The sequence below is a fragment of the Somniosus microcephalus genome, chromosome 20, assembly GCF_052327205.1.
Source record: "Somniosus microcephalus isolate GS21.2 chromosome 20, FLI_Smic_1.0, whole genome shotgun sequence".
In the NCBI taxonomy this organism is placed as follows: Eukaryota; Metazoa; Chordata; class Chondrichthyes; order Squaliformes; family Somniosidae; genus Somniosus; species Somniosus microcephalus.
The window spans coordinates 51,267,480-51,339,568 of NC_141006.1; the positions used below are offsets into that span (position 1 = coordinate 51,267,480).

At 45.4% G+C, this 72,089-nt stretch overlaps 1 protein-coding gene across 2 annotated transcripts; it reads right to left on the reverse strand.

The window, feature by feature from the left end:
- Positions 1–11,459: 11,459 nt before the first annotated feature.
- On the reverse strand, positions 11,460–52,445 carry LOC147103231 (amine sulfotransferase-like). 2 transcript variants are annotated; one of them, XM_085962668.1, is made up of 6 exons: positions 52,280–52,445; positions 47,750–47,949; positions 29,141–29,267; positions 27,055–27,149; positions 20,637–20,814; positions 11,460–12,540 (listed from the first exon to the last, which is right to left on the reverse strand). In XM_085962668.1, the coding sequence occupies exons 1-6, from the start codon at positions 52,434–52,436 to the stop codon at positions 11,687–11,689; spliced, it is 1,611 nt and encodes a 536-aa protein (XP_085818794.1). In that variant the 5' UTR covers positions 52,437–52,445; the 3' UTR covers positions 11,460–11,686. The 2 variants fall into 2 exon arrangements, with proteins under 2 accessions (XP_085818794.1, XP_085818795.1); XM_085962669.1 differs by lacking the exon at positions 11,460–12,540 and adding an exon at positions 19,490–19,899.
- Between the last annotated feature and the right edge of the window lie 19,644 nt (positions 52,446–72,089).

A 72,089-nucleotide genomic window follows, 5' to 3' on the forward strand; every position in this document is an offset into this window, starting at 1 on the left:
ATACTGTCCCGCACTGAGATACTCTCCTGCAATACTGTCCCGCACTGAGATACTGTCCTGTAATATGGTCTCATACTGAGATAATGCCTGTAATACTGACCCACACTGAGATACTGTCCTGTAATACTGTCCCACACTGAGATACTGTCCTGTAATATTGTCCCGCACTGAGATACTGTCCTGTAATACAGTCCCACACTGAGATACTGTCCTGTAATACCGTCCCACACTGAGATACTGTCCTGTATTACTGTCCCATACTGAGATACTGCCTGTTATACTGTCCCACACTGGGATACTGTCCTGTAATATGGTCCCACACTGAGATACTGCCTGTAATACTGTCCCGCACTGAGATACTGCCTGTAATACTGTCCCACACTTAGATACTATCCTGTAATACTGTCCCGCACTGAGATACTGTCTTGTAATACAATCCCACACTGTGATACTGTTTGTAATACTGTCCCACACTGAGATACTGCCTATAACACTGTCCCACACTTAGATACTATCCTGTAATACTGTCCCGCACTGAGATACTGTCTTGTAATAATGTCCCACACTGTGATGCTGCCTGCAATACTGTCCCGCACTGAGATACTGTCCTGTAATACTGTCGCACACTGAGATACTGTCTTGTAATACTGTCCCACACTGAGATACTGCCCTGTAATACTGCTCCACACTGAGATACTGTCCTGTAATACTGTCCCGCACTGAGATACTGTCCTGTAATACTGTCCCACACTGAGATACTATGTGTAATACTGTCCCGCACTGAGATACTGTCTGTAATACTGTCCCACACTGAGATACTGCCCTGTAATACTGCTCCACACTGAGATACTGTCCTGTAATACTGTCCCGCACTGAGATACTGTCCTGTAATACTGTCCCACACTGAGATACTATGTGTAATACTGTCCCGCACTGAGATACTGTCTGTAATACTGTCCCGCACTGAGATACTGTCTGTAATACTGTCCCACACTGAGATACTGTCTGTAATACTGTCCCAAACTGAGATACAGTCCTGTAATACTGTCCAGCACTGAGATATTGTCGTGTAATACTGTCTCATACTGAGATACTGCCTGTAATACTGGCCCACACTGAGCTACTGTCCTGTAATACTGCCCCACACTGAGATACTGCCTGTAATACTGCCCCACACTGAGACACTGCCTGTAATACTGTCCAACACTGAGATACTGTCCTGTAGTACTGTCCCGCACTGAGATACTCTCCTGCAATACTGTCCCGCACTGAGATACTGTCCTGTAATACTGTCTCATACTGAGATAATGCCTGTAATACTGACCCACACTGAGATACTGTCCTGTAATATTGTCCCGCACTGAGATACTGTCCTGTAATACAGTCCCACACGGGGATACTGTCCTGTAATATGGTCCCACACTGAGATACTGCCTGTAATACTGTCCCGCACTGAGATACTGCATGTAATACTGTCCCACACTGAGATACTGTCCTGTAATACTGTCCCGCACTGAGATACTGTCCTGTAATACTGTCCCACACTGAGATACTATGTGTAATACTGTCCCGCACTGAGATACTGTCCTGTAACACTGTCTCATACTGAGATAATGCCTGTAATACTGACCCACACTGAGATACTGTCCTGTAATACTGTCCCACACTGAGATACTGTCCTGTAATATTGTCCCGCACTGAGATACTGTCCTGTAATACCATCCCACACTGAGATACTGTCCTGTATTACTGTCCCATACTGAGATACTGCCTGTTATACTGTCCCACACTGGGATACTGTCCTGTAATATGGTCCCACACTGAGATACTGCCTGTAATACTGTCCCGCACTGAGATACTGCCTGTAATACTGTCGCACACTTAGATACTATCCTGTAATACTGTCCCGCACTGAGATACTGTCTTGTAATACAATCCCACACTGTGATACTGTTTGTAATACTGTCCCACACTGAGATACTGCCTATAACACTGTCCCGCACTGAGATACTGTCCTGTAGTACTAATCAGGGAGTCGGATGCAGCATTTCCAAATTTGCAGACGACACTAAACTAGGAGGTGGGGTGGGCTCAGAGGAAGAGACCAGGAAGCTCCAGAGCGATTTGGACAGACTGGGCGATTGGGCGGATAAATGGCAGATGCACTATAATGTGGACAAGTGCGAAGTTATCCACCTTGGGTGCAGGAACGGGAGGGCAAATTATTATTTAAATGGCAATAGATTGGGAGAGGGGGAAGTACAGAGAGACCTGGGTGTTCTTGTACACCAGTCACTGAAGGCGAGCATGCAGGTGCAACAGGCGGTCAAGAAGGCAAACGGTATGCTGGCCTTCATAGCAAAAGGGTTAGAATACAGGAACAGGGATACCTTGCTGCAGCTGTACAGGGCACTGGTGAGACCACACCTCGAGTACTGTGTACAGTTTTGGTCGCCTCATCTGAGGAAGGATGTTCTTGCCATGGAGGGGGTGCAGCGGCGATTCACCAGGCTGATACCAGGAATGGCGGGAATGACCTATGAGGAGAGACTATGTAGTTTAGGGATGTACACACTGGAGTTTAGAAGATTGAGAGGGGACCTCATAGAAGTGTATAAAATTCTGACAGGTCTAGACAGACTGGATGCAGAAGGAATGTTTCCCTTGGCGGGTGAGAACAGAACTAGAGGACATAATTTAAGGATAAGGGCTAAACCATTTAGGACAGAGATGAGGGGGAATTTCTTCACTCAGAGAGTGGTGAACCTGTGGAACTCATTGCCACAGAGGGCAGTGTACGCCAGCTCATTAAATATATTTAAGAGGGAATTAGATATATTTCTACGGGCAAAAGGGGTTAAGGGTTACGGAGAGAAGGCGGGGACGGGATACTGAATTAAAGGATCAGCCATGATCTCATTAAATGGCGGAGCAGGCACGAAGGGCCGAATGGCCTACTCCTGCTCCTATCTTCTATGTATCTATGTATCTATGTAATACTGTCCCACACTGAGATACTATGTGTAATACTGTCCCGCACTGAGATACTGTCCTGTAATACTGTCCCGCACTGAGATACTGCCTGTAATACTGTCCCACACGGAGATACTGTCTGTAATACTGTCCCGCACTGAGATACTGTCCTGTAATACTGTCCCGCACTGAGATACTGCCTGTAATACTGTCCCACACCGAGATACTGTCTGTAATACTGTCCCACACTGAGATACTGTCCTGTAATACTGTCCCGCACTGAGATACTGTCTGTAATACTGTCCCACACTGAGATACTGTCTGTAATACTGTCCCAAACTGAGATACAGTCCTGTAATACTGTCCAGCACTGAGATATTGTCGTGTAATACTGTCTCATACTGAGATACTGCCTGTAATACTGGCCCACACTGAGCTACTGTCCTGTAATACTGCCCCACACTGAGATACTGCCTGTAATACTGCCCCACACTGAGACACTGCATGTAATACTGTCTAACACTGAGATACTGTCCTGTAGTACTGTCCCGCACTGAGATACTCTCCTGCAATACTGTCCCGCACTGAGATACCGTCCTGTAATACTGTCTCATACTGAGATAATGCCTGTAATACTGACCCACACTGAGACACTGCCTGCAATACTGTCCAACACTGAGATACTGTCCTGTAGTACTGTCCCGCACTGAGATACTGTCCTGTAATATTGTCCCGCACTGAGATACTGTCCTGTAATACAGTCCCACACTGGGATACTGTCCTGTAATATGGTCCCACACTGAGATACTGCCTGTAATACTGTCCCGCACTGAGATACTGCATGTAATACTGTCCCACACTTAGATACTACCCTGTAATACTGTCCCGCACTGAGATACTGTCTTGTAATACAATCCCACACTGTGATGCTGCCTGTAATACTGTCCCGCACTGAGATACTGTCTGTAATACTGTCGCACACTGAGATACTGTCTTGTAATACTGTCCCGCACTGAGATACTGTCCTGTCATACTGTCCCACACTGAGATACTATGTGTAATACTGTCCCGCACTGAGATACTGTCCTGTAATACTGTCCCGCACTGAGATACTGTCCTGTAATACTGTCCCACGCTGAGATACTGTCTGTAATACTGTCCCGCACTGAGATACTGTCATGTAATACTGTCCCACACTGAGATACTATCTGTAATACTCTCCCGCACTGAGATACTGTCCTGTAATACTGTCCCACACTGAGGTCCTGTCTGTAATACTGTCCCACACTGAGGTACTGTCCTGTAATACTGTCCCACACCCAGATACTGTCCTGTATTACTGTGTCATACTGAGATACTGCCTGTTATATTGTCCCACACTGAGATACTGTCCTGTAATACTGTCCCACAGTGAGATACTGCCTGTAATACTGTCCCACACTGAGATACTGCCTGTAATGCTGTCCCACACTTAGATACTATCCTATAATACTGTCCACACTGAGATACTGTCTTGTAATACTGTCGCACACTGTGATACTGTCTGTAGTACTGTCCCGCACTGAGATACTGTCCTGTAATACTGTCCCAGACTGAGATACTGTCCTGTAATAATGTCCCACACTGAGATACTGTCTTGTAATACTGTCCCGCTCTGAGATACTGTCCTGTAATACAGTCCCACACTGAAATACTGTCCTATAATACTGTCCCACACTGAGATACTGCCTGTAATACTGTCCCGCACTGAGATACTGTCCTGTAATACTGTCCCACACTGAGATACTATGTGTAATACTGTCCCGCACTGAGATACTGTCCTGTAATACTGTCCCGCACTGAGATACTGCCTGTAATACTGTCCCACACGGAGATACTGTCTGTAATACTGTCCCACACTGAGATACTGTCCTGTAATACTGTCCCGCACTGAGATACTGTCTGTAATACTGTCCCACACTGAGATACTGTCTGTAATACTGTCCCAAACTGAGATACAGTCCTGTAATACTGTCCAGCACTGAGATATTGTCGTGTAATACTATCTCATACTGAGATACTGCCTGTAATACTGGCCCACACTGAGCTACTGTCCTGTAATACTGCCCCACACTGAGATACTGCCTGTAATACTGCCCCACACTGAGACACTGCCTGTAATACTGTCTAACACTGAGATACTGTCCTGTAGTACTGTCCCGCACTGAGATACTCTCCTGCAATACTGTCCCGCACTGAGATACTGTCCTGTAATACTGTCTCATACTGAGATAATGCCTGTAATACTGACCCACACTGAGACACTGCCTGTAATACTGTCCAACACTGAGATACTGTCCTGTAGTACTGTCCCGCACTGAGATACTGTCCTGTAATATTGTCCCGCACTGAGATACTGTCCTGTAATACAGTCCCACACTGGGATACTGTCCTGTAATATGGTCCCACACTGAGATACTGCCTGTAATACTGTCCCGCACTGAGATACTGCATGTAATACTGTCCCACACTTAGATACTATCCTGTAATACTGTCCCGCACTGAGATACTGTCTTGCAATACAATCCCACACTGTGATGCTGCCTGCAATACTGTCCCGCACTGAGATACTGTCTGTAATACTGTCGCACACTGAGATACTGTCTTGTAGTACTGTCCCACACTGAGATACTGCCCTGTAATACTGTCCCACACTGAGATACTGTCCTGTAATACTGTCCCGCACTGAGATACTGTCCTGTCATACTGTCCCACACTGAGATACTATGTGTAATACTGTCCCGCACTGAGATACTGTCCTGTAATACTGTCCCGCACTGAGATACTGTCCTGTAATACTGTCCCACACTGAGATACTGTCTGTAATACTGTCCCGCACTGAGATACTGTCATGTAATACTGTCCCACACTGAGATACTATCTGTAATACTCTCCCGCACTGAGATACTGTCCTGTAATACTGTCCCACACTGAGGTCCTGTCTGTAATACTGTCCCACACTGAGGTACTGTCCTGTAATACTGTCCCACACTCAGATACTGTCCTGTATTACTGTGTCATACTGAGATACTGCCTGTTATATTGTCCCACACTGAGATACTGTCCTGTAATACTGTCCCACACTGAGATACTGCCTAAATTACTGTCCCATACTGAGATACTGCCTATAATACTGTCCCACACTGAGATACTGTCCTGTAATACAGTCCCACAGTGAGATACTGCCTGTAATACTGTCCCACACTGAGATACTGCCTGTAATGCTGTCCCACACTTAGATACTATCCTATAATACTGTCCACACTGAGATACTGTCTTGTAATACTGTCGCACACTGTGATACTGTCTGTAGTACTGTCCCGCACTGAGATACTGTCCTGTAATACTGTCCCATACTGAGATACTGTCTTGTAATACTGTCCCACACTTAGATACTGTCCTGTAATACTGTCCCAGACTGAGATACTGTCCTGTAATAATGTCCCACACTGAGGTACTGTCTTGTAATACTGTCCCGCTCTGAGATACTGTCCTGTAATACAGTCCCACACTGAAATACTGTCCTATAATACTGTCCCACACTGAGATACTGCCTGTAATACTGTCCCGCACTGAGATACTGTCCTGTAATACAGTCCCACACTGAGATACTGTCCTGTAATACTGTCCCACACTGAGATACTGTCCTGTAATACTGTCCCACACTGAGATACTGTCCTGTAATACTGTCCCACACTGAGATACTGTCCTGTAATACTGTCCCACACTGAGATACTGCCTGTAATACTGTCCCACAATGAGATACTGCCTGTAATACTGTCCCACACTGAGATACTGTCCTGTAATACTGTCCTGCACTGAGATACTGTCCTGTAATATGGTCGCACACTGAGATACTGCCTGTAATACTGTCCCACACTGAGATACTGTCCTGTAATACTGTCCCACACTGAGATACTCTCCTGTAATACTGTCCCACACTGAGATACTGTCCTGTAATACTGTCCCGCACTGAGATACTCTCCTGTAATACGGTCGCACACTGAGATACTGCCTGTAATACTGTCCCACACTGAGATACTGTCCTGTAATACTGTCCCGCACTGAGATACTGTCCTGAAATACTTTCCCACACTGAGATACTGTCCTGCAATACTGCACCGCACTGAGATACTGTCCTGTAATACTGTCCCACACTGAGATACTGTCTTGTAATTATATTCCACACTGAGATACTGCCTGTAATACTGTCCCACACTGAGATACTGTCCTGTAATACTGGCCCACACTGCGATACTGCCTGTAATACTGTCCCACACTGAGATACTGTCCTGTTATACTGTCCCACACTAAGATACTGCCTGTAATACTGTCCCACACTGAGATACTGTCCTGTAATACTGCCCCACACTGTGATACTGTCCTGTAATACTGTCCCACACTGAGATACTGTCCTGTAATACTGTCCCACACTGAGATACTGTCCTGTAATACTGTCCCACATTGAGATACTGTCCTGTAATACTGTCCCACACTGAGATACAGTCACACAGCATGATTCAGTGTCTAAAGCACTTTGGGGTAGAGAATTCCAACGATTTGCAAGCATCGGAGTCAAGAAATTCTTCCTCATCTCAGTCTTAAATGACCGACCCCTTATCCTGAGACCCTGTCCCACAGAACATAAGAATTAGGAGCAGGAGTAGGCCATTCGGCCCCTCAAGCCTGCCCCACCATTCAATAAGTTCATGGTTGATCTTCTACCTCTACTCCACTTTCCTGCACTGTCCCCACACCCCTTGATTCCCTTAATATCCAAACATCTTATCAATCTCTGTCTTAAATATACTCAGAGACTGAACCTCCACAGCCCTCCGGGGTAGAGAATTCCAAAGATTCACCACCCTCTGAGTGAAGAAATTTCTCCTCACCTCAGTCCTAAATGGCCGACCCCTTTTTCTGAGACTGTGACCCCTGGTTCTAGACTCCCCAGCCAGGAGAAACCTCCTCCCTGCATCTACCCTGTCAAGCCCTGTAAGAATTTTGTATGTTTCAATGAGATCACCTCTCATTCTTCTAAACTCTAGGGAACATAGGCCTAGTCTACTCAATCTCTCCTCACAGGACAATCCCCCCATCCCAAGAATCAGTCTGGTGAACCTTCCTTGCACTCCCTCTTCTTTCATATGGTAGTAACAAAGCAAGTCAAATGTCAATATCTGAGTCAGATATCCAGGCCAAAGCTTCCGGTGTAACAGCGTGGAGATCTTGTAGGCTGCCTGCGAATTTCCTCTGAGGGCAGTGCTCCAGGATCTGAGTAGGAGCTCCACAGTCACATGATGGGGATGCTTTAATCTTCCATCTATGGAGAAGGTGGCAGCATCTACCGTGACCGGTTCTGAGGCGGTTGATGGTTGTCCACTGTTTGCGAGGAAGGTTTGATCCTTCAGGTTGTACGATGCGGTTCTCTATAAGGAATCCATTCCGTATGTCACAGTCCTTCCAAGCATTTTGCCATCAGTCATCAAGGCTGAGAGGAGATCGCTGAAGGGCTTTGGCGACGGTCCAAAATGGCCTCCTAGATTTGAGACGGGTTGGTGGTGGGTTGTTCAAGTCGGCCTGGATTGGCATGTCTTTGCTGGTGTAGCGGTTGTATTCTCTGGAGACTGCATATTCGTGGCGTAGGTGTGGTGGTGTGATGTTAGCTAGCATAGGCAGCCAAGGTGTTGGTGTCGATAAAAGCGTATCGGTGATAATTCTCATAGTAGAATTCAGCTGGATATCAACGGATTTGACATGTGGACTTGAAACAGCAACTCATATCAATTTTATTTTTATCAATTCATCTTATCAATTCCAATTTCAGAAACAAGTGATTACTAGGCTTGGTGGTTTACATGGTGTTTTAACATTATAGACAGAAGTGCTCGCAATTAGTTTACAAGGAATCTTCTATATCTCTGGAGATTTATTTTACCCATTGGGCCCTGGGTAGAAGATGCGATCTCCACGGGTCAACCCCCGTCGGACCTGGCCTCTAGGCTCACTCGTCTGCCCAGTGTGACGCGTGTGGGTCCTCCGCCAACCCGAAACTGTCTTCGGCTCGTCTGCTGGATGTTCCCAAGCATATTGCCGTATGCCTCTACAACCTTACTGTGTGAGTCAATGAGTCTGCGGACCGTGCTTAACCAAATTGCAGTACTGCCTGCCACTGCTACTTTAATCCCATGGGCTTCAATGTTCCTAACCAGTCTATTTTATTGCAGTTTTCCTGAGGCGTTGATGTTCACGACGGCGACTCCAGTCGATACGACACAGCAATTCCTTGCCTTTTTTATGTCCTTAGAGTTCCCCAGTTATGACCATTTCAACAGTAAACTGGAGGAGTTTCAACAGGTAACTTGATCTGCAGACACACCTGTGAAGCACCTTGTGTCATTTTACTATGTTAAGGGTGCTATATAAATGCAGTTTGGCGTTGTTACAGGCAACAGGCTCTCTCTTCAGAAAATTCTCCACTTACGCCAGAGAAATGCTAGAATCAATTATTAGGGACATGGTAACAGGGCACTTAGATCATCATAATATGTTTAGGCAGAGTCAACATGGTATTATGAAAGGGAAATCGTATTTGACAAATCTGTTACAGCTTTTTGAAGATGTAACTAGTAGGATGGATAAGGGGGAACCAGTGGATGTTGTGTATTTGGATTTTCACAAGGCATTCGATAAGGTGCCACACAAGAGGTTATTACACAAAATTAGGACTCATGGGATTGGAGGTAATATATTAGCATGGATTGAGAATTGGTTAATGTCAGAAAACGGAGTAGGAATAAACGGGACATTTTCAGGTTGGCAGGCTGTAACTGACGGGGTTCCACAAGGATCAGTGCTTGGGCCTCAGCTATTTACAATCTATATTAATGACTTAGATGAAGCGACTGAGTGTAACGTATCCAAGTTTGCTGATGATACAAAGTTAGGTGGGAAAGTAAGCTGTGAGGAGGACACAAAGAGGCATATAGTCAGGTTGACTGAGTGGGCAAGAACATGGCAAATGGAATACAATGTGGGGAAGTGTGAAGTTATCCACTTCACAGTCGGAAAAACAAAAAAGCGGAATATTTTTTGAATGGTGAGAGACTGGGAAATGTTTGCGTTCAGAAGGAATGTACATTGGTGTCCTTGTACATGAATCACAGAAAGTTAACATGCAGGTACAGCAAGCAATTAGGAAAGCAAATGGTATGTTAGCTTTTGTTATAAAGGAATTAGAGTTTAAGAGTAAAGAAGTCTTACTGCAATTATACAGGGCATTTGTGAGGCCACACCTGGAGTACTGTGTACAGTTCTGGTCTCCTTACCTAAGGAAAGACATACTTGCCATAGAGGGAGTGCAACAAAGGTTCACTAGACTGGTTCCTGGGATGGGGGGATTGTCCTATGAGGAGAGATTGAGTAGACTAGGCCTATATTCCCTAGAGTTTAGAAGAATGAGAAGTGATCTAATTGAAACATATAAAATTCTTAAGGGGCTTGACAGGGTAGATTCAGGGAGGATGTTTCCCCTGGCTGGGGAGTCTGGAACCAGGGGTCGGAGTCTCAGGATAAAGGGTCGGCCATTTAGGACTAAGATGAGGAGACATTTCTTCATTCAGAGGGTGGTGAATCTTTGGAATTCTCTACCCCAGAGAGCTGAGGATGCTCAGTCGTTGAGTATATTCAAGACAGAGTTTGATAAATTTTTGGAAACGAAGGGAATTAAGGGATATGAGGATAGTGCGGGAAGGTGGAGTTGAGGTAGAAGATCAGCCATGGTCTTATTGAATGGCTCAAAGGGCCTACTCCTGCTCCTATTCCTTAAGTTCTTATGTTCTTATGACACACGTCAACAACAACAGCAACGTCCCAATTTTCCAACAACCACATTTCCCAATGTTTTTCGGTGTTTTTCCATAACCTTGAAATACAAGGCATGAAACGTTATGGGCCTTCGCTCTCGGCATAAATGGTGGGATGCGCCCGCTAGGAACCTCTGCCATTGGTGCAGCAGAGTATCTGGGGTCAGGTGGAGTTTCTGTAATTTGCATTTTGCAGGCAGCCATCTGCACCACTATGGGTGAAAATCAGGCATCTGCCAGAGCTGGGGTTGTGGGAGGAGCCACACTCTAACACCCACAGCCCAGACCACCACAAACTGATCCACGGCCCGCATTGAAGGCGGAAGGGTTGTTTTCTAGGAGAGTCTGACAGCACGCCTCCAACTCCCAGAAACTTTAGATTTTTGCCATTTTACTTCAATGGAAATAAAAATCGGGGGAGATGTAAAACTGGCTGTCGTTCCGCTATTGCCCGTTGTACACGATGGCACAAAGTCAACATTACCCCCATTCTCTTTTGCTTTCTTCTCATTTTGTTCTCCTTTTTGTAGTGTCCGTGTGTAGATAAAGACACTGAAGACAGGAGTTGGTTCATAGGTATTTACTAAGCAAGTCTGGGGGGGGTTCGAAAGGATATACGCAGGCTTATATAGCCCAAGTGGCAATTACCGGCATTACGCACACCTGGGGCTCTTAAAGGCACATACACCACAATTGCTTTTAAAGGCACATACACCACAATTCCTCCCCTTCTAGCTAACTAGTACATCATATTTTAAGTAATTATTAATTACATGTTATATGCAAAATAATATACATTGCTGTATTAATTAATTATAAGTTAGTCTCTCAGGAGGCTTCCTGACTCGGTCCGGATAACGCCTCGGGGGTGTAGTAGTTTCTGGTGGTGTAGTAGGTTCTTCTGGTAAGGCTGATTCGGCTTGAAGGCCAGTGTCGGGTTCATCGGGCTCCAGTATCACCCGATCGGAGGTAGATATGGGTATCTCTACTTCATCGTTAGATGTATAGAGTGGTGGTGTAGGTTGTCCCTTTTCGGATGACTTGATGATTTGGTCAGCATGGCGCCTTATTATGCTGTCTCCGATGTCCACGGTATACATCAGTGGTCCTAATCGTGTGCAGGTAGTTCCAGGCTGCCATTTCTCGGTACGGTAGTCCCGGGCCAAAACCGGTTGGCCTATCTGGAAGGCCCTAGTTGGCCTTTCATTCATGCCCTGAAACTGCCGGTTCTCCACGTCCCTTCGGATGTTGGGCTTGACCAAATCCAGCCGGCATCTTAGGTTTCTATTGTAGAACATCATGGCGGGAGTTTGGTTAGTAACCATATGCGTTGCATTCCTATATGCAAATAAGAAGTTATCCACCTTGTGCTGAAGTTTTATGTCTTCATTACCCATGGCCTTGATGGCCTTCTTGAAGGTCTGGACAAACCTTTCAGCCAATCCATTGGTGGCGGGATGGTATGGGGCGGACGTGTAGTGCTTTACCCCATTGTTCTTTAAGAACTTTCTGAATTCTTCGGACACAAATTGCGGTCCATTATCAGAACATATCTGCTCCGGCAGCCCATTCCTGGCAAATATGGTCCTTAATACTGTGATGGTTTTTTCCGTGGTGGTGGAGGACATCTTTATTACCTCCGGCCACTTGGAGTGTGCATCAACTGCGATTAAGAACATTGAATCCATAAATGGACCAGCAAATATAGCCCAAGTGGCAATTACCGGCATTACGCACACCTGGGGCTCTTAAAGGCACATACACCACAATTGCTTTTAAAGGCACATACACCACATTTTTACTAGCACAAAATTCTCTTTCTTCCCCATTAGACAGTAACTTTGATAGCAGCTTATTTTTGCTGCCATGTGCTGCTGAAACAAACTTTGATGGAGAAAAAATAATATATTTATAACACCTGACTTCAGCCACTGGGTGGCACTGCTGACTCCAAACAATGTTGGAGCGGAAATTCTGCTCCTGTGCGCTGGTGGCAGAAGCACACCAGGCACAGAGGGAGCAACAATTTAGGGCAGAGGCCTTGAGCTGCAAAAGGCCCATTGAAGCACTGCCCAGGGTTTGCTGTAGGGGACACCATACACAAGGAGAAGGGTAGAAAACTTGGTATTTTAAAGGGGAGGTGAGGGGGTGGAAGTAGCAGAAGGTTCCATAGAAGTAGTTCCAGAGACAAAGGTGTGATTTAGTGATAAGGGCCACAATGTCACTGTGGTGCTTTGGGTGGGGTAAATGGTGGATCGTATAGCTAGGCTGGGAGACTTCAGTAAGGGGCAAAGTGTCTTCACCTGTGAGCCAAGTTTCCATCTGGGCCTTAATATCAATGCAATCATCCACAATATGATCGTGTATGGCAAGGGTCTTGTTCACGAGTGAGTGGACAATCCGGGAGAAATGCGGAGATGGGTGGTGATTGTTGATCCACTGGCAGAATCCCAGTGGACAGTGGTGGATTGGGTGAGTGGGACAGGAAGGAGGTTGGTGAACTTAGCCCATAATGGGTGCAGTGAATGGGAAGGTCAGTGATAGAGGAGCATGGGGCAGTTGCAGTTGCTGTTCATAAAGCGGCAGCATTGACTGCCTGCATGAGCCGTTCCGAGAATGCCAAGAGAGGCATTGAAGGTAGCTAGGGTCTTAGTCAAGGCGGAGACAAGAATCGAAGGGCAGGTGGAGAGTAGGAAGGTAGTGAGGAGTTGGAATTTTAAATTTGAGACAATGTGGCACCGGGTGCCAACGTAGGTCAGTGTACATACGGTTAATGGGTGAGCACGACTTTGTGCAGGATAGGATAGGAGCAGCAGAGTTTTGAGTGAGGTGAGCCAGAGATGGGCGATAATATGGAAGAAGAAGTCGGGAGTCTTTGTGATGGAGAAGATATCAGGTTAGAAGGTCAGCTCTGGGTCAAATAGGACACCAAGGTTCGAGGTTACAAACAGTCTGGTCAGCCTGAGACAGTGTTCAGGGAGGGGGTTGGGATTAGTGGTCAGAGAACAGAGTTTGGGTATGGCTTTGGTCTTCCCAATATTCCCAACTGGTGGAAATTGCGGCTCATCCAGGACTGGATTTCAGTCTGACAACACTAAGGTAGTGGAGGAATCAGGAGAGGTGATGGAGGTAGAGCAGGGTGTCATCATCATATATGTGGAACCTGACCCCCATATGTCTTCAGATGATGTCACCAAGGGGTCATGTTTGATGAAGAAATGGAGGGGGCCAAGGATAGATCCTTGAGGGACTCGAGACGTAATGGTGTGTGAGTGGGTAGAGAAATCATTGCAACAGTTTCTCTGGCTATGATTGGATAGGTAAGAATGAAACTAAGCAAGGGAAATCCCACTCAGTTGGATAATACATGAGAGGTGGAGGATGGTGTGTCAACTGTCAAAAGGCTGTAGAGGTTAAGAATGGGGAAGAAGGCTAGTGCAAAGTGCTCACAGTCACAGAGGTTGCATTTGTGAATGTGATTTGGGCCATTTCCCTGGCACTGTTGCCTCACAGCGCCAGGGACCCGGGTTCGAATCCGGCCTCGGGCGACTGTCTGTGTGGAGTTTGCACATTCTCCCCGTGTTTGCGTGGGTTTCCTCCGGGTGCTCCGGTTTCCTCCCACAGTCCAAAGATGTGTGAGTTAGGTTGATTGGCTATGATAAATTGACCCTTAGTGTTAGGGGGATTAAATACGTGGGGTTACGGGGATCGGGTGGGATATGTGTCGGTGCAGGCTCGATGGGCCGAAATGGCCTCTATCTGCACTGTGGGGTTTCTGTGATTCTGTGATTTCAGGGCTGTGGCAGGGGCAGAAACTTGATCAGGCAGATTCAAACATGAAGTTGCGGTAAAGATGGGTACAGATTAGGAAGGTGACAGCATGTTTAAGGGCTTTGAAGAGGAAAGGGAGATTGGAGATGGGGCGGTAACGTGCAAGGACAGAGGGGTCGAGAGTGGGTTTATGAGGAGAGGTGTGACAACAGTGGTTTTGAAAAGGAGAGGGACAGTACGTGAGGAAACAGAACCATTTTTAATGTCAGCTAGCAGGAATGTTTTAAATCCATCTGGATTTTTACCAGCAAATGTCGACAAGCAGACACTGGCTCTGCAATGTTGTTTGTCTAAATAAAATGGAAAGTTGGCATGTATACAAGAAAACAGACTTCTATTTTAAAAATAATAGACTTTTTTGTATTTGGTTTGCATTTTAGAAATTACTAGATAACTCAATCAAAAACTAGACTGTTCAGTCCGAAATGGGACAATTGATGATCCTAGGATTTAATGTGTTGAGGTTTTCATGCATATAAATTATGTCATATATTTATATTATCCCTGTAATTTAAAGGTTGTGTTACTTGATGTTTTGGGAATGTATATCTAGTTAGGGATTGGTAAGTTTTTCACCTGGTCTTTCCCCCCAGCTGTTGAACTGACAGAGGATTCCCTTGTAACCTCTCTGTATCAGTGGAATCTGTCTGTTTTACTATTTTAATCCTTTTCCAAGCAGCGTTTATGCTGCTCCTTGGCCCTGTCTACTATAGCCCAGGCCTCCCACACCTGGTGCTCAGATCAAGGTAAAACTACCAGATTTTGCTAAACTAGCAGCTATGAAGACCTTTCTTTCTCCCCCTGGATCTTAGTGCCCGCTTCAGTCGATCTGTATCTAGGAAAAGCTGCACTGGTGGCAACACACTCTTCACTTTATATAGGGACGCCCCTTGATAACATCATGATGCTATGTTGCACGTGCACAGTAACCAATTTGTCAGAGTAACTCTGTGCATGGGCTTTCCTTCTGTTGCCGGTACACAGAGTCCAGCAGTGATAATTAAAGGTAAATTTGGGAGTGTGTTACTCTTAGGCCGCACTCCCAAGACCTGGTCTGCAATAATCAGCCCTTCTTTGACGAGTATTCACTAAACCAATTGTCATTGTTTTGTCCTGACCAGCCATTAGACAGGACATATTTCCCAGAGCGAAACTGATTGGATAATGCACAAGTGATGAAGTCATGAGTGGGATGTGATGAGTTTCATGATAAATGGAGGCATTTTTCTTATCATATTGCTGGACATGACATCCAATTTCTAATATTTATATTTTCATGAGGAAAATAAATATTTTAATTAATCTTTTGGCTTAGAAAATGGTCTCGGCCAGTGGCGCTAAATGGGCGGTATCGGATGGGCCGCCCATTCTACGCAGCGCCCGATACTCCGTTCCAATGCAGTCAATGTCTTGTGCCACTGCCCGAGATGAATTTCTAGGCCTTTATATGTCGCCCTAGGAAATGGGTTAAAACTGGTTTCTGATGAAACTTCGACATGTTGATGTTACTGGAGATATGATTTTTGTCTGTTGTTACTCCACAATCATCCTTTTACACAACACCCTGTCAACAGTCTGTTTTCTGTTTCTCATTTGGATTTTTATTATTATGTGTCACTACAAAAGAAAGAACATGCATGTATAATCCGATACAAAAGATGAGTGATAGGAAACGATTAAAAGTGAATATACGATTCATTCATAAAGTACAGAATATATCTGCGACACCTAATACAAATAATCAGTCCATTATTGAAGTCCAATGAAATATGAAGAGTTGCAATATTATCTATTCACCTGGATATTCTATAAGGAGGAGACATTTGTTCAAACCTGTGGTTAGCATGGCAGAGCAATCTCCCAGAGCACCCCACCAGTGTCCGAGGATTACTCTCTTGGCTCTCACCATGTCAACGAGGTTATCATGAGAAACTGTTTGATGAGCTTTATATTGGTCTGGGAAAAGCGCCCAAAAGTGTATTATTTTTAACTGAGATGGTGTTATGTATATATAGATTTGTATACATGAGAAAGAAAGATAACAAATATTGATTGTGTAAAATTCGTTTTTAACTAAATTAGTTTTAATATTTCCACAACCTCTGATGTCCAAGAGACCTCGCGAGATTTGTTTACAATGCATTTCATATCTTATAGATATCTCATGAATATCAAATGCATTGTAATCAAATTCATTGAGTATATTAAAGAAAGAGAGCAATAGATTTTTGGATATTAAGGGAATCAAGGGATATGGGGATAGTGCGGGAAAGTGGAGTTGAGGTTGAAGATCAGCCATGATCTTACTGAATGGCGGAGCAGGCTCAAGGGGCCGAATGGCCTACACCTGCTCCTATTTCTTATGTTCTTATAATGATTGGAACATTGGGGTGTGAAATTCGTCTTGACGATAGCACAAAATGGGCCAAGACAAATATCACCTCCGTGAAGTTCAGCAGAAATGGGCAGAAAGTTAATCATGGGGATAGTGTCAGCCTGTGTGAAATAACTAAGGTTGCTGTTAGTGTCACAGCATTATTGGAGTCAATATTCATCTCACTACAGAGGAGTTATCAATAAGTTGAAAAGTTTCTGGAGCCTATCTGAAGGACATAAACTTATGTAATTGCAATCAAGGAATCATCAAACAACGTGCTTAAAGTGATCAGAATAGAACTGAGTAACACAGACCAGGAAAATCCTGTGCTGAGCTATTGATTTCAGCCAGGCCAGTAGTTGGAACACCACAATTGAACTCACCACGTTTGCATTCCAAAGAAAAATATCAGCCAGGGTTCCCACACCTGATCACTGTCCCGTAATAGCCACTGGAAATATGCCTGGGGATCAAAAATGGTCATTGGGCAAGATGCAAGTGATGCAAGTGAAACTCTCTTCCGCAAGCGGTAGTTGATGCTGGGTCAGTTGTTAATTTTAAATCTGACATTGATAGATTTTTGTTAACCAAAGGTATTAAGGGATATGGGGCAAAGGCGTTAGGTCACAGATCAGCCATGATCTCAATGAATGGCGGAACAGGTTCGAGGGGCTAAATGGCTGACTCCTATTCCTCTGGCTGCGATTTTGCTGAGCTTGGAGAGTCCGTGGCGGGTCTCGGCCTCGCTGCTGGCTTCATCCCGGCCTCTGAAATGATTTCCCATTGATGGGGCTTGTTAAGCCACCCAGCGAGTTTCCTGGCCAATTAGAGGAACTGGGTATGGTGACGTCATTCATAGAAACATAGAAGATAGGAGCAGGAGTAGGCCATTCGGCCCCTCGAGCCTGCTCCGCCATTCAATGCGATTATGGCTGATCATCCAAATTCAGTACCCTGTCCCTGCTTTCTCCCCATATCCCTTGATCCCCTTAGCCTTAAGAAATATATCTAACTCCTTCTTGAATATATTTAATGAATTGGCCTCAACTGCCTTCTGTGGTAGAGAATTCCACAGGTTCACCACTCTCTGGGTGAAGAAATTCCTCCTCATCTCTGTCCTAAATGGCTTAACCCTTATCCTTAGACTGTGACCCCTGGTTCTGGACTCACCCGCCATCGGGAACATCCTTCCTGCATCTAGTCTGTCTAGTCCTGTTAGAATTTTATAAGTTTCAATGAGATCCCCTCTCATTCTTCTAAAGTCTAGCGAATATAAGCCTAATCGACCCAATCTCTCCTCATACGTCATTACTGCCATCCCAGGTATCAGACTGGTGAATCTTCGCTGCACTCCCTCCATGGCAAGAACATCATTCCTCAGATAAGGCGACCAAAACTGCACACAACACTCAAGGTGTGGTCGCACCAAGGCCCTGTACAACTGCAGCAAGACATCCTTGCTCCAGTACTCGAATCCTCTCGCTATGAAGGCCAGCATACCATTTGCCGCCTTAACCGCCTGCTGCACCTGCATGCTTACCTTCAGCGACTGGTGCACAAGGACACCCAGGTCTCGTTGCACTTCCCCTTTTCCCAATCTATTGCCGTTCAGATAATAATCTGCCTCCCTGTTTTTGCCACCAAAGTGGATAACCTCGCATTTATCTGTCATGCATCTGCCCAATCACCCAACCTGTCCAAATTGTACTGGAGTTTCTCTGCATCCTCCTCACAGCACACACGCCCACCCAGCTTTGTGTTTCCATCCAGTCTCCATCCAGTCTGACCTCATTACCTCTCCCATCATTGACAGATCACTTCTGTCATCCCTACTTCACCTGCCATCTATTCCATGAATTTGTATGATCAGCCATGACCTCATTAAATGGTGGAGCAGGCTCGAGGGGCCAAATGGCCTACTCCTGCTCTTCTATGTTTCTATGATTTGTGTAAAGGCTTGCAGCATCCTGAATCTGTAGTGGAAATGCAGTTTAGAGAGGCTAGCGGTTAAGGCAATATATCTCAATCAGCTGGGAGCTTTGACTTGACATTTGAAGCTGTCAACTCATCAGCTGATTCAACGGCCACTGACCTCCCACCTCAGTTTCACAGATGAGGTCTAGGCATAGCAGGAAACTGGTGGGCGGTCAGATCCAAAAAGCTGGAAAAAAAATTGATAAGTGGCTGCAAACAAGCCACTAATGATTTTAATTGCCTCCCCCAGAGCTGTCAAACGCTGTCATTTCCTCTTTCAAGAAGTCTTGACAGATAGCATATCTGACGTTGACGTGATCTGTCAGTGACTTCCTCCCTCATTGGCCTGCAGGACGGGCTTAACGAGCTCAATCGGGAAAATCAGGCGAGGATGGAGGCGGGACATTGACATGACAAGCAGCAGTCCCGCCTCCAACTCGCCTCCATTCACAAAATCCAGCCAAAGGTTCCGTGGTGGGATGAAGTTCACTTGCAGATAAGGTGGAGTCAGCTTGGAGCATCAACGAACTGATGTCCAAGTTTGGAGAGAGGTGTGGAGGGCGAGTGAGCCCAGGAGCTATTTGAAGGGTAGAGTATCAGTGTGAACACTGCTAGAGGTATTTCTGTGGAAAATAGAAAGACAAGGAGGTGTGGAGAATCGAGCATCAGCCAATATTTAAATGTTTACAACATTTTAAAATTACTGCTTATTTGGGTAAGAAAGCAGATCAATATTGTTTTCAAACTTCAAAGGGAAGTCTGCCATCCTCTCCTGGTAGATGGAATCAAACCACTCATTCTGGGACACTAGAAAGTGATTCTTCCAGTCTCCAGCAACCCCTAAAAATTAAATAATCCCAAAATTAAACTTTAAATGAAAATAATAATGTACATATCACATCAACTTAGAATTAATAACAGATTAACAATTCCTAATATGATACAGGTAGAAGAATGCGTATCAGTACAATACTGAACCTGGACCAAAAGCACAGACAGGGTGATTTTGTGATCCAACAATCCCAATGGGGAGTGGAGCTCATCGGAAGTGCATCTTGGGAAAACACTGGCCATTAAAATGAATGGATCCAAAACCATGGACTGTGCACCAACGATTTCCTGAGATGTACATCTTGTGAGCATCCCCACAGCCGGGAGCATTGGGTTGTGGATTCACCCCCAGAGAGTGCAACTAAAGGTCAACTGTACAACCATTCCTGCACCACTCGAAGCGTTCTACAGTAACGCTTGTATTATTTTCCATTTAAGGAATAAGCTTTGATGTAAATAAGTCCAACAGTATTTCTCAATTTTGGCGCAGAATCTATCCCAATGGGAACTGATTTCAGATACTGACTGGTAGCTACAAACATTTAGAAAATCTAAGAAAACCATCCCTGAGATCATTAATGGTGAAAGTGCTCAATCACAACCAAATTGTTTTTACATGCTTCCTATTGATTTTTAAGTTTCTTGCCAGCAAAAATAAGGACTGGAACAGAGGCCAATCTTCAAAACAAACTTAAGGCTGATTTGTACGGACCTAGTCCTTTCCTGTGATCAATAGCATTACTCACCTTTTCTATAAAAAGAGCCACTTTTAGCATCGAACAGCCCCACTACAGTTTGGTAGTTGGTTGCAGGGTTCTCTTTCATATACTTAAAGGTGCAGTGATCCAAAATTGACTCCAAGGTGTTTCCATCCAACTTCTTATTAAGAAAAATTGCAACTTTTTCTATCACGCTCCTGAGATCCTTTAACAAATTATAGTTAGGTTACTCAATTATAAATCCAAAATAGAATTCCTTTTTAACACAGATTAACCTGACTAGCATTCTGCTACTATCAAAGTATACATTAAACCACTAGCAAACTTAGCAACACAATCTTGAATAAAGATTAATGTATTTTCTGTACTCTGCCTCACAATTGTTCTGAGTCAAAGTTTTTTCAACATAGTTGCTAACACTTAAGTAATAATTAATGGCCATTGTGTCAGCCGTGGCTCAGTGGCGCTCTCACCTCTGAGTCAGGCAGTTGTGGCTTCAAGCCCCACTCCAGAGACTTGAGCACACAATCTAGGCTGACATTTCAAGCAGTACTGAGGGAGTGCTGCACTGTTGGAGGTGCCATCTTTTGAATGAGACGTTACACTGAGACCTTGTCTCTCCCTCAGGTTGACGTAAAGGATTCATGGAACTATTTGAAGAAGAGCTGGGAGTTCTCCTGGTGCCCCGCATCTAGCATCATCGAAAAAACAGATTATCTGGTCATTTATCTCAGTGCTGTTTGTGGAACTTTGCTGGGCACAAATTGGCTGCTGCATTTCCCCTCATTACATCATAAGAACATAAGAAATGGGAGCAGGAGTAGGCCATTCGGCCCCTCGAGCCTGCTCTGCCATTCAATAAGATCATGGCTGATATTCTACCTCAACTTCACTTTCCTGCACTATCCCCATATCCCTTGATTCCGTTAGGGCAGGATTTTCATTCAGGAGTCGGGTTGGAGGCGGGACTACAACTTTCGGGGGTTGTAGGCCCGCCTCCATCGAGATGCGGCCAACCCACGCTTTTTTAACTTGATTGACCTTGTTGAGCCCGCCCAGCGGGCTCAGCAGGCCAATTAAGGGCCACCCGGCAACAGGTGACGTCACAGACTGAAATTTCATCTGTCAAGACATTTTGACAGATGAAATATCAGTGTTTCACAGCTGTTTGAAGCTGTCAAACACTGACAGTCTTACTTCTAACCCGAGTCCTTCTCCACAGACTCAGTTAGAAATCTCTCCTGCACAGAAAGCTGCAGGCTGTCACTTTTGACAGTTCGCAGCCATTCTGCTTTCTGTGCCGGTGAGATGAGGGACTCCCGAACCTAAAGGAAGGAAGGCTGAAAAGGTAAGAAAAGGTAATTTACACTTCTTTATTCACTTTAGACACACCAAACACACTTACCTTTGCACTCATGCACACATCACTCACCTGAACACCGACATCTCGACCCCTCCAACCCGACGGCCCCAACTTGGCGTGGTTTGGAGCCGTTGGGAATCCCACAGTTCAAGCTTAAAAATAGGGATTAGGCTAAAAACTGCCTGTTATCTACCTGTTAACAGGCAGTTAATTGGCACTAATTCGTTCCCACCTCGGGGAGGCGGGTCCCAGTGCGGGGCGGGTACCCGCCTCCTCTGAAACTGGCATGGAGGTGGGTTGGGGTTGGGACCCCCGATTTCGGGATTTTAACCTCCCGCACGCCTCCAATCCCGACTCCACGGCACAATGAAAATCGAGCCCTTAATATCCAAAAATCTATCGATATCAGACTTGAATATACTCAATGACTGAGCCTCCACAGCCCTCTGGAGTCGACAATTCCAAAGATTCATCACCCTCTGAGTGAAGCAATATCTCCCCATCTTAGTCCTAAATGGTTGACCCCTTATTCTGAGACTGTGACCCCTGGCTCTAGACTCCCCAGCCAAGGGAAACATCCTCCCTGCATCTACCCTGTCAAGCCCTGTAAGAATTTTGGAAGTTTCAATGAGATCACCTCTCTTTCTTCTAAACTTTAGGGAATATAGGCCTAGTCTACTCAATCTCTCCTCATAGGACAATCCCCCCATCCCGGGAATCAGTGTGGTGAAATTTCATTGCACGCTCTCTCTTGCAAATATATCCTTCCTTAGGTAAGGAGACCAAAACTGTACACAATACTCCAGGTGTGGTCTCACCAGGGCCCTATATAATTGCAGTAAGAAGTCTTTACTCTTATACTCAAAGCCTCTTGTAATAAAGGCCAACATACCATTTGCTTTCCTAATTGCTTGCTGTACCTGCATGTTAACTTTCAGTGATTCATGTACAAGGACACTCAGGTCCCTCTGAGCACCAACATTTCCCAATCTCTCACCATTTAAAAATACTCTGCTTTTCTATTTTTCCTACCAACGTGGATAACTTCACATTTCTGCACATTATATTCAATTTGCTATATTATTGCCCACTCACTTAGCCTATTTATATCCCCTTGAAGCCTCTTTGCATCCTCCTCACAACTTACATACCCACCTAGCTTTCTATCATCAGCAAACTTGGATATATTACATTTGATCCCCTCATTCAAATCTTTGAGAGGCCCAAACACTGATCCTTGCAGTACCGCACTAGTTACAGCCTACCAACCCGAAAATGACCCGTTTATTCCTAATCTCTGTTTTCTGTCCGTTAGCCAAGCCTCAATCCATGCTAAGATATTACCCCCAATTCCATGAACCCTAATTTTGTTTAACGTCTGGTGTGGCAGTTTATCGAATGCCTTCTGAAAATCCAAATACACCACATCCACTGGTTCCCCCTCATCTATTCTGCTAGGTACAACCTCAAAAATCTCTTAACAGGTTCGTCAAACATGATTTTCCTTTCATAAATCGGTGTTGACTCTGCCCAATCCTATTATTATTTTCTAAGTGCCCTGTTACCACACCCTTAATACCGGAAACTTTCTGGTATCCGGCACTGACAGGACCGAGTTGGTGCCGTCCCATCAAAACTGCCGTATAAACCAGCGCTAATGTTAAAACATATACAGAGCTTTTCAGCTCCGTGTGAATCAACAAACCCTGTTCTTCAAAACAGTCAGCTGCAGCTGCAAGCGTCTCTAGCTGAAGCTGTTGTTTAGCTACAGACCTTGCAGAGCCTGACTGGGGGGAAAAAAAGCAACGAGAAGTAAAAAAAACTTACAGGAAACGGCTCCTGAATTTTGCCGGTAGATAGAGCTTTCCGGACTTTTAACCTCCGGTTAAACGAAAGTTTCCTGTCATAGATTCCAGCATTTTCTCTGCTGCTGATGTCCTCATTCCTGCCAGACACTTGGTTCTCCACTATTTCCGGGAGGTTGTTTGTGTCTTTTTCTGTGAAGACAGACACAAAGGCTGCAATTTTGCTGACGCTCAGAGAGGTGGGTCAGAGGGTAAAGTCTATTGATTGACGGCGGGTCCCGAACCTGCCGTCAACCTGCCTCCAAGCAGCCTTCCCAAGTGTCGGGTCCCCGATTTGCGAATGGACCCGACACCTAACGGCGGGAAATGGATTAAAGGCAAAACAGGTACTTGTCAGAAGTGTTCAGCCTGTTTTTCGCTTTTCCCACTTCTGGGTTGGGTTTCACGACATCCGGACACCACGCCAGGTAAGTGTGGTGTGTTCTGAGTCTAGTGTAATGTTTGTGAAAAGATGAAGGATGCAATGTTGTGGTGTGATGTGAAGGATGCAATGTTGCACATGGTGAGTTTCAGAGCAAGAAAATGTTGGTTATTGCATTTTTAAAACATATACAGATTTCTTTAGCTTGCAAGTTTTTAAATCCAACTATATGTTCAGTGTCACCTCATTGGGCGAACCTCTCTAACCAGTGACAGATCACTTCTGTCATCTCACCTGCAGCTGCCATCTATTCCAGCATATGGAGGGAGTCATTGGAGAGCCTGGGTGCAAGAGTTCACCTTTTGTGCAGTGATCGTCAGTGTTTTCAGCACCTCAATGCTGTCAAACACGAAGAGATCAACTGTCAAAATAAAATTGTGTATGGTCCCTTTAAGGAAACCGGCAGATGACACATCATCAGATGATGTCATCAGACCCGTTTCCTGTTAAGCAGGGCGGGCGTAACAAGGTCAATCAGGGGAGAATCACGTCTGTGGAGCGGACTCAGCTGGGGGCGGGACCGGAACCCAGAAACCAGCTGACCCGCACCTATTCAGACACCGAACGCAAAATCGCGGCCAAAGTATTTGTTGAATTTCTCTGCCATTTCCATATTCCCCATTATAATTTCTCCTGTCTCAGCCTGTAAGGGACCCATGTTTACTTTCGATAATCTTTTCCTTTTTACATACCTATAGAAGCTTTTACACTCTGTTTTTATGTCTCTCGCTAGTTTACTCTCATATACAATTTTCCCTTTCTTTATCAATTTCTTGGTCCTCCTTTGCTGAATTCTAAAATCCTACCAATCATCAGGCTTACTATTCTCTTTGGCAACAGTATAAGCCTCTTCCTTTAAATCTAATACTATCTTTAATTTCTCTTGTTAGCCACGGTTGGACCATTTTTCCCCGTGGTGTTTTTATTCCTTAAGGGAATGTATATTCGTTGCGAATTATGAATTATTTCTTTAAATGTTTCCATTGCTTTTCTACTGTCATATCTTTTATTGTAGTTTCCTAACCTACCTTAGCTAACTCGCCCCTCATACCTGTATAGTAGTTTAATTGTTCAGTCAAACTCAACATAAAATTATATTATGATCACTGCTCCCCTTTTACTGGGGCACAGCTGCTTTAGCTCGGTGGTGGAAACATCAGCGGGATCAGCCAGTGGTAAAGTTTATGCACAGTGTCCAGCAATGGTCGTGTGACAGATCTCGTGGTGCAAGATAGTTTGGCCAAAAGGTCAATGCAGACATTTCAATACCAGCCAGGCTGTACCTGCAAACTTTGTAAGATGCCAGACACTTAATTTTTTAGTTGAATCATCAAGTGTTACCGTTACAAATATTTGGGAATCATTTGTACGTCTTAGTTGCACAATGCTGGCAGGGTAAGTACTTTATGACTTTTTCCCTGTGTCTCCATTGCCCCGCTGTCCATTCTGGTAGTGGAACTCAGATAAATCAGAAACTGGCCTCAGCTTGGCTGCAAAGCAGCTTGAAAGGCCTGTTTTCCAGCCAATCAAGGCTCAGGACTTGAATAATTGATTAGCCATGACTACAATGAGACAAGGTCAAGTTTAACCATAGAAACATAGAAGATTGAAGCACAGAAGAAAACCATTTGGCCTATTGTGTCTGTACTGGCTTTTTGCTAGACCCATTCACAACTAATCCCACTGCCCCACAATCTCCCCATAGGTGTCTTCCTCTGCTTCAAATATTTATCCAATTTTCACTTAATAGCTGCAATGTTCTCTGCCTTAATCATTCCCTGTGGCAAAGCATTCAATGCTCCAACATCCCCCTATGGAAAGAAATTCTCCTTACTCTCGTTGTTACCATTTTAAGTTGATGACCCCTCAATCACTGATTACCCAACCAGAAGAATTAGCCTTTATCTCTTCACTCTATCAAAATGCTTCATAATTTTAAATAACCTCTATTCAATCTCTTCTTAGCCTTCTCTGATCCAGTGGAAATACTCGCAGTATCTTGAGTCTCTCCTCATAACTATACTTTCTCTTCCCTGGCATCATCCTGGTGAATCTACAATGTAAGCACTCTATGACTTTAATGCCCTTTCTATAATGGGGTGCCCAAAACTGCTCACAGTACTCTAACTGTAGTCTAACCAATCTTTTGTATAAATTCATCATTACTTCTTTACTCGTGTACTCTATGCTCCTATATATAAATCCAAAAATCAGTAATGAGGACAACAGAACCACACTTTGTCTCAAGCAAAACCTGTGGTCCAGCCCATCCTGCCCCAAAGAGGAGCTGTGATGGTGGCTCACAGCAGTCGGATTGAATGGAGAGAAAATAGAGCAAGATGAAAAGGAAGAGTGAAGCAAAAAAGAAAAGATAGAAATAAATTTCAGAACAAGAAAGGGATTCTGAAAAAATGTAACCATTAGAGGAAACAATGGGGGTGAAATTGGTTTTCGGCGATAGCTTAAAATGGGCAATAGTGAATTGCTGGCCCGTTTTATACCCCGCCCGATTTATTTTCTATTGACTTCAATGCAGTACAAATTCAGGCAGGGTGTAAAACAAGCTTCCGATTCACTATGGCCCGTTTTCCACAATCATCTAGTTTAGATTTCACCCCCGATATATTTTAATGCTTAAGGTTTTTGTTTGAAGAACCAAATTAAACATCATTACAATTCATACAAAACCGAGAATCAGAAGATTTAACAATATTCTCCCTGCTGTAATAGTATCAGGTCCACAGAATTCATGATTTATTCAAACATCTTCAGTTACCATATATAAGTATCACTTACTTTCTGCATATCCTCGTATGTCACAAACAATATGTCCAGTTCATCCTTGTGGCTATACCAGTCTCTGATGTGGTCAAACCAAGATCCATAAAGCACTTAAAAGATAAGTAAGTGTGGTGAGTGAACAGTACTACAGAGCAATAGCAAAATACTGCGGATGCTGGAAATCCAAAATAACAACAGAAATCGCTGGAAAAACTCAGCAGGCCAGGCAACATCCTGGAGAGAGAAACAGAGTTAATGTTTCAGGTCGAAGACCTTTCGTCAGAACTGGAAAAAAGCAGGAAATGGAAAGCAAGTTTAGAGGCTGGGAAAAGGGGGAGGGGATGAAACATAGAAGATAGGAGTAGGCCATTTGGCCCTTCCAGCCTGCTCCGCCATTCAATGCGATCATGGCTGATCATCCAAATTCAGTACCCTATCCCTGCTTTCTCCCCATATCCCTTGATCCCTTTAGCCTTAAGAAATATATCCAACTCCTTCTTGAATATATTTGATGAATTGGCCTCTACTGCCTTCTGTGGTAGAGAATTCCACAGGTTCACCACTCTCTGGGTGAAGAAATTCCTCCTCATCTCTGTCCTAAATGGCTTACCCCTTATCCTTAAACAGTGACCCCTGGTTCTGGACTCCCTGACCATCGGGAACATCCTTCCTGCGTCTAGTCTGTCTAGTCCTGTTAGAATTTTATACGTTTCAATTAGATCCCCTCTCATTCTTCTAAACTCCAGTGAGTACAAGCCCAATCGACCCAATCTCTCCTCATATGTCATTCCTGCCATCCCAGGTATCAGCCTGGTGAATCTTCGCTGCACTCCTTCCATGGCAAGAACATCCTTCCTCAGATAAGCCGACCAAAACTGCACACAATACTCCAGATGTGGTCTCACCAAGGCCCTGTACAACTGCAGCAAGACATCCTTGTTCCTGTACTCAAACCCTCTCGCTATGAAGGCCAGCATACCATTTCACTTCTTAACCACCTGCTGCACCTGCATGCTTACCTTCAGCGACTGGTGCACAAGGACACCCAGGTCTCGTTGCACTTCCCCTTCTCCCAATCTATTGCCATTCAGATAATAATCTGCCTTCTTGTTTTTGACACCAAAGTGGATAACCTCGCATTTATCCACGTTATATTGCATCTGCCATGCTTCTGCCCAATCACCCAACCTGTCCAAATCATACTGGAGTTTCTCGGCATCCTCCTCACAGCACACACGCCCACCCAGCTTTGGGTCGTCTGCAAACTTGGAGATATTACATCTAGTTCCCTCGTCCAGATCATTAATATATATTGTGAATAGCTGGGGTCCAAGGACCGATCCATGCGGTACCCCACTAGTCACTGCCTGCCACAAAGTATGGAACGGAACCCTTTTCTATGGTAGTCTAGATGTAGGTTACATTTATGTCCTCTGCTGATGTTGGAAGGATTATTGATCCATGATGAGGGCAATTCTTAGTGTAGTGGTAAAGGTGCACCAATGCTCCCTGGTGATGTAGTGGGGATATGTTTATGATACCTGATGGTTTGTAGAAGCCTCAGTGCTAGTCCACGATTCCATACCCAAATTTTAGGAGCTCCTATGCAAAGGGGTGATGTCAGGTAGGACTTCTTCATGCAAAGGCTAGTGGAAATCTGGAACTCTCCCCCAAAAAAGCAGTTGAGGCTGGGGGGTCAATTGAAAATTTCCAAACTGAAATTGATAGATTTTTTTAGGCAAGGGCAATGAGGGTTATGGAACCAAGGCGAGTAGATGGAGTTAAGATACAGATCAGCCATGATCTAATTGAATGGCGGAACAGGCTCGAGGGGCTGATTGGCTGACTCCTGTTCTTATGTAAAGCCCCAAAACATAAGTATTTATCTTTACTACAGGGAGATATAAAACCTCACTAAAAATATTCAAAATGAGCTTATATAAATGCATTAAATCTAAAGTACTAATGTCTTTCAATTGTTCTGTACGTATATGATTGTTTCCAAAATATAAAGAATCTTAAATGATCCGACAATTTTCAGCAAAATATTAGCAGAAGTAATATTTTTGGTAAGAACTGAGCAAAACTGTAAAATAATTACCATTTCCTTCAGCAAATTGCTCCAGAAAGTGCTGAAAATCCTTTGGTGTCTTCAACAAATGACAGTACTTGTGAAAGTGATAGTATGACACAATCACATCCTTGGGATTTCTGGCAACATAAATGATCTGGGTTGGGAAATAAATACAAGGACAGCAAATTCAGGTGCCGTGGATTTAGTTCAGTCCATACTGGGCCACAACCTACCCAAACAATTGAATTTATCTATTTGTCTCAACATTTTCCCCACCCTTGCTCCATTCCTTCTATTTTGATTCTGTATTTCTCTCCATTTTCTTATTTTAACTGATTTGTCTATCTGTTTACAGAATGTATGCCCCAACTTCCTCCTATCTTACAGAATCGACACGTTGCATGGGGGATTACAATCAGGCCTTTGAGAGTAAGAAAGAACACTAAGGAAGAAGCCCTAGAGGAGTATAAAAAATGCAGGGGCATACTTAAAAAAGAAATTAGGAGGGCGAGGAGGGGCCATGAAATAACACTGGCGAGCAAAATAAAGGAAAATCCTAAGATGTTTTATAAGTATATTAAGGGCAAGAGGATAACCAGGGAAAGGGTAGGGCCCATTAGGGACCAAAGTGGCAATCTGTGTGTAGAGCCAGATGATGTAGGCGGGGTTTTAAATGAATTTTTTGCATCTGTGTTCACTCTGGAGAAAGACGATGCAGACATAGAAATCGGGCAAGGGGGCTGTGACATATTTGAACATATTAGCATCGAGAGGGAGGAGGTGCTAGCGGTTTTAGCAGGCCAAAAAGTGGATAAATCCCCAGGCCCAGACGAGATGTATCCCAGGCTGCTGTGGGAGGCAAAGGAGGAGATTGCAGGGGCTCTGACACAAATTTTCAGAACCTCTCTGGCCACAGGGGATGTACCAGAGGACTGGAGAACAGCTAACGTAGTACCATTATTCAAGAAGGGTAGCAGGGATAAACCAGGGAATTACAGGCCAGTGAGCCTAACATCTGTGGTAGGGAAATTATTGGAAAAAATTCTGAGGGACAAAATTAGTCTCCACTTGGAGAGGCAAGGATTAATCGGGGATAGTCAGCATGGCTTTGTCAAGGGTAAATCATGTCTGACAAATCTGATTGAATTTTTCGAGGGGGTGACTAGGGGGGTGGATGAGGGAAATGCTGTGGATGTGGTTTACATGGACTTCAGTAAAGCTTTTGACAAAGTCCCGCATAGGAGACTGGTCAAGAAGGTAAGAGCCCATGGGATCCAGGGTGCCTTGGCGCGTTGGATCCTAAACTGGCTGAGTGGCAGGAGGCAGAGGGTGATGGTCGAAGGTTGCTTTTGTGACTGGAAGCCTGTGTCCAGTGGGGTACCTCAGGGATCGGTGCTGGGTCCCTTGTTGTTTGTGATCTACATAAATGATTTGGATGAGAATGTAAAAGGTATGATCAGTAAGTTCGCAGATGACACGAAAATTGGTGAGGTGGTAAATTGTGAGGAGGAAAGCCTCAGGCTACAGGACGATATAAACGGGTTGGTCAGATGGGCGGAAAAGTGGCAAATGGAATTTAACCCTGAAAAGTGCGAGGTGATGCATTTTGGACGGACAAATAAGGCAAGGGAATACACAATGAGTGGTAGGACCCTAGGAAGTACAGAGGGTCAGAGGGACCTTGGTGTACATGTACATAGATCCCTGAAGGCAGCGGAACAGGTAGATAAGGTGGTTAAAAAGGCATATGGGATACTTGCCTTCATTAGCCGAGGCATAGAATATAAGAGCAGGGAGGTTATGATGGAACTGTACAAAACGCTGGTGAGGCCACAGCTGGAGTACTGTGTGCAGTTCTGGTCGCCTCACTATAGGAAGGATGTGATTGCTTTGGAGAGGGTGCAGAGAAGATTCACCAGGATGTTACCTGGGATGGAGCGCCTCAGCTATGAAGAGAGGCTGGACAGGCTGGGGTTGTTTTCCTTGGAGCAAAGAAGGCTGAGGGGGGACCTGATTGAGGTGTACAAAATGATGAGGGGCATAGATAGGGTAGACAAAGAGGAACTTTTCCCCTTAGTAGGGGGGTCAATAACAAGGGGGCATAGATTCAGGGTAAGGGGCAGGAGATTTAGAGGGGATTTGAGGAGGAACTTTTTCACCCAGAGGGTGGTTGGAATGTGGAACTCAATGCCTGAAAGGGTGGTAGAGGCAGGAACCCTCACAACATTCAAGAAGCATTTGGATGAGCACTTGAAATGCCATTGCATACAAGGCTATGGACCAAATGCTGGAAAATGGGATTAGACTGGACAGGGATGGATGGGCGGCGCAGACACGATGGGCCGAAGGGCCTCTTTCTGTGCTGTAAAACTCTATGACTATGACTCTATGACTAAGCCTGTTCACAAGATCACAAGGTACTTATGGATCAGGAAGGCCCTCTTAATTCATCCATCCATAAACCTACAGCATCCAACTGATTCCAGTGTTTCTTTCTAGTTATTTTCTGTCTTTGTATGAAAAGCACTTCCTGTTATCAGTCTTAAATTTATCTTTAACTATTTTGAACTTGTGGCTCCTTGTCCAACTCTCAATTTAATTTAAAGTAGCTTTCAGGATTTATCTTCTCCATTCCCTTGACTATGTTATTTTCCTCTATAAGATAACCACTTAAAAGCCTCCTTTCCATGCTGAAAAAGGCAAGTCTCTCCAGTCTGTACTCATAACGTAGTCCTCTGCCAATAGGGATCAGGCTCATGGCTCTTCATTGCCTATTCACATATTTTGTCCAGTTTATTCTATGAGATGCCTCCCCCAATTTCACTCCCCCACCTAATTTGGTATTGTCAGCAAATTTGATTAATTTGCATTGAGTTTCTGAATCCAATTCATTGTTTGAATTAGATACTTTAATGGTCCGAACACACAGCTCTGGGGCACCCCAATCAATGCTCCCACACCCCACCTAGACATTTTTTTCCCATTCGTTCACGGGATGTGGGCATCACTGGCAAGGCCTGCATTTATTGCCCATCCCTACTTGCCCTTGAGAAGGTGGTGGTGAGCTGTCTTCTTGAACCGCTGGTATACATCTTTGTACCGGTTTTTGATGCCACGGAGTGGCTTGCTGGGCCATTTCACAGGGCAGTCAACCACATTAATGTGGGTCTGGAGACACATATAGGCCAGACTGGGTAATGACAGCAGATTTCCTTCCCTAAAGGACATTAGTGAACCAGGCGGGTTTTTACGACATTCCGGTAGTTTCATGGTCACCATTACCAGCTATTTTTTTATTCCACATTTATTTAATTAACTGAATTAAAATTCACCAGCTGGCATGGTGGCGATTTGAATTCTGGATCATTAGTCCAGGTCTCTGAATTACTAGTCTAGTACCATAACCACTATGCTACCGTTCCCCTCAACAAGACTTCTCTAACATGTACCCATTCTTTTCAACCAATTTCTTACTCATTACATAAGAACATATGAAATAGGAGCAGGGGTGGGCCATTCGGCCCTTCAAGCATGCTCCGCCATTCAAGAAGATCATGGCTGATCTTCTACCTCAACTCCACCTTCCCTCTATGGCACGTATATGCTTCCTTCGGTAAGGAGACCAAAACTGTACACAATACTCCAGCTGTGGTCTCACCAGGGCCCTATATAACTGCAGTAAGACATCTTTACTCTTATACTCAAATCCTCTTGTAATAAAGGCCAACATACCATTTGCTTTCCTAATTGCTTGCTGTACCTGCATGTTAACTTTCATTGATTCGTGTACAAGGACACCCAGGTGCCTCTGAATACTAACATTTCCCAATCTCTCACCATTAAAAAAAATATTTGCCTTTTCCATTTTTCCTACCAAAGTGGATAACTCCACATTTCTCCACATTATATTCCATCTGCCATGTTCTTGCCCACTCATTTAACCTGTCTGTATCCCTTTGCAGCCTCTTTGCGTCCTCCTCACAACTTACTTTCCCACCTAGCTTTGTATCGTCAGCAAACTTGGATACATTACACTCGGTCCCCATTCTCAAGCTCTACCCTGAATCACAGTTAGCATAAAGATCGATCTGTATAGGAGCAAACCACTGGGCAGCAGTGAGATCAGTAATCTACAATCCAGACCCTGCAGCCTATCAGATTTCTAACCCAAAGAGAGCCCTTAACCTTCGGACTCACACAGATACGAGCTCACCAGTGTAACTGGCACTTTTAGTGCCCTCCTCGTCATTCCAAAAGACGTAAAAAACAACTTCTCACACTCCACCGTATTTCAGGTTCCCAATTGAATTACTAGATTTATTCATATTCATTTTAACAAGTAAAAGCACAGACATGTCAGCACAATTTTACACAACTCTCAGACTTTTCATAACGCACTCTGTTTTTTGCACCACAAATCTCTCTGTCCCTCCATAGAACCATAGCGGGGGAAATTGGCTTGCGCCCCAAAGGCTAACTTCGCCAGGGCGCTACTATTAGCACCCCTGCTCCTGAAATTCAATGGTAGCGCCCCAAGCAGGAGGCAGGGCGCTCCTGGAAGCGTTGGCGCTCCCATGGATTATCACAGCGCTACGTACAGCAGCGCCACGCTCGCCGGCACATAGTGCCGCGGTACTGCAGGCCTCCCTCCCCTGATTAAAGGGGAGGGGCCTAGCACAGCATGCGCGGCGATGACCTGGTAACTACAGGCCAGTCAGTCTAACGTCACTGGTGTATAAGTTAACATGAATTTCACAGGAGGTGTTAGCGGCGCCGCGCCCGGGCACTAGTTGCTATGCGCCCTCGGGGCGCTAAAGGGAGGCGCAAAGCAAGCGAATATTTCCCCCATAGTATTTTCCAGCACAAAAGGAGACTATTTGGCCTGTCGTGCCTGTGTGGCTCTTTGAAAGAGCTGTCCAATTAGTCCAACACCCCAGCTTTTTCCCCATAATCCTCTTCAAGTACCTGTCCAATTGCCTTTTGAAAGTTCCTATTGTAAAGTCTGTGGGTTGTGCAGTTAATAAATACACAGACTTCAGAAGTAACAAACAAACAGGTCTTTACTATTCGAAGGTCCGGGCGAATCTGCCCGAGTTATCCTGCCACAACACTTATATACTGGTGTGGTCACTGTCGGTATTACAGTATACAGAAACCAAACAAGTAGTGCCACACCTAAAGTAGTTCTCTTAAAGGTGAACGGTTACATTCAATAGTTCCCTTAAAGGTAGACGGGTACATACACTACAATCCTCCCTTTTTAGCTTATTACTTAGAGTCCCCGTTAAACATACATATCTTCAACTTCATATAACAATTTACAGATATAATCTCGGTGGGAACAGTTCACAGGTTCAGTCTCTGCGGAAACAGTTCATAGATTCAGTCTCTGATCTTGACTCGTTCCAAACAGTATCTCTTTGGGGTAGCTGGTTCACATGGCTAGCGTGACTCCTCCATAGCCTTTTTCTTGACGTAACAGCTTGAACTTTCGTCCTGTAGAACCAGCAGTGCGGACTTTTACAACCAACTGGCTGTCTTGCTAATTTCCGGTTTTTCAACAATTTAGCTCCTTTCGTAGTAATATTCAGTGTCACTCAACAGGTCATGGTAATATTCGGGTTCGTCCTGAGTTAGGCCAGCGAGAGAGCCTTCTTCTTCCTCCTCACCCATCTGGACGTTAGCTGACGGTGGTTCCTTCCCTAGACATCTTTCTTGAAAAGACTTCTTCATGCATTCATATTCATCCCGCTCTTCCTGGGTTATCTGCCATTCCTTCACGACGGACCTCATTTGTGAGTTCAATACCTTCCCTTCCATCGGGAATTGCGTTATCAGGCTATTTAATCCTTCTACTGACGTAACTGTTTCCACATTCTTCTGTTCACCTTGACGTGATTCAACGTACTTTTGGCATCCTTGTAAAATCTGTGTTGCCACCTCAGCTATCTCCGTGACTTTTGAGAGCTCCGAACTCCTTCCCCCTGAAGATTGAAGCTCGTGTTCAGATTGTTCCCCTTGCAGAGTCTTGTCCTTCAGCATATGAAGGAGTTGGCTGACCGTTAACTCTTCCCTGGGAACACGGTGGATCAGAGTCTTCTCCATTTCATCCACCTTTTCCTCCAATGCTTCCACCTTCTGTTCCTCTTGTACTTTGGCTTTCAGCGCTCGGAAAAGTTGCGCCCTGATGCTCTCTAGTTCATGTTCAGGGACCATTCTTACAGTCTCTGAGTTTCTTACAGTTTCCTTTTCTTCCACTGAAAGGATTCCCAGTTGAATCTGTTCTTCAAGTTGTTGAACCTCGGTCATTGCCGCCTCATATTTGTCTTGGGTTTCCTTCAATATTTTTATGAGTTCTTGGACATCCTGTCTTTCATGTTCTGCCATGTTTTTCACCTCTAATTTCTCATCTATGGATGGAACTTCTACCGATGAGTCTGTCTTGGCCTTGAGCTCATCAAGAATTTCCTGCAGCCTTTGGACTTCTTGCTCATGTTCAACCTTTAGTTGTTCATATGCTTCTACTGAAACTAGCTTTCCGGAGGTTGCCGAGTTAACCCCCTCCAGAATTGTAGCCTGGGCCTGTTCATACTGTTCTTTCGACTTCTCACACTCTGCTTGTAAGGAGTCGTAGAGAAGAACTGGAATAACATCCTGGCTTCCTGAAGATTCCTCTTCATTTGCTTCTTTCGCAATTTCCTGTTGGAGTTCAGCCAAGGCTGCTATGCTATCTGCCTCTCGAAGTCTCACTGCCATCAAATCTTCTTTATTCTTGCAGTCTATCTCAGCCATTTTCCGTTTACTTTCATTTAACTGAGTGAGTAGTCCCTTATTCTGGGCTGAGAGATATTGCACCCTCTCATGTAGACCATAGCACTCCTTCTCTGCTCGACATAGCTGGTTACTGCTGATTTGGTTCTGTGTTTCAAGTTCCAACATCCTTTGCTTAGCTTCTTTCAGTTTCGCCCCATAAGCTCCTCTTGCAACATGGCCACATTATTCACATCAGGTAAAGAAGCGTTTCTCTTTTCCATGTCCAAGATTTTTTTCTGCATCTCTTTAAGTGCACACTGCGATTCAGCTTCTCTTAATCTTGCCTGCCCTAGCTCCGTCTCCAATTGCAGAACAAAATCCTCAGTGTAGTGTGGTTTGCCTTTATGCTGTATCTCTAGATCATGCAAATATTCTAACTCCTGAACATTATAAGGGAGATGTGATCGGTAATTTGTCACAATGGCTCTATGGACGCTCTTTGCTTGAGCTAGCTGCCTCTGCTGTCTTTCCAGGTTCTCCCATTCGGTGTCCCAGAACTTTTCCATTGTTTTCATCTCTTGTACGAGACGGTAACTCAACTGTTCTAATTGTTGTCGTACTTTGAAATAAGTTTGAGTCCGAGTTCGGTGTTCTTCCGTCGTGGATAAGTCCTTAACTTGAACAGGCTCAGAATTCTCTGTCAAACTGAAGTTCTGCTCTGAAGCTTTATTCTTCTCGGTAGCATAAGCCTTTATGCATGTCTTCGTTTTCTCCACCATAGACGGCAAGTCCATTTTAGCCTTGTCTTCCATATTTGCGTTGGTCTTATCGTCATCCGTTTCAGAATCTGAGTTGATAGCTTGCACCGAGTCCTCACTCATTATGGCTTTTAGATAGTGCCATTCCATGTCTATTCTCTTGATCCACTCCCGTCCTAGAAGTGGTGGTCCCCCCTCAGATAATACGTACAAGTTCATTCTTGGGTGTTCTTTACCCCTATCTCTCACCTTGACTCTTATCTTCCCCATGGGGTATACCTTATGCCCCGTGTATGTCTGCAATACGAACTTGGTATTTCTTAAGGGTATGTGAGAGAATAGCCGGTGGTAGTCCCTTCGATTTATGACTGATAGAGCTGATCCAGTGTCCAACTCCATTCTTACTTGGACTCCAGCTATTTTTAGTATGACCCAGATAGTTTGTAGGTCAGCTTCCTTACTCACATTGTGAATTCTCAGACTACCCAGCTCCTGGCTGTTTGGGTCTGAGTCTGAATTCTGTTCGTCTGAACTCTTCTCAGCCACCTTGTGTACCTTGTTGTACTTTTCTTGTGGTGGCTTCCTTTGGTTGTTGGTCTTCTTCCCTGACCGGCATACCTTAGCGATGTGACCCAGTTTGCCACATTTCCTACATTCTTGGTTCTTAAACCAGCATTGATTCTGGTCGTGTGTTGTCTTCCCACAACGGTAGCATTTTATTGTGCTCGAAGTAATTTGGTCCACCCCTCGTGCCGCCGCCTTTAGCTGCATTTGCGCCGTTCCTTTCGCTGCGGCTTCGTGCGATGCAGCTATGAGGACAGCCCTGTCCAGTATGAGGTCATTTTCTTCCAGTAGTCGCTTCTGCGTTCCTTCTTTGGACAATCCGCATACGAACTTGTCACGCAGTGCCTCTGTCAGATTCCCTCCGAACTGGCAGTATTTCGCTAGCCTACGCAGTTCGACCAAGTATTCCGCATTGCTTTCGTCTTTCCTCTGCGTTCTTGCGTAGAATTTGAATCGTTCAGCCAGCATCAACGGTGTGGGGTTCAAGTGATCCTTCAGCACTGCTACCATATCATCGAAAGTCTGATCTGCCGGTTTAGCTGGTGAGAGAAGATGCTTCAACAACCCAAATGTTTTCGCACCCATCATGTTAAGTAAGGTTAAAGCTTTTTCATCCTTAGCTATTTTGTTAGCCTTACAATGTATCTCAATACATTCTACGTACGTGGCCCAGTCTTCTATCTCCGAATTGAACTTGTTGATGTCCGCCCGCTTAGGCATCTTCCTTTCCTTGGGTACAACACAAGTATTTCTTTAAATATCCTTATTTATTTGTTTATTTCTAAGATGGCGGGTTTCCCGCGAAAATGGCGGTTTCCCGCTCTTTCCTTCTCGCCCCGCCCACTTCAATGGCGGTTTCCCGCATTTCTTCCCGGTGGAAGGGGTACGCTTCCCCCACAGCGGACAGGTTCAGCCGCTGGGCTGGCTTCTACACAGCTCCCCTTACTCGGCTCTGTCTTTTCCTCCCGCCCGCACGGCTCTACCGGCGCTGGGTACACCCCGTTAACGGAGGACAGTTCAGCCGCTGGACTGGCTCTCGCGCAGTCTCTCTCTCCGTACCCGGCTCTGTCGCTCTCTCTCCCGCACGTTCGGTTCCACCGGCTGTGGGTACCCCGTTGGTGGAGAACAGCTCAGCCGCTGGACTGGCTCTCGCGCAGTCTCTCTCCCCTTGCTCGGCTCTGTCTCTCTTTCCCACCCGCACGGTTCCTGTTCACCTCCCAGCCCTCTCGCAGACCGGTGTTTCCCTCCCCGGCTGCAGCTGGGTTTCTCTTCCCGCGCCTACTCCCAGTCTCAGCGCTTCGTGGCTGCGGTCGCTGCCCGGCTTTTCCCGCCGATCGAGGTCCGACTGTCTCACGACGCCGTTGGACCCGACTTTCTGACCGACTCCGTTCCCCCTCGACCGTGGTCGAGTGCACAGCCCGTATCCTCCGGATATTCTCTGCACCTTCCCCTACTCACAGTCTCCGCGGCCGCCTTGTTTCCAGCTGATCGGCTCACTCCGCACCGTGGTAGAAGGGTAGTCAGTGCCTGTTGCAGATGGAAGCTTTTGTTGCTAAAGTCTTCCTCCGTCCTCCTGCTGCAGCCTCGTGTTTTCTTTCAGCAGCACAACGAGGGCGGTTGCCTCTCTTCGACGCTCTTCGTTGCTTTGGTAGTCTTGCCGCAGGGTACGATCGGACTCGTCGCCACTGTAAAGTCTGTGGGTTGTGCAGTTAATAAATACACAGACTTCAGAAGTAACAAACAAACAGGTCTTTACTATTCGAAGGTCCGGGCGAATCTGCCCTAGTTATCCTGCCACAACACTTATATACTGGTGTGGTCACTGTCGGTATTACAGTATACAGAAGCCAAACAAGTAGTGCCACACCTAAAGTAGTTCTCTTAAAGGTGAACGGTTACATTCAATAGTTCCCTTAAAAGGTAGACGGGTACATACACTACACCTATGGAATCTGTTTCCACCACCCTTTCAAGTAGTGCGTTCCAGATCTCAACAATCCTGTGTGAAAAAAAATTCTCATTTCCCCTCTAGCTCTTTTTCCAATTATTTTAAATCTGTGACCTCTGGTAACTGACCTACTTGCCAGAGGAAACATCTACTTGCTCTATCAAAGGCCCTCACAATTCTGAATATCACTATTAGGTCTCCCCCTAACCTTCTCTGCTCTAAGGAGAACAAGGCCAGCTTCTCCAATCTCTCCACATAACTGAAGTCCCTTATCCCTGGTATCATCCTGGTAAACCTCCTCTGTATTCTCTCCAATGCCTTGACATCCTTCCTAAAGTGTGGTGTCCAGAATTGTACACAATACTCCAGCTGAGGCCCAATTGGTAATTTGTAAAGGTTTAGCATGACTTCCTTGTTTTTATATTCAGTGCCCCTATTTACAAAGCCAAGTATCCCATATGCTTTTTAACCGCCTGATCAACTTGCCCTGCCACGTCCAAAGATTTGTGAATATGCACCCCAGGTCCTTCTTCTCTTGCACCCCCTCAAAATAGTACCTTTCACATTATACTGCCTCTCCATGTTGTTCCTCCCAAAGAGCGTCACTTTACACTTATCTGCATTAAATTGTATCTGCCATGTGTCTGCCCATTTCATCAGTCTGTCTATGTCCTCCTGAGGACATTTGGGAGGACTCGTAAAAATCAACATTTCATTGTGCAGTACACACGTCTGCTGCATATATGACAAATAAAATTGAATTGAATTGACTATTTACTAATTTGCAAAGTTTTGTATCATCAGCAAACTTCGAAACTGTACTCCCTCTACCCAAGTCCAAGTCATTTATATATAAGAAAAGCAATTGTCCTAATACTGACCCCGGGTGACCCTGCTGCAAACTTTAATCTAGTCAGAAAAATATCCATTCACCACTACTCTCTGTCTCCTATCCCTTAACCAAAGTTACCACCGTCCCTTTAATACCATGTGCTTCTAATATCCAAATAATTCTGTTACGTGGCACTTTATCAAATGCCTTTTGAAAGTCCATATATACAGCATCTACTGCACTACCTTCATCAGCCCTCTCTGTTACTTCATCAAAGAACTCAATCAGGATAGTCAGGCACAATTTGCCTTTAACGAATCATGTTTCTCCAAGTGAGAATTAGTTTTGTCCTTGACAATGGCCTCTAGTAGTTTATCCACCAGTGACGTTGGACTGACTGCCTATAGTTACCAGGTTTATCCCTCTCCCCTTTTTTGAATAAGAGTATAAGATTTGAAATCCTCCAGTCCTCTGGCACCACCCCCATATCCAAGGAGGATTGGAAGATTGTGGTCAGAGCTTCTGCTACCTCCACCCTTGCTTTCCTCAGCAACTTAGGATGCATCCCATCTGGACCGGGTGACTTGTTAACTTTGAGTGATGCCAACCTATTTAGCAACTTCTATATCTATTTTTATCCTATCCAATATCTCTATGCCCTCCCCCTCGACTTCAAAATTAACTTCATCCTCCTCTTTTGTGAAGACAGATGTAAAGTATTCATTCAGTCATGCCATTTCTGTCCTAATCGGTCCCACCGTTCTTTTATAAAAGATTATTGGATGCCCTGTTATTTCACCCACTAATCTTTTCTCATATTATCTCTCTTACTTTCTTTCATCTTTTTCAATTTCCCCCTGCACTCTCTGTATACTGCCTGGTTTTCTATTGTATTCTGTACCAGACTATTTCAGAAACCTCCTATTTCTGTTTTATTTTAACCTCTATTTCCTTTGTCATCCAGGGAGCTCTAGCTTTGGATGCCCTATCTTTCCTCACAGGAATATGCTTGGTTTGTACTAGAACCATCTCCATCTTGAAGGCTTGCCATTGCTCATTAACTGTTTTCCTGGCCAATCTTTGTTTCCAGTCCACCTGTGCTAGATCCCATCTCAAATCACTGAAATTGGCTCTCTTCCAGTTGGGTATTTTCACTGTCTATTTTTTTGTCCCTTTCCGTAACTACTTTAAACCTAATTGGATTGTGATCACTGTTACCCAGATGTCCGGCACTGACTCAATGGGCCGAATGGCCTCCTTCTGTGCCGTTATGACTCTATGACTTATGGCTCTATGTTCTCCCAATGAAACAAACTCCACTTGCCCAACCTCATTCCCTAGAACTGGATCCAGCGCTGCTTCCTTCTTCATTGGGCTAGAATGATATTGATTAAGAAATTTCTCCTGTAGCATTTTAGGAATTCTTCACCTGCCTTGCCCTTTACTTTGTTTCTCCCCCAGCCTATATTACGGTAATTGAAGTCCCCTACTATTACTGCTCTATTATTTTTACATTTCTCTGAAATTTTCCCACAGATTTGCTTCTCTATCTCCTTCTCACTATTTGGGGGTCTATAGTAAACAGTTCCTTTTCTGTTCCTTAACTCTAATCAAATAGATTCAGTCTTTGAACCCTCTAGTATATCGTCCCTCTGTAGAACTGTAATATTATCCTTGTTCAATATTGCCACCCCCACCCTTTCTTTTTTCCTTCTTTATCCCTCCTGACTGCATTGTGGCCAGGAATGTTTAGTTCCCATTCCTGCCCATCTTTAAGCAAGGTTTCCGTTATAACCACTATATCATAACCCAATGTGGTAACTTGTGCCAGCAGCTAATCAACCTTATTTGTCACACCTCTTCTTAACACACATGCATTCCAACACCATGCTAGTCTGCTTTGATTTTTTCCTCCATCTAATTCCTGCTCTTTCTACATGATTCTTTATTCTGTTGCTGTTTGTCCCTCCCAGTTCCCTATTCACCTTTTCTCTCCTCTCTGCTGCTATGTCCTGGTTCCCCTCCCCCTGCCAAATTAGTATAAACCCTCTCCATTGCACTAGTTAACCTCCCCATGAGGACATTGGTACACCGGCTCACTGTCTTTTACATTGTACATTTAATGCACGGTGTTGTATCTATGCTTTAATGCGTTCAATCAAGCTTGTAGATACGTCGAATTAAATCAGAGTCAGGCAGACAGGCTTCTAACTGTGATCTTTACTTTATTGGTAAAATGGCTGACTGCAGCTTTCCCGGGTAATTCCCATAATGCAATGCACATTACATTACCGTATTGACTGCTGTCAAACTCGCAATCAATACACGACACACGGGCCCTTTCAATTTAAAGGAACAGGCTGCACAGAACAAAACGCCGCTTACTTGGAACATTGGTTCTGGAGTTCCCACATGGCACAGGATGTGCATGCGATGGGCCTCAGCTGTCCTGCCATGTTAGCTAACAGTTATTTAAAATTGTTTGTTTAGCTTCAAGGCTATTTAACTGTTTAGCTAATACTAAAACAAAGAATAACCAATAAATAAAACACCACCCACTATAAGCACTAAAAAAATCTAATCACACTAACCACTAAACAAAATACTTAAACTAACTTATCACTAACCATCAAAATCACTCACCAATAAACTAAATAATTACCTGTCACTTACCCCCACCACTCCTCGTGTTGTGACGTCGCTTTTTGATTTTTCAGTCTATTTCAGACTCTAACGCCATGACGGTTCCCAGTGAATCTCTGTGTTGCACCCCTCTTCTTTTTGTTCTCATTTCCCCCAGCAGTCCCAATCCCGGTGCATATAAATCCTGTTTCTCGTAAGTGGCTCAGAGCTTAAGTGAATTCAATATTGCTTTAAAAATGCTGACCTGTCTTGCAGACAGATGGGCCAATTCTAAGGAGGAGGCGGACCTGTGTGGGAGCGGCAGCGGGACCTGAGAGAAGGCGGAGCGTCCATAAAGGAGCGTGGCAGAGGAGGCCTGACACCGGAGGAGGCGGACCTGTGTGAGAGCGGCAGCGAGACCCGAGAGAAGGCGGAGCAGCCATAAAGGAGTGCTGCAGAGGAGTGCTGTGAGTTAGGAAAGAGTCCGAGAGTGGGAGCAGTCAAACAGCAACAACTGCGAAGCCGCTAAAGTGACGTCACAACCAGGGAAGGAGCTGATTGGTAAGTAGGACCGGGTGAGTATTTCTACAGTGCAGTCGTTGAAGTAAAAGTAAGGTCTCTAGTTTAGAGTAAGTAGTGTTTAAAGTGAAGTAAGGTCCCTAGTGTATTTAATATTCTTTAATTTAAAGGAAGTAAAGGGAGTAAGTTAAGGTTAGGACATGGCAGGGCAGCTCGGCAGTGTGGAGTGCTCCTCCTGTGCTATGTGGGAAGTCAGGGACACTTTCGGTGTCCAGGGCGAACACATGTGCAGGAAGTGTCTCCAGCTGCAGCTACTAGAAATCCGCGTTTCGGAGCTGGAGCTGCGGCTGGAGTCACTGTGGAGCATCCACGAAGCTGAGATCTTTGTGGATAGCACGTTTAATGAGGTGGTCACACCGCAGGTAAAGACTGCAGAGGCAGATAGGGAATGGGTGACCGCCAGACAGATTAAAAGAACTAGGAAGGTAATGCAGGAGTCCCCTGGGTCCATCTCCATCTTCAACAGATTTTCTGTTTTGGATACTGCTGGAGGAGCTGGTATCTCGGGAATGCAGCAAGAGCCAAGTCCGTGGCACTACGAGTGGCTCAGCTACACAGGAGGGGAGGAAAAAGAGTGGGAGAGCAATAGTGATAGGGGATTCTATCGTAAGGGGAACAGATAGACGTTTCTGTGGCCGCAGACATGATTCCAGGATGGTATGTTGCCTCCTTGGTGCCAGGGTCAAGGATGTCACTGAACGGCTGCAGGGCATTCTGAAGGGGGAGGGCAAACAGTCAGTGGTCGTGGTTCACATTGGTGCCAACGACATAGGTAGAAAGAGGGATGAGGTCCTGCAACAAGAATTTAGAGAGCTAGGTAGCAGATTAAAAAGCAGGACCTCAAACGTTGTAATCTCTGGATTACCCCTGGTGCCATGTGCTAGTGAGTACAGGAATAGTGGTTGAGGGAGGGACAGGACTGACAGCTCAATGTTCCGGGGTATAGAATCTTCAGGCAAGACAGAGGGGGGTGTAAAAGAGGGGGTGTCGCAATATTAATCAAGGAGTCAATTACTGCTGTAAGGAGGGATGATCTCTTAGCAGGTTCCTCTAATGAGGCCATATGGGTGGAACTTAAAAACAAAAAGGGGGCAAGCACTTTGCTGGGAGTGTACTATAGGCCCCCAAAACAGTCAGGGGGAGATAGAGGAACAGATATGTAGGCAAATCTCAGAAGTGTAGAAATAATAGGGTAATAATAGTAGGGAATTTCAACTTCCCCAATATTAACTAGGATAGTCAAGAGTGCGAAAGGCTCAGAGGGTGCGGAATTCTTAAAGTGCATCCAGGAGAGCTTTTTGAGCCAGCATGTAGAAAGTCCTACAAGAGAGGCTGGACCTATTTCTAGGGAATGTAGCCAGGCAAGTGGTAGAAGTGTCAGTAGGAGAGCATTTTGGTGACAGTGACCATAATTCGGTGAGATTTAAGGTAGTCATGGAAAAGGACAAAGATGGACCGGAAATAAAGGTTTTAAATTGGGGGAAGGCCGACTTTAATATGATAAGGCAGGATCTGGCCAAAGTGGATTGGGATAAGCTACTTGTAGGAAAATCCACATTAGTGGGAGTCTTTCAGAAAGGAAATAGAGGGAGTACAACGCCAACATGTTCCCGTAAAGGTCAAGGGTGGGACCAACAAGCCCAGGGAACCCTGGATGTCAAGGGATATACAAGAATGGATTAGGAAAAAAAGGGAGGCTTTTAGCAGATACAAAGGACTAAAAACAGTGGAAGCCCTAGAGGAGTATGGAAAGTGCTTAAAAAAGAATTTAGGAGGGCGAAGAGGGGGCATGAAAAAACACTGGCGGGCAAAATAAAGGAAAATCCCAAGGTGTTTTATAAGTATATTAAGGGCAAGAGGATAACCAGGGAAAGAGTAGGGCTCATTAGGGACCAAAGTGGCAATCTGTGTGTAGAGCTGGAAGATGTGGGTGAGGTTTTAAATTAATATTTTGCATCTGTGTTCACTATGGAGAAGGACGATGTAGGCATAGAAATCAGGCAGGGGGATTGTGATATACTTGAACAAATTAGCATCGAGAGGGAGGAGGTACTAGCGGTTTTAGCGGGCTTAAAAGTGGATAAATCCCCAGGCCCAGATGAGATGTATCCCAGGCTGCTGTGTGAGGCAAGGGAAGAGATTGCAGGGGCTCTGACAAATTTTCAGAACCTCTCTGGCCACAGGGGAGGTGCCAGAGGACTGGGGGACAGCTAACGTAGTACCATTATTCAAGAAGGGTAGTAGGGATAAACCAGGGAATTACAGGCCAGTGAGCCTAACATCAGTGGTAGGGAAATTATTGGGAAAAAATTCTGAGGGACATAATTAGTCTCCACTTGGAGAGGCAAGGATTAATCAGGGATAGTCAGCATGGCTTTGTCAGGGGGAGATCATGTCTAACCAATTTGATTGAATTTTTCGAGGGGGTGACTAGGTGTGTGGATGAGGGTAGTGCAGTTGATGTAGTCTACATGGACTTCAGTAAGGCTTTTGACAAAGTACCGCATGGGAAACTGGTCAAGAAGGTAAGAGCCCATGGGATCCAGGGCAATTTGGCACATTGGATCCAAAATTGGCTTAGTGGCAGGAGGCAGAGGGTGATGGTCAAAGGTTGTTTTTGTGACTGGAAGCCTGTGTCCAGTGGTGTACCGCAGGGATCGGTGCTGGGTCCCTTGCTGTTTGTAGAGTACATTAATGATTTAGATATGAATGTAGGAGGTATGATCAGTAAGTTCGCAGATGACACGAAAATTGGTGGAGTGGTAAATAGCGAGGAGGGAAGCCTCAGGCTACAGGACGACATAAACGGGTTGGTTAGATGGGCAGAACAGTAGCAAATGGAATTTAACCCTGAAAAGTGTGAGGTGATGCATTTTGGGAGAACTAACAAGGCAAGGGAATACACAATGAATGGTAGGATCCTAGGGAGGACAGAAGATCAGAGGGACCTTGGTGTGCATGTACATAGATCCCTGAAGGCAGCAGGACAGGTAGATAAGGTGGTTAAAAAGGCATATGGGATACTTGCCTTCATTTGCCAAGGCATAGAATATAAGAGCAGGGAGGTTATGATGGAGCTGTACAATACGCTAGTTAAGCCACAGCTGGAATACTGTGTGCAGTTCTGGTCGCCACATTATAGGAAGGATGTGATTGCATTGGAGAGGGTGCAAAGGAGATTCACCAGGATATTACCTGGAGTGCTTCAGCTATAAAGAGAGACTGGACAGGCTGGAGTTGTTTTCCTTAGAGCAGCGAAGGCTGAGGGGGGACCTGATTGAGGTGTACAAAATTATGAGGGGCATAGATAGGGTAGATAGAAAGGAACTTTTACCCTTAGTAGAGGGGTCAATAACCAGGAGGCATAGTTTCAAGGTAAGGGGCAGGAGGTTCAGAGGGGATTTGAGGAAAATCTTTTCACCCAGAGGGTGGTTGGAATCTGGAACTCACTGCCTGAAAGGGTGGTAGAGGCAGGAACCCTCACAACATTCAAGAAGCATTTAGATAAGCACTTGAAATGCCATAGCATACAAGGCTATGGACCAAGTGCTGGAAAATGGGATTAGAATAGATAGGGCTTGATGGCCGTCGCGGACATGATGGGCCGAAGGGCCTCTTTCTGTGCTGTATAGATCTATGACTCTAATTGGCCAAAATTCAAGTTCATGGAGTCAATTTACTTAATGCCAGCTGCCACCATTTTGAAAGGGGTCTTCCCTCGGGCAGCTGTTGGCGGCGGTAGGCTACTTTACTTTGCAAATCAAGTTCCTATGATGTAGTTAAGATCCTGATTACAATTTTAAGGGACACGTGGGCGGGAAGTATGTACTGTGCATCAGGCGGCATCAGGACGGCCAATTGGTGCCCTTAGCTCGCCGGTTCTATTTAAATTAGGCCCAGACCCCCAGAATGGGCAGCCGACCGGAGTTAAAAGCTACCCGAATGGGCAAATATTTCAATTTCGGTGGGCGTGTAAAATGGGCGGTAGAGGAAGGGCAGCTTGTTATAGGCCCTGCATAATTTTCCTAACCGTTTACTTAGAAGTTGGAAGTCTGAGGATCAAGAACAATACACTCTAGAGGAATTGCCATCTTTCAGCTGTCTTAAAGCTTAAAGGCACAACCCTGCCTTATATTTTATTTTTCTTTTATAAATTAAAAGCTATGTCCAAGGCTACCCCAATGTAAATGTATACATGGCATCTGAACCTGTCATACTGAGGGAGTGCCCAGCAACACAGACTTGGTTGAGGCTGCTGTCTTTCAAGGCAACCATAGAGGTAACATTGATCAGCAGTAGAAGTAGCCACAGTAGTGTGATAATTGTAGGTTTTAGTTATTCCAGAAGAAAATATATCCCATTGACTAAAGAAATATCACCAATATGCTGCTAGAACATTATAGCAACAGTAGGATCAGTGTTTGTTTTCTGCACATTTGAACCAGATAATAATTCAAAAAATGTAACCATTGCTGAAAAATATATTGGTCAATATAGCTACAGGTAACAAAATGCAATATCAATGTATCGAGCAACTCTTATTATGTTCTAGTTCTAGTTAAAGTTTGGTAAAAACACACCTTGATCATTTTGTTTTTCACGGTATTTGGAGCCATGTGGTAGTTCAAGTGTGCTGTCAACAGCTGATAGTCAGTGCAACCTGGCTTGAACGTGGCATGGTCCACCCATGGAGCTCTTTCATAGAGGATGTTGTCTTTTACAGAATCAATATTGCCACTGGTTAAAATCAGACTTGTGATCTGCTGCATCCAAGTAGTTCCTGAATCAAAGGGCATAAAATAATTACTGGTAAAAGCAGGTTGGAAAATGGTACTTTACTTTCGCAAAGTTGGTGAGGGGAGCTTCTTCTTCAAGTCTATGATGTCATTTCTTATTAACTTTATGAATAAGATTTCTGTGAGTTTCATTATTAATAGCAATATCGTCACAAAAGTAGCATCTCTGTGGTTACAAGGGGAGACTGTTTCATGCTTTGTGCCAGTGGTGCACATGTGCACTCAATGCAGGAAGATCAGAATACTTGGGGGAATGTTTTCTTTCATTCATTCACGGGATGTGGGCATCGCTGGAATGGCCAGCATTTATTGCCCATCCCTAATTGCCCTTGAGAAGGTGGTGGTGAGCTGCCTTCTTGAACCGCTGCAGTCCGTGTGGTGAAGGTACTCCCACAGTAGGGAGAGAGTGCCAGGATTTTGACCTAGCAATGATGAAGGACTGGCGATATATTTCCAAGTCAGGATGGAGTGCGACTTGAAGGTGATGGTGTACCCATGTCTATGTTGCCCATGTCCTTTTAGGTGCTGGAGATTGCGAGTTTGGGAGGTGCTGCCGAAGAAGCCTTGGCGAGTTTCTGCAGTGCATCTTATAGATGGTACACACTGCAGCCACGGTGGGCAGGTGGTGGAGGGAGTGAATGTTTAAGGTGGTGGATAGGGTGCCAATCAAGCGGGTTGTTTTTTCCTGGATGGTGTTGAGCTTCTTGAGTGTTGTTGGAACTACATTTATCCAGGCAAGTGGAGAGTATTCCATCACACTCCTGACTTGTGCCTTGTAGATGGTGGAAAGGCTTTCAGGGTGTCAGGAGGTGAGACACTCGCCACAGAATACCCATCCTTTGACCTCTTGTAGCCACAATATTTATGTGGCTGGTCCAGTTAAATTTCTGGTCAATGGTGACCCCCACGATGTTGATGGTAGGGGATTCGACGATGTTAATGCCATTGAATGTCAAGGGACAGTGGTTAAACTCTCTCTTATTGGAGGTAGTCATTGCCTGGTACTTGTGTAGCGTAGCGTGAATGTTACTTGCCACTTAACAGCCCAATTCTGAATGTCGTCCAGGTCTTGCTACATACGGGCATGGACTGCTTCATTATCTGACGAATTGCAAATGGAACTGAACACTGTGCAATCATCAGCGAACATCCTCACTTCTGACCCTATGATGGAGGGAAGCCAGTGGAGAGTATTCCCCCAATTTCAATTGACTTGAATTTTACTAGGGCTCCTTGATGCCACACTCGGTCAAATGCTGCATTGATGTCAAGGGCAGTCACTCTCACCTCACCTCTAGAATTTAGCTCTTTCGTCCATGTTTGGACGAAGTCTGTAATGAGGTCTAGAGCCACATGGTCCTGGCGGAATCCAAACTGAGCAGAAGTGAGCAGGTTATTGGTGAGTAAGTGCCCTTGATAGCACTGTCGACAACACCTTCCATCACCACCTGGCGCAGGCCCAGGCTGGCAGCTATGTCCTTCAGGACTCGGCCAGCTGGGTCAGTAGTGGTGCTACGGAGCCACTCTTGGTGATGGACATTGAAGCCCCCCAACCAGAGTACGTTCTATGTCATTGCTCTGAAAGTGCCAGGAGCACACTGCCCACTATTAAGTGTTTGAAATGTATTGGGTGTTCTAAATACCTACACAAATGGCATATGCCAGCCTCATTAAGGGTTTCAAAGTCATATAAATTCTTTCCATCACATTTTCCATGGATTGCTGCTGAAATGTAACATCATCAATGAAGGCCTGTTTAACATCAGTGAATTTGGTAACTCACTTCCTGGCGGTAAAGCGGTTTGGGGCAGTAAATCCTTGGCCCCACTCCCCTGGCATAAGGGCGAGGCTTCCACTCATGAACCCACCAAGGTACCTGGGGTTAGGGCAAGAGCACAGCACTTGCATGAGAGAGGCAAGTGACACAACACCATGGGTGTATCTTGGACATCTGCTGGCAGAGAGCACGGTAAATGCGGTGCCAGATGGTATCATGGGGGTGCCCACTGAAACAAGTGCTGGCAGATGGGCAGATCAGCCTATCTGCCTATCCCATCAGGCACTGGATGAATTTCCAGCTCTTCCAGGCCAGGACACCAGTAGGTCCCATGACTTGTATGTTGGGTTCATTCCAACATCAAGGTCACTCAGGACTAAGGAGGCCAGGGCTGAGAGAATTCATGGTGTAGAAATGTCCTACCCTAGGCCCTGCCCCCTCTAATGTCAGGGACAATATTTGGGCAGGCAGAAGATGAACCAATCCTGGGCCACAAAGAGAATACACAGCCTGGAGATTCTGAGCAGAGATTTGGTGATTCCAGAACCCACCAGCGCTTCGGCCTCTGTCGGGCCTCCTGTGCCCAACTTCCACCCTGGACTGTCAATGGGTCAGAAGACCGTCTTTTACAGATCTCCCTCTGATTATTCCTCTGCAACTCTTCCTTATCCTAAAGCTCTCTGAGGACAAGAGGAATTTACAGGGAATGCCAATTATAACAGTTTAGGCGAGAAGCTGCTTAAATATGTAAATCAGGGTCCGACACCAGTTGTAGAACCCCGATTGCAATTATCAGATACAAATGGGCCAAGCGTGCATCCTGCATCCGCCGCCTATTTGTGTCAGGCATTGCGAGACCTAACCAGTGGCCCTAAAGGGACCACTGAAGGCCGCTCACAAAATGTAATTTTTTTTTGGTGGAGCCCGAAGGAGGGGGACTGCTCCTCCTGGGCCCATGTAAAAACTCTGGCCCACTGCTAGCCCTTTCCAGGCCTTCCCTGGGATCGCTTTTCTCCCCAGTCTGGCCCAGCGTGAGAGCCAGGCAATTCCCACCCTCCCACAACAGGCAAGGTGCCCGTTTGGTGCCTGCAGCTCGCCGGGAGGAATTAAATGAAGCCGTAACCAAAAAGGGGTCAGACCTCCCGACACCAGTATCAAGCAGGCAACGCAACTGCCTTGCCCCAGTGAGTGAAAATGTGATCCTGAGGTGATGGCATGTTGGTTTTTACTTCTTTCTGGATAAGTTGGCACCTGTTGAGGGTGTGGTAGCACCCTTGCTTCTGAATCAGAAGGTCATGGGTTCAAGCCCCACTCCAGACTTGAGGCTGACTCTTCAGTGCAGTACTGAGGGAGTGCTGCTCTGTCAGAGTTGCCATCTTTTAGATGAGACATTAAACCAAGCCTCCATCTGCCTGCGCAGGTGGATATAAAAGATCCCATGGCACTTTTTGAAGAAGTGCGTAGGAGTTCTCTGAATCTCCTGGACAACATTTATCCCTCAACCAACATCACCAAAAACAGATTATCTGGTCATTTATCTCACTGATGTGTGCAAATTGGCTGCCACGTTTCCTAAATTATAATAGTGACCACTTCAAAGGCACTTCAATAGCCATAAAGTGCTTTGGTATGTCCTGAGGGCGTGAAAGGCACTGTATAAATGCAAATTCTTTCATTCTTACTAAAGTATCAAACTGAGAAACTTAAGTTGCAGTTGCCCACAGCTGTTGCATGATTAATTTTGTGATGTGCACGTTAAATAATTTGGCTGTTAAATGGATTCTTTATAATAGTGTCCATTATAAAGACATTCAATGGAAAGCAGTTTTAGTACTGTGTGTTTTGGATTCTTACATTGCTTGACTTGTTAGCCATGGGCTACATGTCAATCATAGTAACATATTTAGATATTGAAGGATGGCATGATGGCCCATGTTAGGCAAATCCTGCAGCTCTTGTTTTAAACCTCCTTGCATGTTGAATATTTTCAGAATCAACTATGCTATAAAAATACATTTTAACACACAGGCTCTTTACTTCTTATCAATATATCATAAAAATGGATTCTGTTGCCCTCTATGGCTTGGTTGGTTTGTGCACTGCCTAGATTTGAATGGAGTCGTATAAACCTGCAACAAACCCAGATTTGATTCATGGTCTGTGCTAAGTTAGCTAATCTCAACTGGAGCAACAGTAGTGTTTTTATAATTGGCTTCAAGATCCCTGGGCATGAGGAATAAATCCATAAACGTTTCTCGCTCCTAATCACTATTCAACGAGAAGGAGATTTTGTGGTCACTGGGCAAGGACAGTATTAGGCTTAGATGTGATGCTCCCTATGACATACTGACACTCGCTGTCTGAGCTGTGAAATACAAAATAAACACTTGGGCAAGGTGCTGGAGGGCAGCCAGAGCTTGTGGATGCAATCCCACTGCAAAAGGTGGTGGTTCACAAATAGAGGGTGGAAATTAAAGGGGGAAATTAATTGTGCAGCAACTCTGGACACAGCCTTATCAATTATGAGATATTCTGACCAGATTTGGGGTAAGTAACAATGAGCGGAGTATCTTGATCCATTTTGAAATCTTTCACCCATTCTAAGTGTTCAACTGTGTGTAGTGGTGAAATAAACGTGATGCCATTGTGTTGAAAATACTCGAAAGTTTGCTTGTTTTCTTCATTGTTGTCCATTGTGGATTTATTATCTAAAAAAGAAAAGGTTCAATCTAAAGTTATTTACTTCAGGATTTTTATTGCATATTTGTATCGCCAATTGTAAAATCAATCCACAACGCTGCAAAGTATTACAGGGCCGATTTTCCAGACCTTTGCTCCAAAGAACTGAGCCTTCCCTGGGTGCAAAGGTCAGTAAAATGGGTGGAGATGCAGATCTCCTCCCCTCCCCCCTTTGACATAACCCAGGGATTTCCAGAGTTTTTCTATTTTAATGACCCGGAACGGGACGTTCCCAACCTCCTGCCTAATTTCCCACTGGGAATGCTTGCTGGGCACCCCAGTGCATAAGCACACAGGAGAAATGGTGCTGTGGGGTGCCCCAGAATCCCTGCTGACCAGAGGTCTGCGAGGGTTCCGAGGGCAGGCAGAATAATAAAAGATAGTCCACGGATCTTAGTTTTCTAATTCCTCCCCCCACCCCTTCCCAGCAGTTCAAACCTCAATCAGCAGCCAGAAGGCCTCGAGACCGGAGGGGAGCTGCAGACCCGAGAGACTTTACAGTCAGGATTTTCCAATTGGCTACAAGTCTGACCAGAAGTAAGGGAGAGCGGGATTTCTGGCCACCTGACATAATGAGCGCTATTCCTGGGAGAATTTCCAGTGTCAGCATCATTGTAATTATTTGGATGCGCGCCAGTCGTTAAAATGCCTCGGATATGGAGCTGGGGGTCGGAACCAGCACATTGCTGCAAGATTTAAAGCACTGCAGCAGCTTAAAGGTGCAGGCATCATTTTTGGTAAGGAAAAGAAAGTTCAGAGAATAAAGATTGTCTAGCAGGAAGTTATATCTATTTATCTTCCACTCGAGTAGTAGTCCTAACCCCATATGCCCATTCAGTTCCCGTATCACTTTATTCTCCTTCCCTTCAACCACCTATCTAACCTAATCTTAAATGTCTGCTTGAATCATTAATTCTGCTACTGCCTTCCACGGATGTACAAGTCTCTGCAAAAAAAAAAGTTTCTCTTGTTCTCTGGCCGAAATCTCCAACATTTAATCTTATATCTACATCACCTTATTCTAGATCCCTGGACCACTGGGAACAGTTTGGGAGTGCACATGTAGATGAGAAATTGGAGGGGGCCAAGGATAGATCCTTGGGAGACTCCAGAGGTACAGGTGTGGGGGCAGGAAGAGAAGCCATTGCAGGAGATTCTCTGGCTGTGACTGGATAGGTAAGAGTGGAACCAGGCAAGGACAGTCCTACTCAGCTGGTCAACAGAGAAGAAGCGTTGGAGGAGGATGGTGAGGTCAACCATGATTCAACAAAAGCATTCCTCCAGGATCTGTTGCCATACAGCTCTGGCAGCTGGCAGGATTGTTGGCCCTTGCTCCTCCTTGACATCCTCAGTGTCTTTCTGTTCTTCCTGCCCCTGCATAACTACATAGGTTTTCAACTCTGGTTGAACGTATTCCGGGAGGTTTCATCATATAACCCCCTGTCTTCAATCGCCCTATCCCCACGCTCCTGCCATTGGTTGCTCGACACGTCCTCGCAGCACACTGCCTTCCCACACCAATTGGAAAACAAACAGCATCTTCCTCACCCAATTGGAAAATTTCTTTACTGTCAGTCAAACAGCCTTTTTCCCCAACTCCAATATTTTTATTACCAATAAATAGAAGTGTTGAAAGAAAATGAAAAAGATACACATTTTAAAAAATGTTTCATTCCTGGAGACTCTCGGGACAATCCGCAAGGATTAGCAACCCTGCCCCTATATCTTCCTCCACAGGTGGCTCTAAGGGTTGTCCCCTTTGAAGGGCAAAGGTATTCGAGCATGCAGCAAACTACAATGATTTTGGAGATTTTCTCAGGGATGTATTGCAGGTCGCCTCCAGGCCTATCCAAGCAGCGAAACCCCTCTTTCAGGATGCTAATGCTTCGCTTAATCAGAGCTCTGGTGCTAACGCTGCTCTGATTCTATCACTCCTCTGCTTCTGTGCTCAGGTTCCTGACAGCTGTCATAAGCCACGTGTCCATGGGAAAAACCTTGTCCCCAAGTAGTCAGCTTGACCAATGGGTGGAAGAGAGGTGGAATTGAGACTGGTGCAGGACAAAGGCATCATGACAACTGCCAGGAAATCGGGCACAGATCTGCATGATGCGCTGCCCATCATTGCACACCAGCTGTATGTTCAGTGAATGAAAGCCCTTCTTGTTCATGTACACTGCAGGGTCTTGAAAAGGAACTCACAAAGTTATAGTGGTGCAGTTAATTATACCCTGCACCTGGAGGAAACCTGAGATTCTGTCACATGCCTGTTTTCCTACTTTACTGCCTCCATAGGAAAGGAGATGAAGCCATTTGCTTTGGCGAAAAGCGCATCCATAACCTGCTTGTTTCAGGAATGCACTGCAAATTCATGTTGCAGCCTGAGGCATGGAATATGTGGCGTGGTGCTGGGCTGCAGTTGCTGCTCTGTAATCGCCTCCCTGGTGAAGCGGAGCTGTCGGATACACATTTCCTTATTTAACTGGAGGTACAAAGTTCTGGTCCTGTTAACTCGCGCAGTGTAAGCCCTCTTGCACCCTCCCCTCCTTCGCCCTCTTCTCCCCACAGCTCTAGGTCTCTCCAATCTTGCTTGCTGCTATTCCTCTTCCCGGTCTTCCAGCAACAAAGGCAAGCTAAGCAGGACACCCATGTTACCAGAGAAAGTTTGTGCAGAAATCTGGAGCAAAAATTCTCCCAGCACCAAAAAAAAAAATTTACCATAATTTTTACACACAATGGGGGTAATTTTGATCTTGGCTGATGGTGTCAAATGAGCGATATTGGATTAGCCATCCAATTATTTAAAATTGATTTTAATTTATTCATTCATGGGATGTGGGCGCCGCTGGCAACGGACGCATTTATTGCCCATCCCAATTGCCTTTGATAAAGTGGTGGTGTGCTGCCTTCTTGAACTGCTGTAGTCCGTGTGGTGAAGGTACTTGTTGTGTCGGTACCTTTCTACCTAGACACAATTAGAACTCAGAACACAGAGACTCAAACATGAAGTGCTTTATTCAGGAAGGAAAGGAAAGTGCTGGAGCGTTCTGAACAAAGAGAGCTAAACTTAGCCAAGAGAACACCCAACCATTTATCTGCTGTGACAGCGCCACCACAGGTGGGAGGAGAACACACAATACATAACATATTCCTCCCCTCTTAAATGAAAGGTCCACATTATTCCTCAACAGGTAAGTTACTTTCAATGCACTCAACTAACCAAGGGTAGAGGTAGACTGCCTCAAACCCTGACTTCACCCTGGGGTTTATTCTGCCCCAGTCTTGTGGGTAAGTCACTAAGTCTACAGATCCAAGCGTCTTGGAGGCCGCCGCTCTCTGACAAGATACCGGCGGTCTTCGCTGGCTTCCACAGCAGTAGGCATTGACACAGGCCTGGATGGAGAAGGTGCCTGTGTCAGTCAAAAATCAGGAGTTTGCACAGGTGGAACAGTCTCTATGACTTCCTGTGTTGGAGAAGAGCACTGTGGCAAAGGATGCTGGTTTGCGGTATCATCCGGAAACAGTTCAGGCCAACCAGCCGCTGGAGCCTCTGTGGCTGTCTCTGCTCCTAGCAACAGTTGATCTGTGTGTCTTCTCCAGACGACGTCCTCGGCAGTCTCAACCGTGTAAGACACAGGGCCCGTCTGCGCGATCACTGTAGCAGGAACCCATTTCGGTCCAGTGTCGTAGTTTCAAGCTAGGACGTGCTCTCCAGTGTGAAACCGTCTCTCCTTGGCTCTTTTCTCTCTCTTTTCAACTTAAGCTTGTTGTTGACAATGGACAACCTGTTCTGCCCTTGGAGGTTTGAGTAAGTCAAAACTTGTCCGCAACTGCCTCCTCATCATGAGTGAAGCGGGGTAAGTTTTGGTTGTGGCATGCGGCTCGTTCCTGTAGGACAACAGGAAGCTATTCAGACGTTGGTGGATTGAACCCTGACCTTGCGATGCCTTCAAGGCGTGCTTCAAAGTTTGCACGAACCTTTCTGCCAGGCCGTTAGTAGAGGGATGATAGGGCGCAGACCTGATGTGTTGGACACCATTCACATGCAGGAAGGTTGCAAACTCCTGTGATACAAATTGTGGACCGTTGTCACTTACGAGTTGTTCCGGTGAGCCATAACGGCTGAACATCTCACCAAGTTTCTCAATTGTTTTCTCTGCCATGGTAGACCTCATCACAGTGACCTCCGGCCACTTGCTACGAACGTCCACAACCACCACAAACATCTTCTCTTTGAAAGGACCGGCGAAGTCCACATGTACTCGCTGCCACACTTCTGCAGGCCAATCCCAGGGATGTAGGGTTGCCAGCTGTGGAACATTCTGGACCCTTTGACATGGGGAACATGTTTTGGCTTTCTCCTCAATATTTCCATCGAGACCTGGCCACCAGAAGTAGCTTCTTGCCATTTCCTTCATCCGAACCATCCCACTGTGGCCTGTATGAAGTTGTGCAGTATAGGTTCCCTCAGAGGTGATGGAATGATGACACGACGTCCCCAAAGAAGACAACCTGCCTGGATGGAGAGCTCATTTCTTTTTGAAACGTAAGGTTTCAAACTAGGAGAATCTCCTATCACTCTCCCTCGAATGACATCGTCCATTACCTCAGACAGGACTGGATCGTTGCGGGTGTACCTTCGCACCTGAACTGCAGTGACAGGTGCTCCCTCCACTTGTCTAAAGTAGAAGATGTCTATCTGACGAGGCTCTGGGGGAGTAACAGGCAAGGGTAGCCTCGAGAGACCATCTGCGTTGCCGTGCAAGTCTGATTTGCGATATTTGATGTCGTATGTGTGTCCTGACAACAGTAAAGCCCACCTTTGCATCCTGCTTGCAGCAAGAGATGGAATTCCGGTGTGGGGCCCGAAGATTGAAGTCAATGGACGGTGGTCCGTCAGAAGTGTGAACCTTCTCCCAAACAGGTACTGATGAAATTTTCGAATTCCAAAAACGATTCCCAAGGCCTTGCGCTCAATCTATGCATAGTTACTCTCGGCCTTGTTCAAGGTGCGTGATGCGAAGGCGATAGGTTTCTCTTCACCAGAAGGCATGATGTGGGATATGACTGCTCCCACACCATATGGTGACGCATCACATACTAGCTGCACAGGTAGCTTTGGGTCGAAGTGTCTCAGGACCTCCGATTTCAGCAATGCTTTCTTTGCTTGGGCGAAAGCTTCGTTGCACAGTTCAGTCCATTTCCATGTTTTGCCTTGACATAGCAACTGATGTAACGGCTTCAGCAATGTTGCTAAGTCTGGAATAAACTTGCCATAGTAGTTAAGTAGCCCCAGAAATGAATGTAACAGGCTCAAATTCTGGGGTGCTGGGGCCTCCACGACCGCCTTGACCTTTGACGGCGCCTTATGCAGGCCAGTAGCGTCAATCACATGCCCCAGGTACTCAACTGAAGACTGAAAGAATTCACATTTGTCTTTACGAACTCTGAGTCCATACTCTTTCAGTCGTTGTAGTTTTGCATCCAAGTTCAGAAGATGATCCTCCTCATTTGTCCCAGTGACAAGGATGTCGTCCAGGTAGCACCGGACTCCTGGCAGTCCACTCAAAATCTGATCCATTGCCCTTTGGAATAGAGCAGGGGCCGACGTAATTCCAAATGGAAGGCGGCAGTACCTGTATAGCCCCTTGTGTGTCACAATTGTCAGCAGCTCCTTTGATTTGTCATCGACATGCATTTGTAGATAAGCCTGGCATAAGTTTATTTTGCTGAACTTTTGCTCTCCGGCCAGGCACGTAAAAAGATCATCAATGAGGGGAAGAGGGTACTGTTCCGCAGACAGCACCGGGTTAATAGTGACTTTAAAATCCCCGCAGATTCGAACAGATCCATCCTTTTTCAGGACAGGAACAATGGGTGTGGACCATTTGCTCACGCTCACAGGCTCCAGGACTCCATTCTTGACTAAGGCCTCCAAGTTAGCCTCAACTTTTGGCCTAATTGCATAGGGTACAGGTCGGGCTTTGTGAAACTTCGGCTTGCTGTCAGGTTTAATGTCCAGCCTCACGCTGATCTTTTTCATGCTCCCAAGTTCCCCATTGAAGAGTTCTGCATGTTTGTTTAACACTGCAGTCAGACCTGACTCCCCTTTTGACATCATGCGGACTGCAGGCCAGTCCAGCATGATTTTCTCTAGCCACGCACGTCCCAGTAGCGATGGGTAATATCCCTTTACCACATATAGTGGCAGTTTCGCAGTCTGTCCGTTCAATTTAACTGTCACCTCAATGGCGCCTCTCATGGCCACAGGTTCGCCGGTATACGTCTTTAGCACAATGTTTGTTGGCTGAAGGGTAAGATGCTTTAGCATTTTGTTGTAGACAGTGTCTGAAACAAGGGACACAGCTGCGCCTGTGTCCACCTCCATCCGCACTGATTGTCCCTCCACCAGTGGTGACACCCAGTAGCCATTTGGACCACCTGCAACCGTCAGTATGTGCACCTCTTCCTCCTCAGAGGTGTCGCTCCCCTCTGTTTTGCTTCTTCCATCATACTGCACTGAATGAACACTCTTTTTCCTCTCTTGTCCAAATACAGACATTTTGCTTTCATGCTTCCCAGCTCTGTCTGTTCTTTTTTTACCTCTACAGGCGCGTTCAATGTGGCCCTTTTTGCCACAATTTCGGCATTCCAGCTCCGTACACCAGCAGTCATTAGCGTGATGGCCCGTTTTCCCACAACGGTAACATGTGCCGTTCCGCGCACTTTTAGGCTCAGACGACACCTTGTGAACTCTCCCTGTTGAACTCAACTGGTGAGCCTCCTTTTCTGCCATCTCCATGGAGACACTAACTTCAATGGCCTTTTCAAGAGTAAGGTTGTCCTCAGTAAGGAGGCGCTTCTGTGTGGCTGCACTTTGCAGACCACACACAAGTCTGTCTCTAATGGTGTCATTCAGCACCTCCTTGAACTCGCAGTGTTCTGACAACCTTTTAAAGTAGCAATAAACATCATCACTGATTCCCCCTCCTCTTGATTCCGTTTGTGAAATCTAAATCTCTCAGCAATAACCAGAGGTTTTGGTGAAAAATGTGCTCCAAGAATTTCCACTAGTTGCTTATATGTTTTCGTTCCTGGCTTATCTGGCTGCACAAGGCTGCGAATTAAATTGAATGTCTTCGGCCCCATTACACTCAAAAAGGTAGGCACGACCTTTTCGTTTGCCACCGCATTCGCCAATACAAAATAGTCAAAACGTTCCGTATAAGTACTCCATTGCTCCACATTTTCATCAAAATCACCGATGTTTCCTAATATAGTAGCCATCTCACGTTTCAAATTAAAATTTCTGTTTACTCACTGCACCCGTAACGTTAATGTGATGCTGCAATCTCTGTTCCGACTGTTTTGTAGTCGAAAACAAGAAAGTTCCCACAACGCAGATTCATCCCATCCTCGTCGCCACTTTGTTCTGTCGGTACCTTTCTACCTAGAAACAATTAGAACTCAGAACCCAGAGATTCAAACATGAAGTGCTTTATTCAGGAAGGAAAGGAAATTTCTGGAGAGTTCCAAACAAAGAGTGCTAAACTTAACCAAGAGAACACCCAACCATTTATCTGCTGTGACAGCGCCACCACAGGTTGGAGGAGAACACACAATACATCACAGTCTGGTTTCTCAGTTCAATAGATGACCATCACTCCTCCAGAGATGTTATTCTATTATGAACACTCACCATGTTTTCAGCACTCTGGTGACTTATCTCCTCCATGGCCGAAGCCATCCTCTCGTCTACAGTTGCCATCCGTTCGAGGGAGGTTGCCATCCTTTCCGTCATGATGCGTTCATGCGCCAATGACTCCACAAAGTCTCTGCTCATGGTCGCTATGGACTCCTCCATTCGCTCCACACTTGCAGCGACCCTGGAGACAAAACCTGCCAGAGACTCCTGCAACTGTTCCTGGAGTTCCAGCACCGCTGATCTTATGGATGGACCCAGAAGCAGAGGGTCGACATGCAACTGAGCCGAGCTGGTAGAGTCCTGTGACCTCCGACTAGGACTCTCCACTGCTGTCCCTGTCTCCACAATCTGCTGATGCTCACTTGTGAGCTGTGATACACCAGGTGACAACACTACTCTATGTCCCGAAGGTCCCACCGAGGTGTGAGTGTCTGCGCTGGTGCTGGGTGTGCTGTATTCTGCTGACGCTGCGCCCTCAGAGGTTGCAGCTTCCTCTGAGGAGTCTGGCTGCTCAGCCTGCTCTTCCTGGCTTGTGGGGACGGATGCTTGTGATGGTCCTGTGGGGGAGTAAAGGAAAGAGTCAGAGATGTGATGCCAAGGTTACATGTACATTGCATATAGCAGATGCTCATAATTCCATCTGATAGAGCTTCAGAATCATTATCAGCGACTCATGCAATGCCAATGAGAGAGATGGGAAACTTTTCTGTCACCAGCTTGCTGTGTTGCACCCGTCTGTCCGTCCCCCACTTGCGCATCCTCCTCTACTCCCATGATTTCCAGGACCACCTCCTCCCAGGGGGTCAGGTGGGCTAATGAGGCTGTCCCTCCTCCTGTCCTCGCTCTCTTTTATTGTGAGCTCTCTTTTCCTGCAAAGAGGGAGACAAGTGGAGGTTGAGTGAGAATGAAGATGTGAGTGTAGAGATTCCATAGCATCGATACTTAGAAGGAGACAAAGATGGAGTGAGGTGGCAAGACCAAGGGCCCTCCCTGTGTGTTGTCAGTTGTTTGCATAGCATCACAGTGTTAGGGAGTGTGAGGGCTGCATAGTCGAATAGTTATGGGAATGTGACCATAGAGAGAAAGGGAATGGGTAAGGGTGCATGGATGTCAGTGTCAAGTGGGATGTGGAGGAAGAGATTGCTGAAGCTGAGTGCTGGTGAGGAAAGGCAATGGGGATCAGATTGAGGGTGATGGGAAAATCATACTCACTTTTCCAGTGCGGAGAAGGTCATGAAATCTCTTGTAGCACTATATCCAGGTTCTGCGGGTAACTACCAAGGAGTTGACCTCCTCAGCCACCTGCATGTACACTGCCTTGGTCTGCTTGGGAGGCCTCTTCCTCCCTGTAGTAGGAAAGAGCACCTCCCTGTTGGCTGTAGCCCCATCTACTAATGCCTGCAGGGCCACCTCGTCAACACGAGGAGCTGATCTGGGTCTCCCGCTAGTCATCTTTCCTGCAGGTCTCTCATACTCCACAGGCAAAAAGCTTGGCAGTGTGCAGAAGAAGCAAGGCTTGCTGTAGACCTTAAATGCAGCAGCAATGATGACGTCATCGGAGGCGACTTTCAGTCAGGAAAAACCCATTTGCCAAGGGTTCCCACACGTTGGAAATCAATTGGACAATTAAGTTAAAATTGCATCAATCTCCCACATCCATTTAGATTCAGGTGGATAACACGAAATGCGGATAACACGACACCATCCCGCACCTGAGTTAAAATCCAGCCCACTGGGTGGGCAGTGGGCAGGGTGTGTGTCCTGCCCACCTGATGGATTAGGCAGGAGGTGGGGAGGGGGCCGGTGAAGTTTTCGTGGCCAGGCCTAATTTAAATGCAGTTGAGCTGCTAACGCTAATCACGCTCCCTATAGGCAGCTCACCAATTGGGAAAGCAGGAAATTTGCATGTTAGCCGCCACTTAAAAGCAGGGGAAGGTGCACTTTTCGATGGTGAATAGCGGACAGCATTGTTGAGGAGCAGCAGGTTTCAACCACGGCCACAAGATTTTCTGATTCAGTGGAGGTGCTCACAGACCAAGTCAGCAGCAGGAAGGAAGTCTTCTTCCCCTCCAATGGGCGACAAGTGCCCAGGCAAATCTCTCGGCAGCAATGGAAAAAAGTGCCAGAACATGTAAATCCTCCAAGAATTGTTCCCAGGACCTGTCTGCAGTGCATGAAAAAATGTAATGACCTCACCAGGACTGCCAAGGTAAGAATCGCCTTCATGTCTCATTTACACTCTGCACACCCCTGTACCACCCTACTTTAGCCCTAGCATTATCAATTCTTTGCTTCCCAAGCCTCTTCTCAAATCAGAGCAGGACATTTCATTGCACCTCCTTCTGCTTGCACTCACTCTCAAACCCTGCTACTGCCCTCACAATTACTTCCCCCTCTTGGCCACACTAGCTGCTTCTTCCTACTGTCATGAACTCTATGCTAAGCTGCCTCATACAGCTTGAAACCCTTCAACAGGGCACAGTCTAATCCACATACAATCATACAGCAGGATAAGTTGGCACACAATTGAAAGGAGAGGACAAAAAACAGAAGAGAGAGAGCTCACCGTATTGGAGATAGTCAAGCTGGAGGCCACGATCAGCAGGGTGTTTGGGCATCTGCTCTTACTTTTCTCTTTCTAATTAACACTCTCACACACACATTTACATTTTCAGTCTAACAACATTGTGGTACATTGCACTGCCACTCTTTCATGCTGCTTACACTTGACACTACTGCCGCTAAATTCGGCTCCATAGTGCCTGGTTTTTCGGCGCTATGTGTGCTAATTCAGGTCCAAAATGGCGTCTGAGAAGCGAGCGCTCACTTTCAGTATGGGCCATGCCGGACACCATTTTGAGTAGGTCGTTAGCGCAGGTGCTGGGAGCGTGCACCAGAAATATGCAGAGTACGCAGATCGTGACATCAATCAGCCTGCAATGCTGATTTGATGCCAGCGCTGCCATTTTTGACATTAACGCCCTCAGGAGGTGCTCACTGAAATCTGCCACCTGTTGCCGGCAGAACTGTAACCTCAGAGCAGGGCGAGGACGACATTGCCAGTGGCTGAGAAGGTCAGCGGGCCATGAATTTTTATGCATCGGCCTCCTTTCAGGCTGGAGCAGGCAACATTGCCAACATCACCCAGTTTGCAGTGCACTGTTGCATAAGTGACGTCATTGATGCTCTGTATGGAAAGAGAGCTGAATACATTTCATTCTCTCTTGCCAGAGAGAATCAGGCAGAGTGAGCACATGGCTTCGACAGGATAGCAGGCTTCCCCATGGTACAAGGTGCCATTGACTGCACAAACGTCACTTTGTGGTTGGTGTTGGAGTCCTCCATGCTCCTTGACATTGCATTCAGGCTTTCAGGCAGGCCTGCCAATGCACCAAGCATCTCATTGTGCATACCAATCAGCATTCTTCTGTAGGCCACCCATCAAAGTCCTCAACTGAGTCCTGTGCAGCAGAACCTGTGTGCAACCTCACCCTCCGATTAGCTGGCTACCCTCCCCCCTACCCAGGCTCCAGCCCATTCATGCCCAGTGACTCACCACGTGCAGATCCCGTCTCTGTGCTACCCTCAAGTCCGCGCAGTGTCAGTATCTGAGCTGGTGGCTGCAAGTGTGAAATCGAGTGATGGTGCTGTGTCTTCAGCATCACTGCCTTCTTCCTCTTGCAGTTCCTCTCCTCCTCCCCGCCCCACCTCCCCGTTTTCTGACCCCCTCACCTTCTAATTAAAGCGGTCAACTGCAAGTTCTGAGTTTTCTGTGACAGTCTCTTAATTAAACATTTGAATTGACACAATCATTGTTGTTGGAAGATGTGTTTTAGAAGCCAGATAAATCTATCTAGATTGATTCAACTAGATACAGAGGAGGGTAGAGAGGCGGAGCAGTTTAGGGAGGGAATTCCAGAGCTTAGGGCCTTGGCGTCTGAAGGCACGGCCACCAGTGGTGGAGGGATTAAAATCGGGGATGCTCAAGAGGCCAGAATTGGAGGGGTGCAGATATCTTGGTTGAGGTGGTGAGGTGGTTGTGGAGCTGAAGGGTGAGGTGGTTGTGGAGCTGGAGGAGATTAGAGTTAGGGAGGGGCGAGGCCATGGAGGGATTTGAAAATAAGGATGAGAATTTTAAAATCAAGGTGTTGCTTAACAGGGAGCCAATGTAAGTCAGCGAGCACAGGGGTGATGGGTGAACATGACTTGGTGCGAGTTAGGACATGGGCAGCAGAGTTTTGGATTACCACAAGTTTTCAGATGAAGGACATTTTTCAGATGAAGGAAATTAATTAAACAACAATTAATTAAATAATTGGGATTACCCTGTTAATTTGAGCTCATAAGGGGTTAGTTGCCAGGGAACGTTGATCTCGGGAAGATAGTAAACAATTTAATTGGCAGCTCAAGCAGTCCCCAGGCAGGGACAGAGTCAGCGGTCAAATTTCTGACTTCTTTCAAGCTAGAGAACAGTGGACAGATATGCGTGTTCATTTGGGAGCATCTACTGAGAGAGGCAGGCAAAGACCAAGGCTGCATTGCGATAGAACTAGTCAGGTTCAGAATAGGCTGCCTGGACAAAATGAGTATTTAGCCCGCTAGCAGGGACACGGTGGTGTATTTTATGGTTTTCTTTGATAGGAGGAGTGATCCCAAATTAAGTTGGTGCAACGGAAATTACTACAAATGTTTGTCTGTTCGTTCATTTAACCATTACAAAATAAAGCAGATTGCTAATTTGCATTCAGCCTCAAGTTACTAAACAACAACTCGAATTTATAGCACCGTTAGCATGGAAAAGTGTCCAAGGTGTTTCACAGAAGCGTACTTGGCAAAAATCAATGCAAGCCCCAAGAGGGAAATATTGGGAGGTGTGACCAAAAGCTTGGTCAAAGAGATGGCTTTAAGGGGCTTCCTTTGAGGCGAAGGAGGTGGAAAGGCGGAGGGATTTCGGGAATTTTGCAGTGCAAGACCTAGACAGCTGATGTGCTGGTGCCGATGGTGAGACGAAGGGATGGGAGATGCACTAGAGGTCAGACAGAGGAATGGAGAGTTCTGAGAAGATTGTAGGGCTAGAGATGGGGAGGGCCAAGGCAATGAATGGAATTAAACACGAGGATGAGAATTTTAAATTCCCTGCTCTCTCTCACAATCTCCTTCCTTCTCGTGCCTAATCTCACATTATACCTTTATGTCCTACCAAACCCCATGTTCCTTCTGCAGTATTTGCATATCTCAGGACCACCCCGAATACTACCCACGCAGAACCACCCACATAGCTGCTGTTAAACCACGCTGCCCACTACTGCTCAACTGGTTATATCTTATCGCCAGTCTGTTTGGTTACCGCCATCATCTTGTGTAAAGGAACACATCATTTCAAAGCCATTATTTTACAGTTTTCACACAAAAAGGGCCATTTTATTTTTGCCTTGGAATGTGGACAACACTGGCAAGACCACATTTATTGCCCACCTGTAGTTGCCCTGAACAGATGGTGGGCTGCTTTCTTGAACCACTGCAGCCCTTGTAAGGGTAACGGTGCTACATAATTTCAGGCCATTGATGACTAATTCAGAGAGTTTTAAGAGTGAACCGCGTAGTTTGGAGTAGTCTCATTTATGCCAGACTGGATAAAGGTGGCAGTTTTTCTTTTCCCTGAAGAACATTTATGACAGTCTGGCAGCTTTCATGGTTATTTTTTCTGGCCCCAGCCTACAAATTACTCGATTTTATTGAACAACTTGCCATGGTAGGCTTTGAATCACCTCTGTATTGTAACTCCAGTACAATAACCATTACAGTATTATACCCAATGATAAGTTGCTGAATTTCATCCCAAAACATTGGTCAAAATTCCAGAATGCCATGAATCCTTTCGGGTACCATCTTGAATTCACTAGCTGAGAAACAAGTAATTGAAATAATGGCAGAAATTACAACAAAATGATAATACATACCTGTACAGCATTTTGTGTGTTTAAAATTCCAAACAATCTGTTCTATTGAAGGCTTGTCCCTCTCTGAGAAGAGATCTGCTTGAATTCACAGAGCCTCTCACAGTCATCACTCTGACAGTTGAAGCTGTTCAAAATTCATGTGTACTTGCAACTCACAGAAAGATTGACAGCTTAGACTGCCCATTCACAAGAGTGTGCTAGTAATTGGCCTGAGGATGTTGAGGCATTTGTGGCATTAGAGATTCACCAAGTTGCACTTAATAGCAAAAAAATATATGGTGCATACATGGATTGCTCCTGTCCTTATTACAAAGCATGTTCCCCAACCTACCATTAACAACACCATGGGACATCTGCTAGCTAGTGTATTAAAATTGAATGGTTAGTATTCTGAAGTGAACGAGGTCTGAAGTATCACTGGGGTAGAAGTCGCAACCAACTTTACAAAGGCTTCCCGTTTTTTGAAATATTAAACCTTTCAGATAGACTACCAAAACTAACAACGTGGGAAGTGCGCAATGAAGAGTTTTGTTCCAATGATTATTTCCTTCAAGATATATTAGTGCAGAGCCATTTGTTGCAATAAAATATTTCTGTAAGAGGAACTGCTATTTGCACTCCTTTTAACTTGCAGAGCTGGTTCTACTCAAAGCTTTTCTGCCAAATGCTACTGCTCCTGGTCCTTTGCAATTTGCATTATTTGTGGGATGGATTCTACAGCACAGGCAGTGACAGGAAAAAAATTGTGCAGCTGCAATCATCTGTAATAACAAAACTTCAAATTTGCTCGTAAGTTCCATTATTACTGGGAAATTTTTCAAATGCTTACCGCTACATGCGAGAAGTTTTTAATGCAGCTTTATGTTTAAAATGCCCATAAGAAGTGCAAATGTTTTTTTTAATTGTGCAAATCATTGAGATTTGCAAGCACTTTTTGAGTATTGGCACTGCTGTTCAAAGGAGTTGATCGAAGTTGGAATTAAGAAGGCTATTTTTTTGGCTGAAGATCTTGGTCATGGGGCAGGTGGTGAGGAGCAAGACTCATACAGACCAACAATGTAAAAACAGCATAGCTCTCCAACCAGTATTCTGTTCTGAGTACTGGTGAAGGCGATAGTTCCTCTGGGGAGTGCAGCCAGAGCCAAGTCCATAGCACCAGGGGTGGCTCAGCTGCACAGGGGGGGGAAGGAAAGAGTGGAAGAGCAATAGTGGTAGGGGATTCGATAGTTAGGGGAGCAGACAGGAATTTCTGCAGCCGCAGACATGACTCCAGGATGGTATGTTGCCTCCCTGGTGCCAGGGTCAAGGACATCACTGAGCGACTGCAGGACAATGAGCGGGGTGGGTGAACAGTCAGAGGTCGTTGTCCATATCGGTACCAACGACGTAGGCAGAAAGAGGGATGAGGTCCTGCAGGCAGAGTTTAGGGAGCTAGAAGAGAGATTAAAAAGCAGGACCTCAAAAGGTAGTAATCTCCGGATTACTCCCGGTGCCACATGCCAGTGAGTACAGGAATAAAAGGATAGAACAGATGAATGCGTGGCTGGAGAGATGGTGCAGGAGGGAGTGCTTTAGATTCCAGAGGCTTTGGGACCATTTTTGGGGAAGATGGGACCTGTAAAAGCCAGATGGGTTACACCTCAACAGAGCCGGGACCAATATTCTCGTGGGGAGGTTTGCTAGTGCTGTTGGGGAGGTTTTCAAGTAGCTTGGCAGGGGGATGGGCACCAGCATATAGGAGTAGAAAAGAGGAATAAAGTGCATGAAAGAGTGAGTGTGTTGGATATTACTAGAGAAGAAAGTAGTACTAGAGGCAGAAGTAGTACCATATTAGATAGGAGCAGACTGAGAAAGACTACAAAAAATTCCAAAATGGGTTTAGACTGCATGTATGTAAACAGTGTGGTGAATAAGGTTGGTGAGCTACAAGCACAATTAGCCGTGTGGCAATATGATGTTGGGGCAATAACGGAAACATGGCTTAAAAACGGTGAGGACTGGGCACTTAATATTCAAGGGTACAAGGTGTTCAGAAAAGATAGGGAAGGAAAAAATGGAGGTGGGGTGGCAGTGCTGATTAAGGAAGACATTGTAGTGTTGGAAAGGGAGGATGTTCTTGAGGGGTCAAAGACAGAATCCATTTGGTTAGAGTTGTGAAGCAAAAAGGGTATGATCGCATGCTATTGGGGGTATTCTATAGGCCTCTAAATAGTGAGAGGGAGATAGAGGAGCAAATCTGCAGGGAAATCGCAGAGATATGCAAGAGCTATAGAGTGGTGATATTGGGGGACTTTAATTACCCAAATATCGATTGGGATAATGCTAGGGTAAAGATAAAGGAGGGGCAGGAACTTCTGAAATGTGTTCAGGAGAATTTCCTTGACCAGTATGTTCTTGGCCCAACTCGGAAGGAGGCATTGCTGGATCTGGTGCTGGAGAATGAGATGGGTCAGGTCAACCAAATGTCTGTGGGAGAACACTTGGGTACGAGTGATCATCGTATCTTAAGATTTAGATGAGCAAGGAACAATCTAGATTGGAACTTCTAAACTGGAATAGGGCTAACTTCAATGGGATGTGAAAGATCTAGCCAGGGTAAAATGGAACCAAAGACTGACAGGAAAAACTGTAATGCAACAATGGGTGATCTTTAAGGAGATGTTCCAAGTACAGGCTAGGTACACGCCAACAAGAGGGAAGGGTAAGGGAACCAAAGCAAGGGCTCCTTGGATGACGAGTGAGGTAGAGAAGATGATGAAACAAAAAAAGGGTGTATGATGCATGTCAGGTGAATTCTTCAAGGGAGAACCAGACCAAAGACAATAAGTTGAGAGGGGAAGTAAAGATGAAAATAAGATTGTCAAAGAGAGAATATGAGAGTAGAATGGCGGCTTACATAAAAGTGAACCCAAAAATGTTCTACCGGCATGTAAACAGTAAGCGGGTAGTAAGAGGCGGGGTGGGGTCTATTGAGGATAAAGAAGTTGATATATGCTTAGAGGCGCAGGGCAAGGCTAGAATACTCAATCAGTACTTTGTTTTGGTGTTTCCTAAGGAGGTGGATGCTGACAAAATATCGGTAGAAGCAATGGAAGGGGTGAAAATTGATACAGGATGTACTAGAAAGGCTGGGTATGCTTAGAGTGGAGAAGTCGTCTGGTCCAGATGGCTTGCATCCCAGGTTGCTAAGGTATTTGAGAGAGGAGATAGCGGAAGGGCTTGCCATAATTTTCCAATCTTCCCTAGATGCGGGGGAGGTGCCTGAGGATTGGCAAGTGTTAAATGTGACACCATTGTTCAAGAAAGGGCATAAGGACAATCCGAGTAACTACAGGCCGATCAGTTTAACATCAGTGGTGGGTAAAGTTTTAGAAACAATAATCAAGGAAAAAATTAACTGGCACTTGGAGAGGTTTAAGCTAATTAAGGAGAGCCAACACAGATTTGTAAAAGGCAGATCATGTTTGAATAATCTAATCGAATTACTTGACGAAGTAACAAGGAGGATCGATGAAGGGAATGCAATGGATGTTGTCTACATAGATTTTTGGAAGGCGTTTGATAAAGTACCACATAGAAGGCTGTTTAACAAAATTGAGGCTCATGGAATAGGTGGGTCAGTGACAGCTTGGATAAGGAATTGGCTTAAGGACAAAACAGCGAGTTGTGGTAAATAGCTGTTTTTCAGATTGGAGGATGGTAGACAGTGGTGTCAGTGAATGGGCAGACAAGTGGCAGACGGAATTTAATACAGAGAAGTGTGAGGTGATGCATTTTGGCAGAAGGAACAGGAAGAGGCAATACACACTTAATGGAGCAGTTTTAAAGAGTGTGCAGGGACAGAAGGACCTGGGAGTTAATGTGCATAGGTCCCTGAAGGTGGCAGCACATATTGAGAGAGTGGTTAGCAAAGCATATGGGATCTTGTGCTTCATAAATAGAGGTATTGAGTCCAAAAGTAGAGAAGTTATGCTGAACTTTTATAAAGCGCTGGTTACACCACAGCTGGAGTATTGCGTCCAGTTCTGGTCACCACACTTTAGGAAGGATGTGAAGGCCGTTAAAAGGATGCGGAGGAGATTTACCAGAATGGGATGGGGGATCTTAGCTATAAGGACAGGTTGGAGAAACTGGATTTGTTTTAATTAGAGCAAAGGAGGTTGAGGGGTGGTTTGATAGAGGTGTACAAGATTATGACGGGTTTGGTTAGGCTAGACGGATGGTACAAGGACTAGGGGATACAGATTTAAGGTTTTGGGCAGGGGAGATGTGAGGAAAAATGCTTTTATGCAGCGAGTGATGAGGACCTGGAATTCACTGCCAACAGAAGTGGTGGAAGTGGAGACACTCAATGTTTTCAAGGGGAGACTGGATAGGCACTTGAGGGAAATAAACTCACAGGGCAACGGGGATAGAGCGGGGGAATGGGACCGACTGGATTGCTCTAGAGAGCTGGCACGGACTTGATGGGCTGAATGGCCTCCTTCTGTGCCATATGAGTCTCTGACTAGTGACATTTCTTTAGTCAATATGATATATTTTCTTCTGGAATAACTAAGACCTACAATTATCACACTACTGTGGCTACGTCTAGAGTTGGTCACTGTTACCTCTAAGGTTGCCTTGAGAGACAGCAGCCTCAATCAAGTCTGCATTGCTGGGCACTCCCTCAGTATGACAGGTTCAGTTGCCATGTATAAATTTACATTGGGATAGCCTTGTACATATATTTTATTTTCCTTGTATAAATTAAAAGCTAAGGCAGGGTTGTGCCTGTACACTTTAAGACGGCTGAAAGGTGCCAATTCCTCTAGAGTGTATTGTTCATGATCCTCAGACTTCCAACTTCTAAGTAAAGGGTTAGGAAAATTATGCAGTGCCTATAACAGGCTGCCCTTCCTCTACCGCCCATTTTACACCCCCACCGAAGTTGAAATATTTGCCCATTCGGGTAGCTTTTAACTCCAGTCGGCTGCCCGCTCTGGGGGTCGGGGCCTAATTTAAATAGAACCGGCGAGCTATGGGCACCAGGTGGCCATCCTGATGCTTCCTGATGCACAGTACACACTACCCGCCCACGTGTCCCGTAAAATTGCAATCAGGATCTTAACTATGTCGTAGGAACTTGATTTGCAAAGTAAAGAAGCCTACCGCTGCCAACAGCTGCCTGAGGGAAGACCCCTTTCAAAATGGCGGCCACCGGCATTAAGTAAATCAACTCCATTTTGAGGCCATTACTGCACCATGGATGTGAATTTTGGCCAGTTAGAATTGGCCCATCTGTCTGCAAGACAGGTCAGCATTTTTATGTCAATATTGAATTCACTTAAGCTCTGAGCCACTGACAGGATTTATAAGCACCGGGCTTGGGACTGCTGGGGGAAATGAGAGCAAAAGAAAGAGGTGTGCAACACGGAGATTCACTGGGAACCGTCGTGGCGTTAAGAGTCTGAAATAGACTGAAAAATCAAAAACCGACGTCACAACACGAGGAGTGGGGGTGGCGGGGGTAAGTGACAGGTAAGTATTTAGTTTATTGCTGAGTGATTTTGATGGTTAGTGATAAGTTAAAGTATTTTGTTTAGTGGTTAGTGTGATTCGTTTTTTTTAGTGGTTAGTGTTTACAGTGGGTGGTGTTTTATTTATTGGTTATTCTTTGTTTTAGTATTAGCTAAACAGTTAAATAGCCTTAAAGCTAAACAAACAATTTTAAATAACTAAAATAGCTAACATGGCAGGACAGCTGAGGCCCATGGCATGCACATCCTGTGCCATGTGAGAACTCCAGAACCAATGTTCCCTGTAAGCTGCGTTTTGTTCTGTGGCGCCTGTTTCTTTAAATTTAAAGGGACCGTGCATTAACTGTACAATTTAAAAGCCAGTGAGCCAGTACCAATGTCCTCATGGGGAGGTTAACTAGTGCAGTAGAGAGGGTTTATACTAATT

Coding starts and splice junctions, on each gene's coding strand:
- LOC147103231 (XM_085962668.1), bottom strand. CDS start 52,436: ATGGACAACAATGAAGAAAACAAGCAAACTTTCGAGTATTTTCAACAC. Junction 29,268..47,749: donor TGAAAAACAAAATGATCAAG/GTGTGTTTTTAC, acceptor TTCCCAACCCAG/ATCATTTATGTTGCCAGAAA. Junction 12,541..20,636: donor TGGCTCTTTTTATAGAAAAG/GTGAGTAATGCT, acceptor TCTTAATCGCAG/TTGATGCACACTCCAAGTGG.